Source organism: Cucurbita pepo, chromosome LG01 (assembly GCF_002806865.2).
Source record: "Cucurbita pepo subsp. pepo cultivar mu-cu-16 chromosome LG01, ASM280686v2, whole genome shotgun sequence".
NCBI lineage: Eukaryota > Viridiplantae > Streptophyta > Magnoliopsida > Cucurbitales > Cucurbitaceae > Cucurbita > Cucurbita pepo.
Window position 1 is genome coordinate 3,008,188 of NC_036638.1, and position 52,036 is coordinate 3,060,223.

At 37.0% G+C, this 52,036-nt stretch overlaps 6 protein-coding genes and 1 long non-coding RNA gene across 7 annotated transcripts; 1 reads left to right on the forward strand and 6 right to left on the reverse strand.

The window, feature by feature from the left end:
- Positions 1 to 748: 748 nt before the first annotated feature.
- LOC111776930 (protein KINESIN LIGHT CHAIN-RELATED 1-like) lies at positions 749 to 4,283 on the reverse strand. Its single transcript, XM_023656349.1, has 3 exons — positions 3,421 to 4,283; positions 1,929 to 2,837; positions 749 to 1,274 (listed from the first exon to the last, which is right to left on the reverse strand). The coding sequence occupies exons 1-3, from the start codon at positions 4,056 to 4,058 to the stop codon at positions 1,040 to 1,042; spliced, it is 1,782 nt and encodes a 593-aa protein (XP_023512117.1). The 5' UTR covers positions 4,059 to 4,283; the 3' UTR covers positions 749 to 1,039.
- Positions 4,284 to 11,648: 7,365 nt separating this feature from the next.
- On the reverse strand, positions 11,649 to 15,101 carry LOC111776946 (phytochrome-interacting ankyrin-repeat protein 2-like). Its single transcript, XM_023656370.1, has 3 exons — positions 14,255 to 15,101; positions 13,042 to 13,213; positions 11,649 to 12,092 (listed from the first exon to the last, which is right to left on the reverse strand). The coding sequence occupies exons 1-3, from the start codon at positions 14,387 to 14,389 to the stop codon at positions 11,875 to 11,877; spliced, it is 525 nt and encodes a 174-aa protein (XP_023512138.1). The 5' UTR covers positions 14,390 to 15,101; the 3' UTR covers positions 11,649 to 11,874.
- Positions 15,102 to 15,986: 885 nt separating this feature from the next.
- Positions 15,987 to 19,909, forward strand: LOC111776955 (trihelix transcription factor GT-3b-like). The gene is made up of 2 exons (XM_023656383.1): positions 15,987 to 16,467; positions 19,012 to 19,909. Exons 1-2 carry the CDS (start codon positions 16,222 to 16,224, stop codon positions 19,603 to 19,605), a joined length of 840 nt encoding a protein of 279 aa, XP_023512151.1. The 5' UTR covers positions 15,987 to 16,221; the 3' UTR covers positions 19,606 to 19,909.
- A 122-nt stretch (positions 19,910 to 20,031) lies between these two features.
- LOC111776963 lies at positions 20,032 to 22,498 on the reverse strand. Its single transcript, XR_002812325.1, has 2 exons — positions 22,277 to 22,498; positions 20,032 to 20,316 (listed from the first exon to the last, which is right to left on the reverse strand). It is a non-coding gene; the product is annotated as an uncharacterized LOC111776963 (long non-coding RNA).
- Positions 22,499 to 23,774: 1,276 nt separating this feature from the next.
- Positions 23,775 to 31,545, reverse strand: LOC111800786 (LRR receptor-like serine/threonine-protein kinase FEI 1). The gene is made up of 14 exons (XM_023684635.1): positions 31,364 to 31,545; positions 30,118 to 30,314; positions 29,584 to 29,719; positions 28,709 to 28,780; positions 28,488 to 28,559; positions 27,884 to 27,955; positions 27,261 to 27,332; positions 27,081 to 27,152; positions 26,822 to 26,919; positions 26,449 to 26,613; positions 25,989 to 26,321; positions 25,484 to 25,729; positions 24,939 to 25,072; positions 23,775 to 24,489 (listed from the first exon to the last, which is right to left on the reverse strand). The coding sequence occupies exons 2-14, from the start codon at positions 30,212 to 30,214 to the stop codon at positions 24,271 to 24,273; spliced, it is 1,788 nt and encodes a 595-aa protein (XP_023540403.1). The 5' UTR covers positions 30,215 to 30,314; positions 31,364 to 31,545; the 3' UTR covers positions 23,775 to 24,270.
- Positions 31,546 to 32,671: 1,126 nt separating this feature from the next.
- Positions 32,672 to 47,900, reverse strand: LOC111803239 (aspartic proteinase CDR1-like). The gene is made up of 2 exons (XM_023687560.1): positions 47,390 to 47,900; positions 32,672 to 33,494 (listed from the first exon to the last, which is right to left on the reverse strand). The coding sequence occupies exons 1-2, from the start codon at positions 47,898 to 47,900 to the stop codon at positions 32,734 to 32,736; spliced, it is 1,272 nt and encodes a 423-aa protein (XP_023543328.1). The 3' UTR covers positions 32,672 to 32,733.
- A 2,549-nt stretch (positions 47,901 to 50,449) lies between these two features.
- On the reverse strand, positions 50,450 to 51,763 carry LOC111803387 (aspartic proteinase CDR1-like). Its single transcript, XM_023687760.1, has one exon. The coding sequence runs from the start codon at positions 51,761 to 51,763 to the stop codon at positions 50,450 to 50,452; it is 1,314 nt and encodes a 437-aa protein (XP_023543528.1).
- Between the last annotated feature and the right edge of the window lie 273 nt (positions 51,764 to 52,036).

Sequence of the window (52,036 nt, forward strand, 5' to 3'; positions counted from 1 at the left end):
TATATATATATATATATATATATATATATATATATATATATATATATATATATATATATATATATATATATATATATATTTCTGATTTAAAGTTTAATATTCTAAAGCATAATTCCACCATAAGAGAGAATCGAAATCATGATTTAATGGAATTGGAAGGTTCATCAATCTTTTTCCCCATTATTATGAATATATTCTTTTTGCCAATTCATATACTTAATTATCTTTATTTTATTTTATTTTTTAAAGGCTATTTTACATTGCTGTTGGGGAATTATTCTCTTGATTTTCAACTAAAAATGTTAATTAATTGTCTATTAAAAAAATAAAAAACTTAATAAAGTAATTAATGATTTATAAAATATTTTAAAAACCATTCCCATCTAAATGAATAATATCTTTTTTAACTTTGTAATCTTTTTTTTTTTTTTTTTTTTATAANTTTGATTCTTTGAGTAAAAACTAAGACATCTTTTCTCAATTTAAAAGCCAAAAAGTACTTTTAAAATTCATTATAGGAACCGAACTGAACTAAACCGAATAATTTGTTAGAAATGTCGAGCCTAAGGGGCCAACCACCTCGAGAGCCAATTTGGGATGACACCCTTGAGGCTAATCACCATGGGTCGGCCACGAACCTTGAAGATCCACCTTTGGTTCAAAAGCTACGTTTAGGAGAGAATAATAAGAGATCAACTCGGCCAAACCGTCGAGTTCAAGGTTAGGAATCAAACGATTAGACTCAGTATTAAATCCGAAACTATGAATCTTATTCAACCAAGATCATGTTTTTTTTCTTCTAAGTAACAGCCTTACAGCACAGACATTCATTCAATGAGGCAATTAACAACACAAAGAGAAGAAAAACAATAAATGAGTTCAGTTGATAAAGAGAAACAGAAGGGCTTACTCCAATTAAAGAAATAAAGAAAGAAATAAAGAAAAAACTAAATCAACTCTATACATGATCTTATATGTTACAGAATGTGCATTTTGGATCACTAAAAGCAGCTCCAATATTCATGGAAGACTATCCATTTCAGATTCTAAATCCCAAACCTGACCACTTTTTCGTTGTCTCTTTCTTTGTCTTCCTTGAGCTCGGGTCGATGAGGTTCTCCAAAGACTTTGCTTTCCGGTTTCGGGTTCGGCCTGCTTCCTTCAGTAGCTCAGCCAGTCTCCTCTTTTCATCTTCAAAGTCGGGATTTGCAATTCCGAGCTTTTCTTCTCTCAACTTGAGAACAGATTCCAATATTTCAATAGCATCGTCGACTCTGCAATAGATTCATAAGAAACTATTAGATAAAGTTTTAACCGTTCAAACCCACCGCTAGCACGTATTATCTTTTTTGGGTTTTCCCTTTCGAGCTTCCCTTCAAGGTTTCTAAAACACGCTAGGAAGAGGTTTTCAAATCCTTATAAAGAATGTTTTGTTCTCTTCCCCACTTATGTGAGATCTCACAATCCACCCCCCTTCTGAGCCCAGCATCCTCGTTGGCACTCGTTCCCTCCTCCAATCGAGGTGCGTCCCCCCAATCCACCCCCTTCGGAGCCCAGCATCCTTACTGGCACACTGCCTCGTGTGTGTTGATACCATTAGTAACCACCCAAACCCACCCTGAGCAGATATTGTCCTATTTGGGTTTTCCCTTTCGGGCTTCCCCTCAAGGTTTCTAAAACGTGTCAACTAGACAAAGGTTTCCACACCCTTATAAAGAATGCTTCGTTCTCCTCCCCAACCAATGTGGGATCTCACAATATTAATACCCGAGATAGTATATTCCCCATTGCTTTAACATACGACTTCAAAGATATTTGAATTTATAACTTGACCTTCAACCAGGCCAAGCCAGGCGGTTGAGCTCCGGGCGAGCTATACCAAACCGAATAGGTAGTGGCAAGAAAATAGTTAAAATAATTTGAAGTACCTGCCCATAGCATCATAAGTTGCAGCAAGGTTGCTATAAACTCCAATGGTATCTTGATGACAATTGCCACACTCCTGCTCCAATATTCCTCTTGCTTCTTCAAACAACTCAGCAGCCTCATCTATCTTGAACAACTGCACACAAGCTAACCCCATTTGGTTCAAAACAACCCCGAAGAACGCAGATTTTCTCTCCCCGGTGGTTCTAAGTTTCGATATCGAACTCTCGAAAGCGCTCCTCGCATCCTCGTATCGTCCAACCATGTAGAACATCACTCCCATTCGTGCTTCTATCCCAGCAATCGTGCTTTGCTGTCCCGGTTTATCCTCCAACATCTTCATTGCCTTTTGTAAGAGCTTCAACGCCTCCTCAGGCTCGTCAACAGACTCGTAAATCGCTGAAATTTCTGTTAATCCACCAGCAATTTCTTCGGGTGAAGTTCCCGGTACAGGCTTTGAGTATATCCTCATTGCATTTTCGCAATACGATTTCGACTCCCGGAGCTTTCCAGTCCGGTGATAAAGGTCAGCAAGGCGTATGAAAACAGAGGCAACCAGAGGATGGTTGTCACCCTTAGATGCTTTGAATACAGTGAGCGCCTTCTGATACGAGAAAACTGCCTCGTCAAAACGACATAGAGACATGTAAATATTTCCAATGCTGACATCAATGGCAGCAACCTCACTGTCTTGTCCATTTGCAATCATCGCCATACTAGCCAGGACGAGGTGCTCAAGCGCCGCTTCATAATCACATTTTGCCTCACAAATAAGCGCCATCAGTCGACGGTCAGCTGCTTCTTCAAGCGACGCAGGCTCACTATGCGCATGATGAATCTCGAGAGTTTTCTTGCACAATTCTTCCGCCCGATCAAATTGCATTGCTTGAACGTGTGCCTCTGATAAATACCTACATATAACATGACATTCTCCATGGTTATTCTCAACGGCTATTCACATTAACTCGATCCACAAACAACCATTCTTCCGAACTATGAACCGAGATAAAACTCCGAACAATAACGGGTATTCACTCGATTAACAGGACATCAAACAAATACAAGTTATGAAACACGCAAAAAACCAGTCATCGATTCGTCTCTAGGCCAATATAATCGCAAACAAATAGTTAGTTCAGAGATCCACCTGAAACCTATACACAAAAAAACACATAATCTAACACAAAACCAGTGTCACACAGCTGAGGATTCATAGGGAAAGAAGCAAAAAGTTGTCTCTTTTTAACGGTAAAGTCACATCATCAGCAGATCAAGCACAATCTCAAAATTAACCTTAAACTCTTCCAAAATTAACCTTAAACTCTCCAAAATTAACCTTAAACTCTCCAAAATTAACCTTAAAACTCTCCAAAATTCACCTTAAACTCTACAAAATTAACCTTAAACTCTTCAAAATCCAGCTCAAATGCCACAAATTCCCACAATTTTGGAAAGACAAATCTGCATCTAATATAAGAACAGAAGAAACCAAACCTGCAAGTCTCCCCAACTCTGGGATCCGTCTCACCCAAGGCTTCGATCTGAATCTTCAAGCCCTCTTCATAGCAACCAATGGAGCGCTCGATCTGACCCAGCATCGAATACGTATCACCCAGCTGCATATGACCGGAAAAAGCTGCAAGGGCATGATCCGGCCCTCTCCCAATCTGAGGGACTTGAATCGCCTGTTCCAAAACCGGCACCGCCTCCTCAAACCGACCCAAGCTGCAATAAATAGCGGCTAGAACATGAAGACTCATGGCTAGGTCCAGACTCGGTTCACCATCAACGGCGCACCGTTCGAATGACTTCGATGCTCGGATCGCGTAATCTAAAGCTTTGATCGGGCCATCACCGGATGCGATGGTATCCCGAGCGAGCTTAAGTAGAAAAGGACCAAGATCGGGGTTGTCCAGAGAAGAATCCGGCGGAAACAGAGCCGCTGTCGGACTCTCAGGTTGAAGCTTCTTCTTCCCGTTCGGCGAAGGCTTAGATCGGGAAGGAGAAGGAGAGGGCTGTTTCTTTGTTAGAGGAGATGGGGGTCGATGACTCGTGGCCGGCGGCGTGTCGGGAACTGAAATCCGGAGCGGCGGAGCATCCGGCGGGGTTTTGACGGAGACTAAACCGGGCATGGCGGCGGAAAAAACAGGGGAAGTGGAATTGGAAGCGGAATTGAAGAGGGTTTATCTTAGATTTGGGGAAATGGGGATTGGTAATAGAGATCAAAGGATGGAACAGCCCACCTCGCTGAACCAAATTAAGATGAACAATTTGGGAGTGGGAGTTTGAAGGTGAAGCTGCAGTAGATCAGATGTCAATGACTGTCCTGGCTGTCACAACTCGGGCTGTCGGTCTGCTCCAGTGAGGGAGAGAACCAGACAAAGTAGGTTAGGAGGGTAAAATCGTAATTTCATCTTACTTATCTTTATTCTTTACCTTACGTTCTCATAAATTATTTCCGTTTTTTTCTTCGGGTTGAATAATTCATTTCTTAGATTTTAAATAAACGTAAGTTTCTAACTTCAATTTATATAATTCAACCAAAAATAAATTCAAATAATTATTTTTCTTTATTAGGGTTAGATATTCGTGCATTACTTTCAAAATGTGACATTTTTCTTTGGTCGATGTAAATAATATTAACCCATTTAATCGAGCTCTTGAAGACTTTGCCCTAACGGATGGAAATTAACATCGAATCTGTGATATCCCACATTGGTTGGGGACGAGAACAAAACACTATTGATAAAGGTGGGAAACCTTCCCCTAGTAGACCCGTTTTAAAGCCTTGACAGGAAGCCCAAAAGGAAAAGCCTAGAGCGGACAATATCTGCTAGCGGTGAATCTAGGTCATTACAAATGGTATCAGAGTTAGACACCGGACGATGTGTCAGCTTTCTCGAGTGCCAGCGAGGACGCTGGGCCTCGAAGGGGGGTGGATTGTGACCTCCCACATTGGTTGGGGAGGAGAACAAAACATCATTTATAAGGGTGTGGAAACCTTCCCTAGCAGACACGTTTTAAAGCCTTGAGGGGAAGCTCAAACAAGACAATATAAGGGTATGGAAACCTTCCCTAGCAGACACGTTTTAAAGCCTTGAGGGGAAGCTCAAGGGTCGTTACAGAATCAGTACAGTTTAGTCTCACTTATCATAGCGTCTCGTGATATTAAATGAGTAATTATCACGATATAATACATGTCGTTCATATTCATACACGAGATCTCATAATAGATTTTTTCATCACAATTGCATACATTATATATCATCAATCAATCAACGTTTAGGATTAAATTAGATGTTGAAAATTTACTTAGAAAAGCCACGAAGAATTTATCAAAGAAATTTTTGACTCAAAGTTGTTTTTCGACCTCGTATGGACAGTCCAAACTAGCAATATTTTTTTCAAGCCTTAATTTAACCGACCGAAATCCTCCATAACAAGATTCGAAACTCGACCCAAGAATTTTAGTCGAATAGATAATGATTTAAAACGATCGTTACCCATGTAAACTCACCGAAATGGGCTCGACCCCTTACTGTACGATGCTCTAAATTGCTTAAACTTTTGAGATTAGACACCGGATCGGAGTGGGTAATCCAATCGACACTATCATACTCACTCTTAAATGTAATAGACGTTATCATACCAATCAATACGAGTCATTATTAATACACAACATTTTTCACATTCACACGAGACATCCTTATATATATATATTACATAGCAAATACCACTCTTATTTTCCACACTATCTTACACACTCCATAATTATATTTTGAAACCCTAATTTCAGCATCACTTAGGCTCTTCCTCCAGGGTTCCCAACCCTTGGCTCATGCCTTGGGTTATGGCTTGGGCTTGCATAGTCTAACAATTCCTCTGCTCCCAAAAGCTTCCTTATACCTTTCATTTCAATTATCACCTGCAATTTGAAAGTGGATATCGATCATCATTTTGACTCGTAACAAAAATATCTATTTGTTTTCGAGGGTTTATCACTGAATTTGAGCTATCGATATCAGTACTAGTGTTTTCCACTCTCGGGTCTATAATTTATATAAACACAAACACAATTTTAAGGGATGTGTCGGGTGAAAGTTTGGGTGAGACTCGGTTTGGTTTAAGATTTCACATTTTGTTTACTCTATTCGAGATCGATGAAATTTATGGATTTTTCAATGGTCGTTCATCCAGGTTTTTAAACTTACACTTCAAATGCATAGTTTTTCTATACACTTCGAGTCTTAACGTTGTCTAGGATAAGATGTCGATCCCATGCCCTAAACGTTCATTAAGTTCCAACTTAATTAGAAAGTTGATATATCATGTTTTCAAGGGTTTATCACTAAATTTGAGCCATCGGTATCAATATCAGGGTTTTCCGCTATTGGGTCTATAGTTTATAAAAACACAAATAAATTTTAAAAGATGTGTCGGGTCTAGAGTCAATTTGGGTTAAGATTTCAAATTTTGTTTACCCTATCCATGTTCGATGAAATTCATGGATTTTCCAATGGTAGTTCAGCTCGGTTCTCAAACTTACACATAAAACGTAAAATTTTTCTAAATTTGGACGTCTTAAATCATTCACTTATAAACTTAGAGTCGTATAAGTCTTAACGTTGTCTAGATAAGATGTCGATCTCATGCCCTAAACGTTCATAAAGTTAATATTTTGAACGTTTTTGAAACTTGAAGTTCCAACCTAATTAGGGTTTTCTCACCTGCCCACAAGGGTTTGGTAGCTTCAAACCTTCCTTCAACCTCAGGCCATCAGCATCCCCTACAAAAAAAAAAGAACACAAACCCTAATTTCCCTTTTAACGTTGAAAAATTCAGATCTAAACAAGAAATTAGCATAAAATTAAGAGAAACCCTAATCATAAATCATCCATGTGAAGTGAAAAAAGCACCTGAATTAGGGCATATGAAGATGAGGAAGATGAAAATGAAGGTCTTGAAAGTAGCCATGGACGCCATTGTTGAAGGATTAGAGGTGGATGAAGCTGGTGGTTAGGGTTACAAAGAATAGGGTTTTATATAAGAAGTAATCAAGGAAGATAATGGAGCCAAATTAGGAGAAGCTAATTAAGTGTCATCATGATAACCTCCATTAAAGCTTCATGTAATCATGCTTCAAATACTCTTACTTGTTATCCAATTTTTATTTATTTATTTATTTATTTTTGTTCGTTAACGTCGAGTTAAATAAGAAAATAATCTAAGCTCGATTAAACCATGGTAGTATTTATTTATTTTTATAAAAAAAATTATTTTTTCTCTTTGATATATTACATAATATGGTATTATTGATGTCGTCTAGGTCAAATATCTTATTTTTACTTAATTAATTAAAATTTTATTATTTCTAAGAAAGTCCAACGAGCAAAAATGAGTACATGTGAGTTACAGCTCGTCGCGAGTTCAAGGTGTACTAAGAATTTAAATATTTAATTTAAGAAAAATGAAACTCTGGAAAAAAAATACAATTTTAAAAAATTAAATAATAATTAAATGGAGCCTCAATAATTTTTTATAAAAAAAATTAATAAAATCATTTTTCAAAAAAAAAAATATTTGCAAGTTATGGTTTTTTATTTTTAAAAAAAGTTTGAAATTGAGGAATTTATTTTAAAATGGTATGATTAACTTAAATAATTGTAATTAGTTAATTAAAAAAGAGAGATAATATATCGATATTACACGTAGACATTTGGGCTAAAATTATATAAATTATATTATTTATCACAAGATAATTTTGTTTTTTGATAAAATTTAAATACGTGGCAAATATTTAATACAAATTAATTAATATTAATCCATTTACACGTGTGGGTTAGGCAGCGTTCCATTAAAATGGTTTAATCTTCAATTAGCAAAAAACCCTACACTTAAACATATGATTAACGTTTAATATTATTATAATTATACGAAGGGAGTTAGCTTTGTCGGCAAAGTTTATAGCAAAGGCCCCTCTACTATTCAAAAATACCATTTCTATCTTATCCCTAATTCTTGACATCTGTTAGCAATATTTCCCCTTCCCCGTCACATCACGTCCCGGGTCCTCTTTGTTTTAAGCTAAACACATTTAACTTTAACGTTTCAACGATTTAGCTACCGAAAATGAATGTGCACCTCTTCAGAGGTGATTTTTCTTATATCATCTGACCTTCTCTTGTCTACTTAGACCGTCTGAGGACCGACATCAGCCTACCCAAAACGAAATTGCTGGAGATACCCATTTGAAATTTAACTCAGATAGATGTCCAATTTCAGTAGATTGATTAGAGGGTCCTGTTGGTGTGCATCCTATAGGAATTGAACCTATAAGTTCGTCGGTTCTTGATATATGTAATAATGCTTCAAGATCACTCTCATTCTGATATGGGTTTGGTCCATTCAACTTCTTATTTACTCGGGCATTGTAATAATTACAAATTAGTCCTTTTTTCGTCCAAATTTTAGCTCGTAAGAATAAAATATGTATAAAAAATTAGAGTTATAGTTTGATAGCATGAGGGGAAATGATGTTGATTAGTTTAATGCAAAGGCATGAATGATTATGTCTCCTAAGTCCTATTCATAAAACATGAATAGCTTTATCCCTTCAAACACCAATTTGGTCTCTCTTTTTTATGTTTTTTTTTGTTGTTGTTGCACCTTTGAGTGTGGAGTTCGTACGGCCATGGCCTTTGCCATTCCCTTCAATGATGGTTAGCACTTGAAATCAATTAGAGCTTCACAAAAACTAAAGAAAAGGTCGAGTTGTCCGTTCGAGACTCGTCAAATAGCAATCATGTGTACGTCTAAAAATGAGTTCGAACGTGTTTTGTAAAAGTTCAACGGGTGCGAGAGTGAAAGAATTCAAACTTGTGACATCTCGAGCGAAAGTATATATCTTAACCAGATGAGTTAGGCTCAAGTTACGAGTTCAAACCTTTTACCTCTTGGAGTTAGGTGTTTATTATATTTCTAGCTTTAAACTTTGTCTTGGTTAGTAAATTAAGACACTGAGATCTCACATCGGTTGAAGAGAGGGATGAAGCATTCCTTATAAGTGCATGGAAACTTCTCCTTAACAAACACGTTTCAAAATCGTGAGGCTGACGACGATATGTAAGAGACAAAAATGGATAATATCTAATAGCGGTGAACTTGAGCTGTTACAAATGATATCAGAGCTAGACACCAGACAGTGTGCTAGTGAGAACGTTGAGCCCCCAAGAGAGTAGATTGTGAAGTCCCACATCAGTTGGAGAGGGGAACAAATCATAGCTGTTACAAATGGTATCAAAGCTAGACACGAGACGGTGTGCTAGCGAGAACATTGGGCCTCCAAGGGGAGTAGATTGTGAGATTCCATATCGATTGAAGAGGGGAACAAATCATTCATTGACGACGATACGTAACAGGTCAAAGCGAACAATATTTGCTAGCGGTGGACTAGTTCTCTAATACCCTTAATTTTAAAGTCTCTTGTTTCCTTCCACGTCATCTTTAAACTTGCATGCTTACTTTGATATTGATTAAGTTCATGATCCTACCTAACGAGATTTTATATATAGATCTACAAAAATTGATATTCATATCATGACCTCGACTACTTATAAAATTATTTAGTTTCGTACGAGAATTTATCTTCGTCATCATATACAATCAATTAGAGTATCATTCACGAGCAAACCGAGTATCTTGGAAATTGATTGTCGTGTTACACGTCATCATCCATCGTAATATAACATCAAGTTCAATGAAATATTCAAAAGGTGATCATATATTATTATTATTATTATTATAAAGGGTTGCAAATCCATACATACATCATATCATATATTTTTATTCATTGCATTAAACTTAAAAATTTACAGAAACTTTATAGTAACGCATTGAATATTAATTCATGGATTGAATCTTGCTCGACCTCCAGGGCTTCCCCTTCTTGGCTCGTGGCTTGGGTTAGCACCTGGTTCATGGTAGTCCATCAACGTTGCATCCATTCCCAAAACCTTTCTCATCACAATTCTCTGCACATTAACGTCCGAGTTTGAGCTAGTGATTGAAAATATATGTCTTAACTGATAGTTGTCTTACCTGACTGTAAGGGTTTGGTTTTTCGTTTAAACCTGGCTCGAGGGTCGGGCCATGAGCTCGTCCTGCAATGGAATGTGAGCCATTTAGATTGGGATTAATTATGAATTTGAAGTGATAATGGAAAGTACCTGAGGAAGGGGAAGTGAAGATGAGGAAGATGAAGATGATAGGCAGCATGGAAGCCATTGATGATGAAGGTGAAGAAGAACAAAGGGTATTTATAATGGAGCCAAAGGGGAGACTTTTGTAATCATGACAACCTCCATTAAGGCTTCTTTCATTGTAATGATTTTGATGATGTTGTGCCTGTTATCCACTACCTGGGAAAAGTCAAAAACATTCTTTTTTTTTTTTTTTTTTTTTTTTTTTTTTTTTTTTTTTTTTTTTTTTTNTTTAAATATTCTTGTTCTTCTGATGTTCACGGAGCGGGATAGAGACGTTCCTGCTCCATTTCAATCATTGTTCTGGTGAAATTCTCACTTGAAATTTGCATGGATCGTGATGGAGTTCTCTTGTCGAATTCGAAGGAATTAAGTTTTTGAAAGAATTACTGATTTGGAACCTGTGTTATCGAAGGGTTTTCTAAGATTATTTCTCGTATGTATCGCACTACTTTTTCTACAGTTTCAGACTCTCATGCCTGTTTAATGAAAACAGACTGGCTTTGGCTACCTTTCGCAACAAACAAAAGATCTCTTAATCACACCGTTTGTATGAACAAATAAAATTTAATTGAGTTAAATAAAATTGTCGAAAAAAATTATCAACTTGTCCCAACTCATCGTATTATTTATTTTTAATAATTTGAAACGACAATAATTGAAAAGTTAATAATTTAGGGATATGTATTATATACAAGGGTTGATGGACGTTTTAATTTAATTAAGGAAGCAAGTTCAATATTTAATTAGTGAATATAGTCTGTACCAATGATTCATGTTAAGGATTTTGATAGGGTTAGTTACACGTGTGTTAGGCATCATTCCATTAAAAGAAATAATCTCACTTTACAAACCCCATATTAACTTCCCATTTATGGTTAATTATTATAAACGTCCCATATCTAGAATTGAGATAAAAATTTACCATTTGGGTGACTCTTCGACTCCAATAACATGATCATATTATCTACTTGTTATTTTCATAAATTAATGCGGGTTGTTTTAACATATTTTATTATTGATCTAAAGATTAAGATTAAAATTATATATAGTTTTTGAATTTTATTTTCTAAATTTTATAACTAAAGTTGTTCATTTGGGGTGGTTCGTACCTAAATTGATTAGGAAAAAAATGATTGAAGATTCCAAATGCTAAGTTTGCTTCAATAAATGAAGCTTGTCTTGAAACGTACAACCAAATGGCCCAATGTTCTTCACAAAATATGCATATTTTGATACCACAAATGCCCAAACATCCTCTTTTCTCACACCCACCTTGTTGTGTGGGCACTTTTAGCCATCTATGCTATATTCATAATTAAAGTTGGAGCCTTTAGTTTTCTTCTCTAATCTTGGTTGTTTTCCCCCTAATAATGAAGGAATTGTTTGTATGTTCGAGTTACGAGTACTCAGAAGATCCAATACAATAATCCAAAGAATCTGATCAACCAAACTCAATTCGCAAAAGAGTAAAGAAGAGAGAATTGAAATTGATCGATGTTTGGCGAAAGTTCAGAAACACACAACACAGTTTATGGGTGACAACACGCTTCAAAAGTAGGTTCCATAGAACAAAGCAATACTGACCAGACACACAGCAAGTTCAAGATAGATGTCTTGATAAAAACAGAATCAAACTCAACAGAACAACGTAAGGGTGGGTGGGTGAGTAGGTGGGTGAGAAGGGTTTTCAGCTCTCAGAGCTGCAGCAAGATGTCTCTGCAGAGGAACCAGTTTCGTGTTGAAGACGCTTCATCTCGTCGTACGCCCACTCGAGACCAGGACAGTAGTGAAGTGGGGGATTGAATCTGCAGTCATTGATATCATCCGGCAAGAATGCTCCATTCTCCACAAGGAACTTAACCGCTTCCCTCCTCCTCTCTTTGGCTGCACTGTGCAGAGGTGTCCCTGTGGGGTTCATTCTCAACATAATGAATGTTTAGGCAATATACATGGCTAGAACATCTTATAAATTCTCTCTTTTTTTTAATATTTGCGAGCATCTAACCCAATTTGTCTGCACCTCGACAATTTTGGGACAACTATCTGGCTTTACTACATTTATTTGCAAGATAACTCGTGGAATATTAAATCCTAAGTAGGCGACTATCACAACTTTATTATTTACCTACACCAGTTAAAATCTCATGTATTCTTACCCAACCTATTGCTAATACTTAGGTACCTACAGAAAAAGAAATTTTGGTTGTTTATCGTCTTGTTCAAAGAAAAACAAGATCGATGGTGCCAACAGTCTACACCTCCGTGGTGCAGGCTTGCTTGTGAACTCGAACAACATATACATGGAAAAACCCAGCCACCATAGCAGCACCAACACAATAATTACAAGATAACGCCAAGAATGTGGTGCAGGAGCCACAAAATGAAACTTTACCCAACAAGATTAAGTTAGACGCCCAAAAGCCAAGATTGTGGCGCAGGAGCAATAAAATGAACGTTTACCCAACATAATTAAGTTAAAAAGGCAGAATAGAAAGAATAAACAGAGGGCAAAAATAGGTTGCAGCTTCTATTCAAATAGCCATTGGGTTAATTCATACTTAATAGTACAAACTAGCAAAACTGTTTATGAATTGAATTAAATACTCCACTCCTCGAGATATTCTTTTCTCAACTTCAAACAGTCAATTTAGTAATTTATAATTACAGCTTAAAAATTAACTCACTGCTTGATTTGATGTTCCTAAATAAAAATGAGTTAATGTGGTTAAAATTGAAATCTACTCCCTGAGAACTACCCAACAGACAATTTCAGCAAATATGAATAAAAATGAATTCCAGTATATTTATTAAATTTGAAGGGTAATGAGTGGATAAAAGAGAGAATGATACTTACAGCCACAAGCACCTTTAGTTCTAGCATCAATGTTGGCACCACGTTCAAGCAATTCATCCATTACTTCAAGATGTCCACCCTCAGCAGCAAGGTGGAGGGGGGTCAACCCCTTTGATTTGGGGCCCCATGCTAATGCATTCACATCCATTCCATCGTTTAGCAGACGCTTCACCTGACCGACAAGGGGAGAATAATACCTTCAAGCAATTATATTTGCAAAAGAACATTCAAGAACAACTAAATGAATAACACGAACACCTATCAACTCAATAATAAACGAGCAAAGAAGTAATAGATTTATTCAGTCACCATCCTTTGTTCCAGGTTTTGGGTGGCCTTGGTTCCAATCCATTCTTGTTGCACTATTTTGGAAGAAGTTTGCTTACTTCTGAAACAACGGGAAGTTTACCTCAAAACCAAGGTTCTTGGCAGATGTATTGAAGATCTACTTAGAAACGAATACGAGTTTTTTGAGGTAGAAGGGTTTGGTCTGCTCCTCTTTCAAGGTCTCCGTTTGTGCCATTAGTTTTTGGTCATATTCCATAATTTTTTTCATCCTCAATAGTTGGAGCTCTTTCCTATCCTCTTCGGGTTGCTTCCCTTTTCCATGGACCGATATATTATTTTGGCCTTTTTGCATCCAAAAATGCGCGCACACGCAGAATAAAACAAAAACACAATAGGCATTCACAGGTCATAACTCAAAAATGATCAGAAACTACAACTAAACAACAACACTCCTAGAAAGAAATCAAAGGATAAAAGAGGCCTACAGAATTGAGGTTAGTAAACGCGATTATCCTCATAAGAAATAACCATGGAGTTAAAAAGTTCACTTGATATGCAACATTCCATTCAACATGCCAATATGTCCGACTATGATGACAGATCAAAGAAGGATTAACATCTATCTATCTTCTCTCAAGGCATGGTGGAAATCTCGCCAAAAAACAAAACGTCGTCGACATCACTATGCCAACATTCCAACTTACAAAAAGTTTCAACTGTATAATAGCATTTGTCACATATTTCCCCTTCCTTGTGGAACAATCTCACCGCACAAATAACGTCCAAATACTAAACTGAACAAGTCTATCAGTCTTTCAAAGTTTCAATGATAAAACGAAATTCTCTTCCCAATAAAATTAATGACAACAAAACTGTAAAGGCAATGAAAAGGGAAAAACATACAACAATTGAATCCAAAACTCACCTCTTTGAGGTCACCCTTCCGCGCACCAATGTGGAGTGAAGTCCATCCCCTGTCATCCGTATTAAACACATCATATCGGAAGGAACGCCTTCTCGAAAGGCTTCGACTAATCAAGCTCCTCTGTTCCTGAGGCATGTTCTTCCAATCCAAATCCAATTCGATCAACTCAAACAGCCTCGATCACTACAGTTCGTCAACCACAAAATACAAATAGAAATCTCTTCAATCGTCCTCGAAAATTTCTTATTGAAGTATGGTCTATAACAATAAACCCAGAACCCAAGAAGAAACAAGAATTACATGATTCTTAGGAAGAACAAAGTAAAATTAAAATTCTTAAAGAGGATTCGTGGGAAGAAACGAAAGCGAAGAGAATTAGCGAGAAGCAACAATGGAATGATGAGCGACACAGTAGGGTGCAAAGGGATTCAATCCAGGGCCAAATACACGAAGATTGTGAACGATTACGATGAAAGACATAAAGGGCTTGAAGATTGTAATCATAATTAATGCGAAACCCTTATCTATTGAATGATGAAACACGAGCGAAAATTTGAAGAACCGACAGATGGGGGTTCGGATTCCGAGTAGATATATGGTTGAAGGGGAAAATTGGCGCTAATTAGAGAAATCCTGGTTTGAATCGGACGGAACTGAGAGGAAACATGACAGACAAGAGCAGGAGTTGCCCAGATTCTCCAAACCCTAGAAGGAAAGGGATTTTTGAAAGACTCTCTGGACAGAAATAACAGAGCGATGGAAGCGAGAGAGAGAGAGAGATTGTTGAGGTAAAATTCTATTAGCGAATCTCAGCCTAATTTTCCCTTTCCTTACAGACTGCTCCTTTGCGAATAGGTGTACGAATGATCCAATTTGGGGTTAGGCCTTCTTTATTCGATTCAATCCAATCCTAACCAAATTTCACTCCATATATATCGTATGTATGTATAAATATATATATATATATATATATATATATATTAGGTAGGTATATGAAATATAAATATATATATGCACACACGCACATAAGATATATACATATACATACATATATAGATATACACATACATACGTGTGTGTATATATACACACGTAAGTACATATATATACATACATACATATATTTGCGTGCCTCGTGTCACAATCGTATTTTTACAGCAGCGGGATGACAATTGTGCGACACTTATTCTAACCTAGCAAACAAGTCGATCATGAGAGATTCGAACTTCGCAGACAATGTCAGCGTATGCTCGAGACTCAAATCACGTTTGTGAGAAATATTTTAGAAAACGTGAGCGAGGAAGTACGTTTAAAAACAATTTAAAATAAAAAAATATTATAAGCTAAAAGAAGTTAGACAACAATAAGGACTGTGATAGCATATAACCCGAGTAGGAAGAAGTGACCATTAGTTATATCCACCTACAGGACATTTTAGCCATGACTGGTGTAGACATGATTTTGATGAACAGTCATACACCCCATATAAGCATGTAAAAGGGGCTTAGAACGGACATGCGACCATGGACAACATGTTCTAGACAAGTATAACCGAAACATTCGACATGCAGCCATAGACAACACATCTTAGATGAATATGAACTGTGATACCTTGCATAGTTTTCGATTTAAAATATTTTAAAACTATTATTTTTTATTTTTAAAATTTTATTATTTTTTATTTTTCCTTAAGACAGGCAATTGAAAACATAGTTTGAAAAAGGAAGAAAAACAATGTCTTATCAAGTGATCAAAAGTCATAGGTGGACGAGTAAATTAAAAGATCGCCAAATTTCAACGATTCCTTTCCTTCTTTAAGAAGCAAGCCGGAAAAGGCCGATAATGGAATGAGGGCCTTCGTCAATCACAAATTTCCACCATTAAATTTCTCATCGGAGTTCGCCGATGTCACCGCCGTCCACTGTTTTCACTGAAGCCGAAGCTAGAGCCCTGCAATAGTATCAACCATGACCTCGAGCGCGATGGCGGCGACGGCTCAGCAACACCAGTGGAGCGAGGAGGAGACGAGGGAGTTCATCCGGATTCGAGCCGACCTAGAGAGGGACCTGACGGCGGTTTCCACCGGAGAAGGTGCGGCGGTGAAGAAGAAGACACTGTGGGACATGGCGAGTGCAAGGATGAGAGAGCGAGGGTTTTGGAGGACCGCCTATCAGTGCAAATGCAAGTGGAAGAATCTCCTCAGTCGCTACAAGGTTCGTCCAGTTTCCATTCCGTATTCATTTGAGGATTTTTTTTTTTTTAATCAGTCTGTTCTCCGTTATGTTTCTTTCAAGTGGGCTCCTCTGAATCTGGACTGTTCTTGCTTTGATATTTTGATTCTCATGGATTTCGATTGGGTTCAATTTTGCCATTTATGGTTGCAAATTCTTAAAGCTAAATCTGAGAAAGGTAGTAAAATGCTGATAATGTCTCGCAACATGCGGACGAGAAAATGACAAGATGTCATAAAGTCTTTATTCAAAATAGACACGTTTTGACCTTTCAAAACTCTAGCTGCCTGTAATTGCCTGTAAGAGGAGGTTTGGAGAAAATGGTTAGAATTGAAGGGTATTGCTAAGAGGTAGCTACCATTGTTTTTGGAGATTTGTCTCGCAAAATGGCTTTCTTCATTTCTAGGAGTACATATCAACTCAGACACGGTGGCAAAATTAGATATCTGTTGACTACTTGTACAAGATACATCATTCTACTTAATTTCCTAGGTGTATGTTTTGTCAAAGTGTGGTAATGCTTCCATTTCCAGTCTTGTTTCTGTCCAATCTTCTTGTCGAAGTGATAAGAGATTCTTGACTGTGCCTCCTCTAGAATCTAGAAAATCTGGCTGTTCTTAAGTTTTCTCTTATAGATCTTTCTTACACAATCTCTTAGTTACCTGTGAATGGTCAGCCTTTCAATTCTAATCTCTTAGTTACCCCAATGGATGAAAAGCCGAAGTTGATTCCAAAAGGCTTTCTGGTTAACATTTAATGGAATTTGGTTCTCAGATTTCATTCTGAACAAAGACCTGTCCACGAACCATAGCCAAAGACTGCATTGCGCTGCATTATCTTATCACCTTACCATAATGAATGTGTGGCCAGCAAGAAGTTGAAGGAGATAGCCACAGAATTATGGAAAAAACTAGAAGGCAGTGATACCTTCTCCTATATTTCTGATAGGCTGCATCATAGAGGGGATAAGCAGACTTCAGGCTTAGGTTTATTTAACTTGATATTGTTACAAGTGTTAAGTTACCAAGAGCTACATGCACCAGACAAAGAACTTGACTTTGTTTTGACACTTCAGCTTCGTGAAGATGCGGGATTCACATGATGGGAAGAGGGGTAGAAGTTAGAATTAGTAAGAAGGTGATTGAAGAGGGATTCCACATCGGTTGGAGAGGAGAACAAAGCATTCTTTATAAAACCTTGAGGGGAAGCCCGAAAGGGAAATTCCAAAGAGGACTATCTGCTAGCGGTGGCTTTGGCCGTTACAAATGGTATCAGAGTCAGACACCAGGCGATTTGCCAACGAGGAGGTTGAGCCCCGAAGGGGGGTGGGCATGAGGCGGTGTGCCAGTAAGGACACTGGGCCTCGAAGGGGGTAGATTGGGGAGTCTCACATTGTTTGAAGAAGGGAATGAGTGCCAGCAAGGATACTGAGTCTCGAAGGGGGGTGGATTGTCAGATCCCACATTGGTTGAGGAGGATAACAAAGCATTCTTTATAAGGGTGTGGAAACCTCTCCCTAGCAAACGTGTTTTAAAAACTTTGAGGGGAAGCTCGAAAGGGAAAACCCAAAAAGGACAATATCTGCTAGCAATGGGCTTGGACTGTTACAAATGGTATCAGAGCCAGAAATCGGGCGGTGTGCCATTGAGGACGTTGAGCTTCGAAGGAGTGTGGATTGTGAGATCCCACATCGAATGGAGAGGAGAACGAAGCGTTCTTTATAAGGGTGTGGAAACCTCTCCCTAGCAGAAGCGTTTTAAAAACCTTGAGGGGAAGCTCAGAAGGAAAAATCCAAAAATGACAATATCTGCTAGCAGTGAGCTTGAGTCGTTACATTAACATGTGGAAAAAAGTTCAAAGAAAACAATATCTGCTAGAAGTGAGCTTGGGCCGTTACATTAACATGTGGAAAAAAGCTCAAAGAGGACAATATCTGCTAGCAGTGATCTTGGGCCGTTACATTAACACGTGAAAAAAAACCAGATATATGTCATTCTAACTCTTGTTTTATCCATGAGATCAATGAGCTCCTATGATAAAAACAAGCGCAGTTAATTCAGGAAGTTTCTCGTTCACTAAAACCCATCTTAACTGAGCTTCCTGCTCTCTCTTTAAAGCACCTTCTTAAACTAAAGTTTCCAAACAAGAACTTGCAGTGCCATTACAGTTCAAACATCGAGTGTGGTCTACATTGCGAGTGAAAAATTAACCTGAACCCTTTCTTTATGTGGGAGGTTGGTCATAAGTGGCGAAACATTTAATTGCTTCCCATATATGCAGTAATTCTCGTTCATTAGTATTTGTAGAAAAGACATCTTTTACTTTTAGATCCGTTTCATGTAATTCCGACTAAACTCTTCATAGAATTGTAGTAATAACATAGCCTAGAATTAGTTTGACTTGTCAAGTCCAATTTTGGCCCCAAAACTCAATGAGCTAAAGATACCCCTAGAAGTTGAGGCAGTTGGCATTGTTTATGTTGTTTAATCACCGTCATATGCTTCTAATTTTATAATGGTTGTACAGGGGAAGGAGACAACCCATAAAGAGTTTGGCTGGCAATGCCCATTTTTTGAGGAAATCCGTGCAGTATTTGCCGTAAGGGAGAAAGCTATGCACCGATTGCTCCTTGAACCTGAAGCAGGTTCTAGTGCAACAAAGAAAAGAGGGAGGGAGAGAAGTTTAGAAGAATATTCAGATCTCAAAGAACTTGATGAAGAAGAAAGTGAGGAGGAGATCCCAACTCAAAGCAACTCACAGAAGGGAAAGGCTATAGGAACTCAGTACCCAGCAAAGTCTTTAAGAACGGCTGGTTCTAAACGTTCAAGTAGCTCGGTTAGTAATGAAATCCTAGAGTTGTTGAAGGGCTTCTTTCAGTGGCAGCAGAGGATGGAAATGGAATGGAGGGAAATACTTGAGAGACATTACAACAACCGACGAATGTTGGAGCAGGAATGGCGTGACTCGATGGAGAAGCTCGAGAGGGAGAGGTTAATGACTGAGAAAGCTTGGAGGGAAAGAGAAGAACAGAGAAAGAAAAGACAAGATATCCGTGCTCAAGGAATGGATGCTCTCTTAACAGACCTTTTAAACAAGCTCAACCGCGAAAATAATTTATGAGACGATGAGATAAAAAACGGTACTGATTCCCGAGAATGAGATATAGTTGAAGCAAAAAAGGAAGAATGTAGTTACAGCAACACTATTTTTGAAGGCATGGTAGATATAAAAAATTCAGATTTGTGGCTGATAGTACATATCACATATGCAATTTTTCACAAGTGTCTAGCCTGATTGTATGCATACAGAGATTGAACAGTTTTCTCCCAGGAATTTATAGCTCTTGGAAGAAAAAAGAATACATTGTTATGTACATTATCAGTATTGAAGAAAACCTATGAAGTTTAGCTTGAATTAAGAATCTTATTACTATGATCACCTTCCTATTCTCTTCTGTGATGATTAGCCTATTCATTTGTATCATTTTATGCTGGAAACAAGGCCATTTCTTTCAAGGATTCCATATTTTCTAAGGCACAGAGAAAATTAGACTGGGAATGTGGAATAAGCATGCTAGAGTTTGGTTTATTTTACAAGTGACGGAACAAATCATCATTCTTTCTAGTACATTTTAAGAACAATAAATATGAAGACAATACCAGCAACTTTCATTGATCTGAACATAAGAGAACTTCGAAATGCCTTCAATATGTAGTGGCACACATACTTCAACGTGCAAGCGACGATTCAGCCCGATTCTGATGGTGGCTTTTCCTTTGGATGTTTGGAGGCATAATGATCGCCCAATTGATTATGATTTGCTAGTTGTACCTGAGGTAAGAACAAGATTATTGAATTCATCTTGCAAGTACCAAAAGCAAGAAAAGTTTGTTCATATTATCATAATGCACAATGTATTATACTCGGAAACTTCAAAACAGAGAAATTTAGCTTCATTTTTCCTTCACTCTTCTACTCCCTCCTATGTCTAGTTCAACACTTATGGCCACATTGACTGTATGTTTCGTGATTTTCGCCCCCGAGAAAGAGATCAATTCACAAAGTTCTAGAAGAGAAATATGATAAACTTGGATTCTAGTATGTAATGTATATGAAGAGCAAGATGAATGGATTCTGCTCGAATCAACATTGAATTTGAGCAATGACTGAAGGACTATTTCCAGTCTTGTTTAGAATCAAGATCAAACAAAGCTTCACCTTAATCACGTACAAGGTACCTGTGAAAGCCCTGACCATGATGGATGCATGCACTCACAACCCAAAAGTCAAGCGAAAGATGCCCCTTTCTTCTTTTAAGCTGAATCAGATTATCCGCTATGCTATATTAAGCTGCATTGTCTAAGATTCCGGATCTGGAACTACAGCCTTAGCCCGGGTGGAGACTAAAGACTTTGGATTTGAACAAGAAACTATGTTCCGCTTTAGGAAGGACCTTAACCTTAGCTTCAAGATCTCAATTTGCACCAACCAGGATTTTAGTTCTCACCAGGAGCCGATTACTCTTAAGGAGAAAGCGATGGAACAGAATAGTCGTTTATTTTTCTCTCCTGATCAATCCACACATGGAGAAGAATGAAAAATCAGGGTATTCCACTTCTTCCCAAGAACAAGATCAATCCACTTGCTGAACATAATAGTTTGTAGAGAACTGGGTAACATCCAAGACAAGCAATCACAAAGAAAAAATTTGAACTCAACAGACAAATTAGGAACCCAAATGAGAAGAGAAAAGAAATCGTCCTCTGAAGTTTTACCAATAGAGGTGTGATTTTGGACTTATAGAGTATCAAGTTCTTTTCTCCCAACAACATGAACTCGATCATAATCTGATACAACAAACACACGACTATACAGCATTTCTCACAACAAGACCTCTCAGGACAATATCAAGGCTACAACATAGCCAGAACAGCTTGAAGTTTAGAATCCGGCCTCATATTATCTAGCTTTAAGGCTCGAACCTTCTCCAGTAAACAAAATCGTGGTGGTTAAGACAAATAATATGCTCTAATACAAGTCCTTACTTATAAACCCATGATCATTCCTAGCCAACGTGGGACTCGCTTCCAACAATCTTCAACAATCCTCCCCTCGAATAAAGTACACTATATAGTCTCCTCTGAGGTCTATGGAACCCTCGAACAACCTCCCCTTAATCGAGGCTCGATTCCTTCTCTAGAGTCCTCAAACAAAGTACACCATTTGTTCGACATTTGAGTCACTTTTGAGTATACTTTCGAGGCTCACAACTTCTTTGTTCAACATTTTTGTTCAACATTTGAGGATTCTATATTGACATGGCTAAGTCAAGGACATAATTCTAATACCATGTTAGGAATCACGAACCCTACAATGGTAAGCTATTATCCACTTTGAGCATAAGCTCTCAAAGTAGAGAGATGTTTCCACACTCTATAAGCAATATTTCGTTCTCCTTTCCAACCGACGTGGGATCTCACAATCCACCCACTTGGGGGCAGCGTACTTAGTAGCAGAAAGTGAAAATAAAACCCCAAATTGATCATATTCCAACGAATTTCTTGTCAACGGAGACCAACAACAGAACAAGAAATATGAAGTGTATTTAAAAGCAAGAACAGAGAACAGGCAAGAAAAAGGATGATTTCATTTTGGTTGCCAGATATGGGATTGCCAGTTGCTTCAACACATAACATTAATTAAGACCAGAATCGAGATTAAAAATGAACAAATGAACACTCGAATCCAATAGAGTGGTATAAGAGCAACGAAGATTGGAGAGGATGAGAACCTTGCAAATAGGGCAGATAACTTTAAGGGCAACGGCTCTGGCCTCGAGTTGTGAGCCCTTGGGCTTCTGATTCTTCTCCGCATTTCGTTTCTGAGCTTCGATCTTCTGTTTTCCTCGGGTCATCTTCTTCCTTCAAAATTTCGAGAAGAAGAAGCGGACGATCCGATTTGGGAAATTCTGATCACAAAAAAACCATGCATCACTTTTATTTTATCACAATAAATATTGAAACCATTGAAACCAAGTTGACTGGATCAAAATGACAAAACTATCCCTCTATCTTCCTAGATTCTCATTTAACATAAATCATATTTTCGTCAATTTACCTCTATAAATTATACAATCCATAATTTCATAAGAGATGTCTACGTGGACGATGAAGTCTTTTTCGTCCTTTTTCCTATTTCAATTTTCATTTTTTGAAAATTTTCTTCCTTTTTTTTTTTCATTTTTTATATATTTTTTTCAAAAAATAAATTAATAGATCATTTCTATTTTTTTTTTATAATAAAAATGGTATTGAAATATAGAAGAAATCTCTCCCAACTTCTTCTTTCATTTCCGGTTTAATTTGTACAAATATAGTGAAAATACGATAATGCACCGAAAAATTAAAAGAAATTTAAAAATGCAGCCAAACTAATATATTGTGAAAGAAAAAAATCTATAATATTTATTCATTTTAATTATTTTTTTCCAAGGTAAATTTATTTTTTTAAAAGTATTTAAATATTTTACGTACATTTTATTTATTTAGGGCAGTAGAATTGAGGAAAAATGCTAATTAATAGCTCACATTTATTCATTTCAACTATTGTTGTCCTTATATTTTTTTATTAAATTATATAAAATTATTGACCTTTTTTTATGGTGACGCAAACAGGTGCATCAAGAAAAATAGCGTTGGTATAGCTAAAAATTCTTATGGTGGTTTTTGATAACTATTTCTCGTTTCTTTTTTTCCTTTTTTTTTTAATTAAAATAAAATTTAGAATATAAATAATATATAACATGCATTAAAAAATATATAATATCATTATGAAGAGATTATAGTGTTTATTGAGCTCCAAAGACAAATTAAAAATACCATATTATATCTTTTCAATGTTGTTAAAATTTGATTTTGTAATATTACTTCTTTTATAACAGTTTTTTGCGCCCTCCCTCTTCACTAATGATTTCTAATAACAGGCAAAAACAAGTTGAAATTGACTTTTGAAAAAAAAAATTAAAACAATTAAAAAAATTTAAGGTACAAAAATAGATATTAAAATACTTTTTTCAAAAAGTTGTCAAACCAGTAGGGGTATGCCATCCAGAGCCTTACTCCCAATCCCATGAGCAATTTTCTCTGTCTCGATATCTATTCACAACACAAACCTCGAAATTCTTAATCACGTAAATAATTTTACAATATAAAAATAAACAAAATCAAGATGAAAGATGATGGCAAAAATCATGAGTAGAGATATTCGGGGGAAGGAATAGGAGTGGGAGCCAAATGAAAGCTATAGACTACAAGACTCATAAGATTGTTCTTAGATAATACAATGTGCTGATTCATTAAATAAAATCACACTTTACAGAGAAAGAAGGAAAGTGAAGAATAACTTAAGGAGCAATTTGATTTTGTACAGACGCTCATGTTCAATCAAATACCAAACGAGGACAGACGAAATTACAATTAAGGAAGAAGTGGAAATTACTAGTGGAATTTTCTCTAACTTGGGCGTACGTAAGAATCATGCACAATAAAGCACATATCATCATTAAATAGTAAAAGGGACCATAGGGATCATTAAGAATTTGATGAAACTACTCACAAGAGAAGAACAAATGGATGGCAATGGTAGAGAGCAGCTTCTAATTATCTATAATGAATAGCAGGCAGCATAAGTGAAATCGAGAGAGAGAGACAGACCACACCTGGATGTTGGTACTACTTCTGCAATGAAACGAACTCCACCATGCTTTGTGCTTCTCAAAAACTACTGTTAATCAGAATTGGAATCATCGAAGTCACTTGGGCATGGGGTCATAACCTCAGACTCAAAGAACTGGACGACTCGGTGCATGGTCGGCCGATCATCTGGACTAGAAGAAACACACTGAATAGCAAGCCTGAGCAATGCGTCAAGAGTTTCTGTCTGTACTCCTTCACATTGTGAATCAACTATTTCTCGTTGCCTATTCTCTGTGAGAAGAAAATTTAGCTGCAAAAAAAAAAAAAAAAAAAAAAAAAAAAAAAAAAAAAAAAAAAANGATCAGTGTGGAAAATAGATCTTGTGCAGACATGATTATGCTTATAAGACAACTACCCAACTCATAAGATATTAAATTCTAAATAGGCAGCCTGCGCAACTTTCAGCCATTCCCTCTAAGCCCTTTATTATTTACATTGACCACTTGCCCAACCCATATGGTTGCAAGGAAGAGCAGTTGTGAAGACAGAATTCAAGTGAGGATTGACCAGGCTATGAACTCTAGAAGTATGATCTCGAACAGATTTCACATCTGCTAAGTCAGCATAGCCTACAACATCACTCAGCAACACTGAAGTATGTGGATGCTATGAAAAGCTAGTAATACCTAATAAGTGGATAATTAAAGCTATCTAAAAAGATATTAGAGTTTAAGAGAAGTTATGGGGGAAAATGCATACCCAGCCAACAATGTTCAGGCCTTTCTCAATAAATGATGCATCTGTCGGTCGTTTTCCACTCAGTACTTCAAGTACCAGGACTCCAAAACTATATACATCGGTCTTTTCCGTTGCTCTACCACTTTGCATGTATTCTGTCAAAGCAGAAATTACAAGGACTGAGAGATTGAAATTTTAAGAGAAGAATGAAAGTATGGGCTAAACAGAAAGAAAAGGCATCAAACAAAAGAGAACCCACAAGAACACAGATTTCAGCTTCACTTATTAAGAATAAAAAAAAAATAAAGGATAATTACAAAAATGTTTTATAGTAGGTGAAAAAAGGACAATTAGTTTTAATGCAAATTCATCAAAGTAACAGATTGGTGATCAGAAAGCACAATTGTGCCAATTGCAGATGCTGAAGAGAACCATTATGTTACAGAACGCCAAGCAAGATGAAGGCTATAAGATCAAATGGAAGAACAGCAGCCATTGGTAATGATTATTTCGTCATAAAATAAATTATTCCCCGACACTCCCATGAAATTCTAAAGACTGCTTACCAGGGGCCAAATAACCAAATGTTCCGGCAACAATGGTTGTAATGTGAGATTTATCATCGTCCAGAAGCTTAGCAAGTCCAAAGTCAGAAACTCGAGCATCCAGATTGCCATCAAGTAATATGTTGCTCGACTTGATATCCCGATGTATGATTCTGGGTGAACAATCATGGTGCAGATAGGCAAGCCCTTTTGCTGCTCCAAATATAATATTCAAGCGTGTGTCCCAATCTAATGGCTCGGATCTTTCTGTAAGATATAATATGCATGAGGTATCTTTAAATGACATACTGAAAATTTACCACACAAGAATTCAGATGGAAGACGATGGTTTTATTGTTTAGTGGACTAGACTGCCCAGCATGTAATATTTATACCGAAGGCATAAAATCTACTTAATGTCATTGCAAGAATACATCATGTAAATTAACGTATAACGCAGAAGTGCATAGTCATTAGAGTAATGTCTCTTTTAATGAAAGCTTGATGACAAGAGGAAGAGTCTCACCATGAAGGGCCTCATCAAGGCTGCCCCCAGATAGGTAATCATAAATCAACAATTTCGATGTGGGAGAATTGCAATATCCTCTCAAATTAACAAGGTACCGATGCTTTAAGCTTCCAAGAATTTCAAGTTCCCTCTCAAAAAAGTGATCAAACCCCTCATTTATCTTTACAATATTTTTCAAAGCAAATACATTGCCATCATCCATTGCAAGTCTGTAAACTGTTCCAAAACCCCCAGAACCGATGATGTGTTCCTCATTCAAGGTTTCCAACTTCTTCATAATGTCTTTTGAAGAGTATGGCAAGTCTCCATGAAACATCACAACTGATGCGCCTGTAGAAGTCAGCCTATGGTCATAAAGATGCTAAAACCTTGGGATTAAGAAAAATATTGGCATGAACAACGAAAATACAGTAAATAGATAATTTAATATAGTTCATAAAATTGTAAAGAAGAGTACCTCCACCGACATTCTTTGCAAGACCCTTCTTTTCATTTCTTCCAAATCTTTTAAAAAGAAAGGAGCCCCAGAAACACATGAGAGCAACAAGTAGTAGTGCCCCCACTGTAGCTGATGCACTTATGAGTAGTCGACCAGAGTACTTCTTCCTCATTTGATTTTGGCCTACAGAAAAAGGAAAAGGGGATGACTAAGGACTTAACCACATAAGCTCATTGAATGAATTTCAGAGCTCTCATGTGTATTGTATTGATGTACGGAACATACAAGAGATACAGGGGCCAGAAATGAAAAGATGCATCAAAATAATGGAAATTAAATGATTCGCAATCATTCAAACAATCCAAATAACCAACTATAATAATGATATCACCTGAGCCTGGGGATTCAGAATTTGATCCAGATCCAGTGTTGTTGTCTTTGCAAGTGACACTAACTTGTTTGCCACATAAACCACGATTTCCAACAAAGCTGCAGGTGCAAATCAATGTACTTTCTTATAAAACTGTCATTGTATTTGCAGGTTAAGTCATCAAGAGAAATCAAGCAGTCATTGCAGTAACGCTTTAATACGATAAGGAGTGTGCTCATGTAAAAGTTTACTCATAAGGTTTTGAATAAGCAGTACTTACGAAGACTCTGAAAACTTGGAAAGAACACCATCAGAAGGTACTGGTCCAATTAAAAAATTTGATGACACATTGCTGTACAAGTGCATGTCAGTAATAGGGTCACTAAATGAAAATTTATATTTTATAGGAAGTACCTATTATCAAACACTACAAAAAATTTCATAATGTAAAGCCACTTACAGAATAGCGAGCTTATCCAAATTCCCGAGGGATGTTGGAATATTTCCACTAAGTGAGTTGCTTGAAACATCTCTACAACATGAGAAGAAAAATATTTAAATCGCTTCTCTAGCAGAAGACCGAACTCTCATTGCTTTTGTGTCTAATTTGTCTAGGTGAAACAATTCTCAACTTCATATTTAATTATACAGCTGCTGTAAAGCAGCACTAAGCATTTGGATATCTTTATTTCCAACAAGTTTTAAAGTAGCAATTTCTATATGATAATTGTAAATATTCTTGAAAAATCTAAGACAGCATGCCATCTTATCCAAGCTTAACCAAGAGTTTCAAAATGTCCATACATTTGTTTATAACAAGTTCTTTAAAGAGAACTTTTTTTTTTAATCAACCGTCATATTATTGGATACTGTTGTAGAGTCCAAGGTAACCTAAACTACTGTCTTGTATAATAATGATCAAACCATTAGGACGTTAGAGTATTCTTCGTTTTGGAGAATCTCTATCAGTACTTCTGCCTTAAGAAGTAGCAACTTCCGTGGTCCTTTCAGTGGAAATTATTCCTCACAGCCTTCAACTAAACAAATTTGAAAGATAATAGAAACATGAGATAAGCAACTTACAACATTTCCAACTCAGAAAGGTTTCCCAGCTCAAAGGGAATCACTCCGCTTAGGTAGTTTCTTTGCAAGAACCTGTGGCAGACAGATGATTAATTACCTAAAATATCTGGAGAACATGGCAGCATAGACATAGAATTGGAAAATTGAAGAAAATCAAAAGAAAAAAATGAAAACGACAATCAAGTAGTAGTATGAACTGAATAACTGACTATACGAGAAATTTAGTATGATTGAATTCTAGAAAGAAGACAAAATATTATATTTGTTCTTCATTTCTAATCAGGTAAAAAATGTATAGCATGAGCCAACTTGAACATAGCTCTACTAGTCAAGGGATTCAAAAGTTTGAACTCTCACCTCGCTTTGACTGTAATAAAAAGGAAAAGCATGTACTCCAAATGTTACAGAATTTAAATGTGAAAGGTGCAACTTTTAGTTTCATTCTCACATTTCAGTGAATGTTTCAGGTCAAATCACTTTACCAACAAACTGTTTTCCATCTCCACACACACAGTCAAAGGGGAGGGGGAAAAGATAAAACAATTTTACATCTGGCAAACAACATTTAATTTCAAGGGAGGAAAACAAAGAAGTAGGCACATACATTCCCTGCAACTGCGAGCAATTTCCCAGTTCTGATGGTATTGTTCCATATAGGTTGTTGTCCGAAAGAATTCTGAAATAAGATGAGTACAGATTATCAGCAATTCATATCCAAGCTTTTGGAAATATAAGCATGCATCAGCAACATCATATATGTGTATGTGTATACTGACGGGGAGAGAAAGAGAGAGAGAGAGAGAGGAAATCCTCAAAAAAACGTACAGGGTCTTTAATTGGTCTAGCTTCCCAAGTTCAGGTGCAATGAACCCACTCAGCTTGTGACTTCCAAGCTTCCTGGATAATTGGGCAAAAGAAGAAAAAAACAAAACAGTGACATCGAATGCACAAATGTTTCCTGCTAAAAGAACGCACAGGCCAAAGGTATCATATTAAAATAGACTTCAGCAATCAGAGTTCAAATTTTTGCCACTTGATTGGTTTGAAAAGCATATTTCTCAGTGAGGCAAAGTGTTTGACAGTAAGTTCAAAAATTAAAATAATGTTTCAGGTCAAACACCTTTATAGCATGGAGAGCCAAAATCTAAATAATGGTAGTGAACCTAACTGGAAAAGGAATTCAGCAATGTAAAGTCATGGTTCTTCAAGCTTAACATATAAAATAATTTGTCTACTTTAAACGAATTCACAAACAGTTAACTTGCACGATCTTAGCCTCTGTAAGCCAGCAACTAAAAATAAGCATACGTGAATATATTAATTAGGTCTATACATTTTTTCCATGTGTCATCCTCATAAAAAACTTCTCAGTTTTTTATAAGAAACTGGAAAAGAAGGGGCCAGGGGGAACAACCAACTTCCCAAAATGAACCAGCGCTTATAAATTGCCCACCAGTTATGACGACCATGAAGGTTGACAGTTACAAAACCCCAACATATGGTACCGGCTTGAGGTTATAATCTCTAAAGTATATACAAAATAAACTCCCTATAAGAATCTTGCAAAAGCCTCCTGTTTCTTTTCAACCAAATTGTCGCATATCAAACTTTAGACCATCATAGAGGAAGCTTAAGCTTTTTCAAAATAGTTAACTACTACTTCAGACCATCTATAGATATAAAAGCTTTTTGCAACTCACAATGAGATAACTCGCTTCGTTTTTGAATCACAGACCACTCCAGTCCAGTTACAAGGATTTGGATCCTCTGGTCTCCACTGAAAGATGACACCGTCAGAACTGGAAACTGCCATCCTAAAGCTTAGAAGTGCCTCACCTATAGATCAAAGATAAGATTGCGTGAGTGACCAATATGAAGCATAGAAAGAAAGGAAGAAAAGTAAATAGAAAAGAGCACACATTATTTTTACTCAGTGGGGTGAAAAAGCAGTGTAAGATCATAGAATAAGTGCATATGTTATCTACATTTAAAATTGTCATAGTAAAAATTCAAAGAAACTGTTAATCCCAAATTTGATAGTCAAATGATTCTGTCAAACAAGCCAAGTGATAAAAACCCGAAAAACTTAAGAAACCACTGAACAATACCCCCAACACGAGACAAAGACCATATATGTGTAAGGTGGAGCATAGTTTATCCTTAAAACTTATGTACAAAGGTTGAGTTAATATGAAGACAAGAAATAACATAAAATGCAGAAGTACAAAAATTACCATCAGAGGTGAGGCCAGTGCTTTTATTGATTGCCAGACAAAGAAGTAGAACGTGAAGAACCAACAAGCCAGAAAATTTGACCAGACAGACGCCCATGGTGGCTCTGGTCAAGGGTGAAGTGTCTACAATAAATCATCTGACAGAACAAGCTTGGCAATGGTTTCCTCGGACATATGGCACTCTAGTTAAAAATGAGCTGTTACAAACACAAAAATATATAGACAGAAGGCTATTAAAAAGAAAAAAAGAAAAAAAAATAGACTAAAAAGAGAGGAAGAAGGAAAAACGTTGTTTTGAACAAAGTACAAATCAATTTAACAATAATGGAAACGATATCCTCATGTATGTAATGAATAAATATCAGTGACTAGAAGGAATTATTCTTAATCTGGTTAGATCAACTTTAACAATAATAGAAAAGCTACATTAGTAACTAGAGGATAACATCTCTACTTTCACATATGTATGTCAATTCACGACATGGCTCATTAGCAAATGCCTAACAATGGATGGGCCACGAAACCTCCCATTCCATCAGGGAAACACTATAGTGGCAAAATTGAGAGGCCATCACCAAACTTCCGATGAAGTACTCACAGAGACGGCTTTCCACTAATTAGATGGAGGAGGAATCCAGAAACAACGATATAATGGAATTTGTAAAAGGAAATAGGAAAAATCAAGTGGCCGTTCCCCATAAACACAACTATTAAGTTCCAACATCGATGTTAGAAACTCAAAATTTCTTCATGGAAAACATAGAATGAAATTAATAGACTGGCTAACCGGACATATCAAAACGCGTCAGTGTTAAAATCAACAAATTAGTACTTTGTTATGAAGTAGGCAACGACTCTTCCTCGGCCTCGCTAGCCGTGAATCATGGAATTCAATAAATGCAGTATAGCACCAGAACTACAACCACTTTTCACTCAAAATTGCTCAAACAAGAAGCAAACAGAACGAAAACCAAAACCTCCAAGTACGACACAAAATCTCACACTTCCATTCCACAACACTTTAGAACCAAAACCGCGAAAAGTGTAGGCACATTCAACAATCACAATCACAATCCAATCAGAGTCGCCAATTGATTCAAAAAGGCAAAATCTCACACACATCTCAAAGTCACCAAACTACAAAACAACTCACAGATTACACATCAATTACAGGTTTAACCGGCGAAAAAGCGGGGGGAAAACGCAAACCGAGTGATGAAAACTGAAAAGCAAAACATGCACGGACCTGGAAGAGGAAGTTAGATCCAATTGAAAGAAATGCAGCTCAGTATCAAGATAGAGAGAAAATCGTCGGTCCGTGAGAGCCTTGACTGCATCTATCTATCACCGAAAGGCTGAGTTTGCAGCTTGCTTCTAGAGAGAGAGAGAGAGAGTGAGAGAGTGAGGGCGAGCATGTGGAATATTCGACAGAGAGGCGCTGAAGTGAGACTGAAGAGGAGGGAAGTGGCACGTGCGAATGAGATGCATCCAAGCGTGTGACCGACTGTCCCATTTTCGCCTTCACATTCCCTGCGAGCCAATGCCTCGTCCGACTCATCTCATCATCTTGATGTGATCCTATCCGTTTCCCTTTCGTACGCTGACCTGGCATTCTCCATTTTTTTGTCTGTGCTTTATTCATCTCTTCTTCTTTTTTACCATGGATATGGTAAATACGTAGTTTGTTTTTGGGGAAATTACAGTTTGCAAGGTAATTTTCACTTACCATTAATTTTTTACTCATTTTAATGATACAAAATTTTCATATATTTTTAATGTAACAACCAGTACCTGAATTAATCAATAATATATTCGATTTAAATTTTTTTAAATATAAAATTTCACGCTCTTCATCTCTATGGGTAAGAACTGTTTTTAGGTACGATCTTGTCCTTTCATCGAGATATTAAGTGTGGAGACGGTTAGAAGATCACCAACATTTTTCTAGACAAGAGCAGTCACTTCAATTATAGTTCTAATTTCTGGTAGTGAATTGTTTAAATTGAGAGTTTATATATGTACTATAAAGGGAAACTACGAGATTGTGCTGGCTTACTCCTTGCATATATACGATATAACCTACTAGGACAATGTCCTACCTGATAGGAAGGTTGGATTGTACCCTAACCATATGAGGTCTGTTTAACAAGATAATTTATTACGATTGTGTTGAGTGGCCTCATTTTGATTGGAGAGAGGAACGAGTGTTAGTGAGAACGCTAGGCCTCAAAGGGAGGTGGATTGTGAGATACAACATCAGTTGGAGAGGAGAACGAAGCATTCCTCTTAGCATACACGTTTTATAAAAATCTTGAGGGAAGTTCAAAAAAGAGAGAGCCCAAAGAAAACAATATCTACTAGCGGTGGGATTGAGTTATTACAGTAGTGCTCTACACCACACTACAAATTCAGTCGGAATTCAAGGTTCAAATTCTCACTCCCAAGTATAACTGAATTAAAAAATAAATAAAGCAAAACCATAATTTTGGTATATTTATCAAAATATATGATTAAATTGTATAAATATAACAAAAACATCCATAATTTGTTTTAGACGAAAAAAACAAAAATGTGGTTCATAAAAAGAAAAACAACGTAGTTGGAGGGTTTCATGTTCTAAGCACAGGCGGTTGGTTTGAACGACAAGCTCTTCTGCTCCAAATCATATCCGATCAAGAAATTCCCCTGCGCTATATTCCCCCAAATCCCAAACGGGTCGCTCTCCGTCATCGCCGTGAACATCAAGCAACTCACACCATCCGCCACTGTGATAAACATATTCTCCTTCGGCAACTCCACGTTAGCGCCGCCGGCGAAATGGGCGGTAACGGACGGAATATTCAGGTCGTCGCCATCTGGAGAATAGCACAGAGCAAAAAAGTTACCCGGATCGTTCACCCGCTTCGATCCAATGATCTTCGCCATCGACGAAACGACGCCGTCGTGCATATCCTTGGGAATGTAACTCAATGTGGTCCCGGAGTCTATAATCATGTTGTTTTCTGCGACAGCCTTTCCGACCGCGTGACGTTCGTTACCAACGGAAATTGCTTCCAGAGTTATCTGATACATCGTGCTGGGGCCCAGTGGAGTTGAAACGACATCAGAGCCGGAAACGACGGCGTTTTCGCCAAAGTTGATTTTGCCACTTCCTTGACTCGATACGGGCGGTAAGCAATAGGAGAATTTCCGGCTCACGGAGCTTTTTTTGCTCATTTGAGTGACTATAGACATATCGCCGCCGGCGAGTCCGATGACACCGGAGGTAGTGCCGAACCCGCCGCCGCTCTCGTGGCTACATCCAATCACCATGTTGACAGACGTTGACCCAATGGTGATCGTATCAGTTGCCAACTCACCCTTCGAGTAGGTTTGATCTCCGTACACGAAACTGTAATNCTGTGATAAACATATTCTCCTTCGGCAACTCCACGTTAGCGCCGCCGGCGAAATGGGCGGTAACGGACGGAATATTCAGGTCGTCGCCATCTGGAGAATAGCACAGAGCAAAAAAGTTACCCGGATCGTTCACCCGCTTCGATCCAATGATCTTCGCCATCGACGAAACGACGCCGTCGTGCATATCCTTGGGAATGTAACTCAATGTGGTCCCGGAGTCTATAATCATGTTGTTTTCTGCGACAGCCTTTCCGACCGCGTGACGTTCGTTACCAACGGAAATTGCTTCCAGAGTTATCTGATACATCGTGCTGGGGCCCAGTGGAGTTGAAACGACATCAGAGCCGGAAACGACGGCGTTTTCGCCAAAGTTGATTTTGCCACTTCCTTGACTCGATACGGGCGGTAAGCAATAGGAGAATTTCCGGCTCACGGAGCTTTTTTTGCTCATTTGAGTGACTATAGACATATCGCCGCCGGCGAGTCCGATGACACCGGAGGTAGTGCCGAACCCACCGCCGCTCTCGTGGCCACATCCAATCACCATGTTGACAGACGTTGACCCAATTGTGATCGTATCAGTTGCCAACTCACCCTTCGAGTAGGTTTGATCTCCGTACACGAAACTGTAATCGCAAGACTGCTGGTCCCCACATGTGGTGTCGCCGACTGACGTACAGCTATCGGACGTGCAAGGCACGGGACTGAAGGATGAGGATTTTTTTGGGTCAAAAACGGGTTCTGATTGGGGGTAACATTGCTTACATGGCATGCACTGAGTCCACGCTGGATCGCTGCCCGTATCAGCTATGGCCACGTAAGGCACCGGGGGGGTCCCAAGGGACACAGACATTACATACTCACCGCTGCCGGGGGAGATCGGAGATTCGATGGTGTTGCCGGTGAGAGCGGCGGCGCGTTGGAAGAGGACGTCGGCACGGGAGATAGAACGGCGGATGGCGTTATTTAGGCAGTCATAGTGAGAGAGAGATTGGTTGCGGATAGGTGAAAGTGGAGAATCGCGGTGGATGAGAGAGGTGGAGAAACCAATGCCGCCGCCATAGACGGTGGTGAAGGCAACGGAGATGAGGAGGAGAGAGAAGAAGATGGAAATGGCAGCCATGGATATAGAGATGAATATTTTAGTAACCATGGCCTCCGTTATTTATACGTAAAGGGATTTAGAGAGAGAGAGTTTGCATGGGAGTTTCGTATGCATTGAACCAAACGGTTATAAAATAACAAATTAAAATAATTTAATTTTAAATACGTTATATGCTTTTTGATAAAATTTTCATAAATAATTCTTATTTGAAAGATTATTTTTCGTTTGATAATAATTGTTACTCTAATCATTATTATTAAACCCTATAATATAAATTAAGAATAAAGTTTTATAAATGAGTACAGTTTTTAAATTTTAGCCAATTATTTGGCCATTTCATTTAAATATAAAAGGTATGGAACTAATAACGTTGAAATTTAGAACCTTATATAGAAATAAAGTAAATTTGTCCAAAGAAGGTAAAAAAAAATTACCATTTCTATGCATTATTAAACTTTTGAAAATATAAAATAAAAGACTTTCCAATTTGAGCTTCATTTAATTAAATAAGATAGAAAAAATTAATAAAATATTTATAAATTTTGTAATTTGTCAAAAAAAAAAAAATTACTTCTATACTTTTAAATTTCAATAAATTATGTACCCTTCATGGATCATAAGCTTTGTGAAGAGAAATAACGGTAATAAAAACATAAATAATGGAGAAACGACCTGTTGTCTTTAAGCACAAAGGTTGTATTTGAACGACAAGCTCTTGCGCTTGAGATCGTATCCGACCCAAAAGTTCACTTGAACCAAGTTTCCAAAAATGGCAAAATTCGCCGAAGCGCCCAAGCAAAACAAGCCACATTATTTTGCCACCATTGCAAATATATTCAACGATAACAATTTCACGTCGTTGCCGCCAGCAAAATGTGTCGTAATGACCGGAATATTCAAATGATCAACGCTGCACGCAGCGAAGCAGAGATCCAAAACCCTAATCGAATCATGCACTCGCTTCGCTTTACCAACATGGGCCAATGTCAAAGTGACACGTTTGTACAAATTTGGGGGCATAATCGTCAATGTTGTACCAAAATTGATAAGGATATTTCCTTGTTTTGCGGCGACCGGCATGTCGTTCGTGGCCTTAAATCGCTTGTTTGCAACGGACATTGCTTCGAGAGTTAGGTAATAGAAGGTATCGGATTCATTTAACACGAGAGAGGTAGACACGACTTTTCACCCTGAAACAATGGCCTTTTTGCCGAAGCTTACTTTACCTGTTACATTTTAGATATTGAAGAAGGTCGGCAAGCAATACGAGAACTGTCGTTTGACAGCGAAGATTTTGCTCATTTGAGAGAGCAAAGATAGAGCGTCGCTGCCAAGTTCGATAATTCTTGAGGTATCTCCGCTGAAACTGCCGCCGTTCACATGGCCACATCCAATAAACTGTCTTGTTGAGTTTGAAGGATCCAATAGTAATTTTCTCAGTTGCCAGGTCACCATAGGTAAAGGACCAGTCTCCGTAGCTAAGGTTGTACATTCAACCCGACAACCCGGACCAACCCAACTCAAACTATAAGAGTTGGGGGTTGGATTGGCTTTTCGAGTTGGTTTTGGTTCATTTTTCTGAACCCGAACTAACTCGGTTCGGTTTCGGGTTCATGGGACAAAACCCTCGAGATGACCCGAGCCAAATAAAAATATATAAAATATACTAAGAAGTTTATATTAATGATGGATTTTTCAAAGTGGTACTTTGTCATAATTTAAAACACTCACAACCGAGTTTATAATTTATGATTCATTTATTAATTATAATTTATACATACATTTAGGTTATTTTGAAACGAACCTGTATATAGTGTTCAATGTTAATAGATTATACATATATTTGATTAATTTTTACTTTTTATCTATTATTTTTTTTTACTAGACTATCTTTTTTCGGGTGAAAAATAAATAAATTTAGCCTCTAAATCAAGAGTGAAAGAATTTTTTATTATTTTATTAATTAACTCTAAAAGTAGATACAAACAAAATTAGTTTCAATTAATTTAAAGGTTTTGTTATAAAATTAAAATAAGTAATTCTAAATTCTAATATATTTATTATCTCCGTGTTCCAGTTTTATATCACAATTTATATATATATATATATATATTTTTAGTCTACGACTCTCTAAATCCATTACGTTATAGTATTTTAATTATAATAGTTTTTATTTTTGTTATATATAGTATTTTTAAATTAATAATTTTTATTGCCTTTTTTAATTTCATAATCTATTTTTATATTTTTTTTTTACTTTAATCAATTTTAATTCAATGTGGATATTTTAGTTGTCTTTTGTTTTATGAAAATGTTTAACTATGTTGTTATAATTTTTGTTCGTTGTTTTTTATTGATTTTTTTTTTTTTTGGAATAATTATAAATTGATGTGTGTTCATTTGTGAAATTTTTTTTTAACAACCAAAATGTTAAGAATGAGAAATAGAAATAGAATTGGGATCGAAAGTATGATCTTCATTCATGTTTACCACGTTTAAATAGGATACAAACTATCAACTAATACCTAAAAATAGAAAAAATATATATCTAACTAAATCTGGTAAATAAATAAAATATACGGTTAATCAAATCTATACTAACAACTCCCTAAATATGTGAGATATATTCTAACTAATTATCACCGCAAAATATCCTCTTAATACTCCCCCTCAAGTTGGAGAGTGTATGTCGATCACACCCAACTTGTCCTTCAAAAAGTCAAATTGCTGTCTTCCCAAAGCTTTAGTAAAAACATCTGCCAATTGCATTTTGGTCGATACATAATACGGTTTGATGATTCCAGCTTGTAACTTTTCTCGAACTATATGACAATCTATTTCAATGTGTTTCGTACGTTCATGAAAAACTGGATTGGCTGCTATATGTAATGCTGCTTGATTATCACAATATAATAATGCTGGTTCGGACAGTGGAACATTCAAGTCTTGAAGAATGTATCTTAACCAAGTTAACTCTAAACAAGTATTTGCCATAGCTCGATACTCGGCTTCTGCTGATGATCTGGACACATTAGTCTGCTTTTTAGACTTCCAAGAAATAATTGAATTTCCGAGGAAAATGCAGAACCCAGAAATAGATCGTCTGGAAGTTCGACAACCACCCCAGTCAGAATCGCAATATGCCTGTAATCTTAAATTGTTTTCAGATGGCAGTAGAAGTCCTTGACCAGGAGTGCCTTTGATGTACCTCAGAACTCGAAGAGCTGCCTCCCAATGTGGTTTTCTTGGTTCATGCATAAATTGGCTAAGCATACGAACTGAATAAGCTATGTCAGGCCTAGTGACGGTCAAATATATTAATCTGCCAATCAACCGTCTGTATTTACTTGGATCATTCAACTTCTCTCCTTCAGTTAAAGAAAGTTTCAGATTTTGCTCCATAGGAAATTTGTCTGGACGTGCTCCTGTAAGACCTGTGTCTTGAAGTATGTCTAGAGCATACTTCCTTTGAGACATAAAAATTCCTTTTCTAGATCGAGAAAATTCAATGCCTAGAAAATATTTCAAATTTCCTAAATCTTTGATAAGAAATTTCTGGAGTAAACTAGTCTTGAGATATTGAATTTCTTCGAGATCATTGCCTGTCAACAGAATATCATCAACATAGATTAGAACTGCAGTGAAAGAAGTACCTTTACTCTTAGTAAACAAAGAGTAATCTGCTTTGGACTGAGTGTAGCCTGCATTTTGTATAGTTGTAGAAAATATGGAGAACCAATTGCGAGAAGCCTGTTTTAATCCATAAAGAGATTTATGGAGCCGACATACTGTATTCTCCCCCTGTCGGCGAAGACCTGGTGGTAAAGACATATAAACTTCCTCGTCTAGATTACCATGGAGAAAGGCATTTTGAACATCCAACTGATGGGTGAACCATTTTCGAGCAGCAGCAACAGTGAGTAAGCAACGAAGTGTAGTAAGTTTCGCTGTAGGGGAAAATGTTTCTGTGTAATCAATACCTTCAACCTGAGTGTATCCCTTTGCTACTAGTCGAGCTTTATAACGTTCAACAGAACCATCAGAGTTGTATTTAATTTTGTACACCCAACGACAACCAATAGCTTTATGACCAAGTGGTAGAGGAACGAGAGACCATGTATGATTACGTTCCAAAGCTGCAATTTCATCATTCATAGCCTGCTGCCATAACGGGTCGCCAACTGCCTCGTCATAGGTTTTAGGTTCTGTCTGGGATGTAATAAGAGCTAGAAAAGCACGTTGAGTAGGAGAAAAACGAGAGAATGAAAGGTAATGATGAAGGGGATACCTGGTGCCAGTGCCGGGACTTGAGCTAGAGGTTAAATGATTGGCTCCAGAAGACATCTCATAATCCTTATGCCAAGCTGGAGGCTGTTTAGTACGAGTAGAACGTCGAAGTGGAGCTGATGTATCAGGTGGGATAGGATTGGAATTAGTGGGCGAATCTGGAGAAGGTGGAGGAGACGACGGAGTAGGAGGTGAAGGAATAGAAGGTGGAGGATGGATGTTTGAGTAGGATGGATCATGAAGTGGTACAACAGGAGTCGAAGGAGCTAATGTCGAAGTTTGTGAAGCTGATGAAAAAGGAAAATCATCTTCACAAAATTTGACATCACGGCTGATAAAGAATTTGTGAGATTGCATGTCATACAACTTGTAACCTTTATGACCACAAGGATATCCTACGAAAACACAAGGAGTTGCCCTAGGTTCAAATTTTTGCTTAGGATGTACTATAGTTGCATAACATTTACAACCAAAAACTTTAAGATGATGAAATGTAGGTGGTCGTTTGTAGAGTGCTTCAAAGGGTGTCTTGTTAGATAATAATGGTGATGGCGTTCTATTTATAAGATAAACAGCCGTTAAAATGCACTCTCCCCAAAAATTAAGTGGAACCTGTGACTGAAAAAGAAGAGACCTAGCTACATTTAGGATATGGCGATGCTTGCGTTCTACGACTCCATTTTGTTGTGGAGTATAGACACAAGTGCGCTGAAATTCAATACCACAAGAAGTAAAGAATGGTTGCAAAGATAGGAACTCAGTCCCATTGTCTGATCGAACTATCTTGATAGTAGTATGAAATTGAGTTTGAACGAATTTAACAAAGTTCATTAACAAATGATGTACTTCTGACTTATGTTGCATTAAAAAAACCCAAGTACATCGAGTAAAATCATCAACAATAGTGAGAAAAAAACGCAAACCAGAATGGGTAGGAATTTTATGTGGTCCCCAAACATCACAATGTATCAGATCAAAAGCAGAATGGGTTGTTATTGAACTTCTTGGGAAAGACAACCTAGTTTGTTTTGCTAACGGGCAGATACTACAATTATGAGAATAACTCGCATTATTAAGATGCAATTGATCAGCTAGAAATTTAAAACGAGAAAAGGAAGGATGACCTAGGCGTAAATGCCACAAATCAGATGACTGAGATACTTGATGAGCTGAAGATTTGATTGGAGATGAAGAAATATGATAGAGACCTCCAAATTGTTTACCCGAGCCAATCATCTTCCCCGTAGCCAAGTCCTGCATAACACAAGAATCAGGATAGAAGGTGACATAACATTTCAAGTTATTGGTAAGTTTGCTGATCGACATTAGGTTTAAATTGAATGAAGGCACACATAAAACGTTGTTTAATTGAAGGTTAGGGCTAAGAGAAATATTGCCAGTATGTGACACACGTGCTGTCTCTCCATTAGGCAAATTTATTGCAGACATGATGGCAGCCTTTGGTTCAGTCATAACAGAAGATTTTGATACTATATGATCCGTAGCTCCACTATCGAGAATCCATGAATTAGAACTCGCAGAGTTAATAGATAATGTAGATATGGGAAACAAACCTGCAACATTGATGTGATTGTCAGAATTACCAGAAGGGTGATGATTGATTGCAGATAAGGCTTGTGCTATCTGTCGTAATTGCTCAGAAGAAAAATTTGGAATGGAATTAGGTGACTGTTCTTCTGTATTCAACTGTGAAACATCGGCCATATTTGCAGATGATCGATATCCACGGTTATTGTGTTGATTGTCTTGTCTTGTCCTTCCAGAATTATTTTTCTGTCGACACCGATCTTCTGTATGGCCCCTTCTATCACAAAAGTTACAGTGAAACTTAAGAATTCGACACTCATTGATTGTATGACCACTTTTATTGCAGTGTTCACACTTTTTGTCCTTGGCGAATTTTGAATATATTGTTTTCTTTTGCACTGCTGATGCAATCGAGAAATTCTCAGTAGGTTCGGAAGTTACCTGACGCTGCATCTCTTCTTGTACAAGTAATGAATAGGCTTGCCTCACATTAGGTAATGGAGACATCATCAATATGTTAGATCTCACCGTTTTATAAGACTGATTAAGCCCCATGAGCAATTGCATCAATTTGTCTTCTTCGCGTTGATCAATATGTATTTGACGTTGATTACAGGTAAATGGTGTGCGGTACGCTTCCAGTTCATCCCAAAGTGCTTTGAGCTTGGTGAAATATGTTGACAGCGCCATGGTTCCTTGTGACATCGTTGCTATCGAGTTTTGTATTTGAAAAATTGCTGGAGCATTCTTTTGTGAGAATTGATCGTGAAGATCAACCCACACTTGATGAGCTGTCTTGGCGTGAATAATGCCTTTAGCGATATCTGCTTCAACGGAATGAGTTAACCAAGATATTATCATACTGTTGCACTGATTCCAGAGTTCGAATTCGGTTGAATTTGCATCTTGGGACGGTTCCTCAATTGTGCCATCAATGAAGCCAATTTTCTTCTTGGCAATAAGAGCATGCATAACTGATTTACTCCAGGATTGGTAATTTGCTCCATTTAATTTGATTGGAACAAGTGAATATCCTGGCTGATCAGAGTGATGAATATAGTACGGATGTGTTAAATCAACATCCGAAATTTTGAAGCTGGATTTGGCTGATTCCGCCATAAAGGAAATTTTGATATTTAAGAACACCAAGATCGGTGCTCTGATACCATGTTAAGAATGAGAAATAGAAATAGAATTGGGATCGAAAGTATGATCTTCATTCATGTTTACCACGTTTAAATAGGATACAAACTATCAACTAATACCTAAAAATAGAAAAAATATATATCTAACTAAATCTGGTAAATAAATAAAATATACGGTTAATCAAATCTATACTAACAACTCCCTAAATATGTGAGATATATTCTAACTAATTATCACCGCAAAATATCCTCTTAATACAAAACTCAACCCGAAAATAAAGAGTTGGAATGAGAAATTTTTTGGGTTTGGCAGAGTTACCAATCAAACCAACCCGAACCTTAGCTTTGGGTTAAAAAAAATCTTTCACTAACCCAACTCGAATCACATGCCCCTATTCATAGCTATAAGAGTAGCTGTGGTTTCTGTTTTGGAGCCCACAGCGATAGTCGTCGAGAGATCGGCAAGCATTGGAAGGGCAAGACACGTGGCGGTAGGAAGAGGATCGACGTGGATTAAAAACGGGAAGTGATTGGTTGAAGCATTTGTGACATGGGCATGCAGTGGGTCCACGTCAGGTCGCTGCCGGTATCGGCGAAGGCAATGATTTCCTTATTTTATTTATGGTAATTTAGAGAGAGAATATAAATATGTATTATGTTTTTTTAAACATGAAACTAAAATCGATAAAAAAAAAAAATCAAATAAATAATAAACCACTAATTTTAAGATTTATTAAAAATGATAGTCTAAAATATAATAAAATGTTATTTTGATATCTATACCTATGGATGTTTTTCAACCATTTAGTTTCCTTGGTTTAAAAATAATAATTTAATCTAATATTTTCATTTTTAAATTTAATCTTTTGATAAATTTTTAGAGTCAAATTATTTTGATAATTTATTAGGGTTGTGTTGTGAGATACCACATCGATTAGATAGAAGAACGAGTGTCAGTGACTATGCTAGACCTCAAAGATGGTGGACTGTGAGATCTCATGTCAGTTGGAGAAAATAACAAAGTCTAAACTTATTCATACTAGATACGTTTTAAAAACAGAAAAATATGTAATTCTCACTCCCGAACTATTCTATTATAATTCAATTAAAAATAAATAAATGAAGCAAAACTATTATTTTGGTATATTTAATAAAATATGTAATTAATTTTTATAAATATAACAAAAACATAAATAATTTGTTTTTGTCGAAAAAAAGAAAACTGTGATTCACAAAAAGAAAAATCAACGTAGTTTGGAGAGTTTGAGGTTCTAAGCACAGACCGTTGGTTTGAACGACAAGCGCTTCTTCTCCAAATCATATCCGATCAAGAAATTCGCCTGAGCTATATTCCCCCAAACCCCAACGTCGTTGATCTCCATCAACGACCTGAACATCAAGCAACTCACACCATCCGCCACCGTCATAAACATATTCTCCTTCGACAACTCCACGTCAGCGCCGCCGGCGAAATGGGCGGTAACGGTCGGAATATTCACGTCGTCGCCATCAGAAGAATAGCACAGAGCAAAAACGTTACCGGGATCCTTCACCCGCTTCGATCCAATGATCTTGGCCATCGACGAAACGACGCCGTCGTGTATCACCTTGGGAATGTAAGTCAATGTGGTCCCGGAGTCAACGATCATGTTGTCTGTTGCAAGAGAAATGTCGGCCGCGTGACGTTCGTTACCAACGGAAATGGCTTCCAGACTTATCTGATACATCATGCTGGGGTCCAGTGGGGTTGAAACGACACCAGGACCTGAAACGACGGCGTTTTCGCCGAAGTTGATTTTGCCCTTCCCTTGACTCGATACGGACGGTAAGCAATAGGAGAATTTCCAACTCACGGCGCTTTTTTTTCTCATTTGAGTAACTATAGACAGGTCGCCGCCGCCGAGTCCGATGATACCGGAGGTAGTGCCGAACCCGCCGCCGCTCTCGTGGCCACATCCAAACAGCATGTTGACAGACGTTGACCCAATGGGGATTGTATCAGTTCCAAACTCTCCCTTCGAGTAGGTATGATCTGCGTACGCGAAACTGTAATCGCAAGACCCTTGGTCCCCACAGAACCCGTCGTCCTTGACTGACTTACATGTATCGGACGTGCAAGGCACGTGACGGAAGGATGAGGATTTTTTGGGGTCAAAAATGGGTTCTGATTGGGGGTAACATTGCTTACATGGCATGCATTGAATCCACGCTGGATCGCTGACCGTATCAGCTATGGCCACGTAAGGCACCGGGGGGGTTCCAAGGGACACAGACATTACATACTCACCGCCGCCGGGGGAGATCGGAGCTTCGATGGAGTTGTCGGTGAGAGCGGCGGCGCGTTGGAAGAGGGCGTCGGCACGGGAGATAGAACGGCGGATGGCGTTATTTAGGCGGTCATAGTGAGAGAGAGATTGGTTACGGATAGGTGAAAGTGGAGAATCGCGGTGGATGAGAGTGGTGGAGAAGCCACTGCCGCCGCCATAGACGGTGGTGAAGGCAACGGAGATGAGGAGGAGAGAGAAGAAGATAGATATGGCAGGCATGGATATAGAGATGAATATTTTAGTAACCATGACCTCCCTTATTTATACGTAAAGGGATTTGGAGAGAGAGAGAGAGTTTGCATGGGAGTTTCGTATGCATTAAACCAAACGGTTATAAAATAACAAATTAAAATAATTTAATTTTAAATACGTTGTATGCTTCTTGATTGAATTTTCATACTATTTTTCAAGGTCTATTTCTATAACAATCGTTACTATAATCATTATTATTAAACTATATAATATAAATTAAGAATAAAGTTTTATTAATGAGTAGGGTTTCTAAATTTTAGCCGATTATTTGGCCGTTTCATCTAAATATAAAAGGTATGGGTTGAAATTTAGAACCCTATATAGAAATACATTAAATTTCCCAAAAGAAGAAAATAAAAATTACCATTTTTTCTACCCATTGATTTGACTTTTGAAAATATAAAATAAATTATTTTAAAGTATTTATAAATTTTGTAATTTGTAAAATAAAAATAATTCTAAACTAAAAAAATTCAATAATTTTTAAAGTTTTTAAATTTTTTTTATCTAGAATTTCAAAAAAGTTTCAAAACTGTCATTGAATTTTAAAAAATTCTATTAATATACCAATGATGGTAATTTTTAAAATTAACATTAATCCTCCAACTTTTTATTGTTAATATATAGATAAAAACGGTCTTCATAGACCATTTTCTCCCCAATATCGAAGGTAAAAAAAATTTTAATTTTAATTTTTTTTTATAGTTAAACGGTATTAATATTATTTTTTTAAAATGGTACAGTTTCGTCCCTATATTAAGATATATATATTTTTCTAATTTAAAAAATATATATATTTTCTTAAAACATTTTTTAAAATTTAACCATTAAGATATTATATCTTTGACTTTGGATGTGTCATATATAGAAACGAATCGATTCACAATTTCACAATCACATACAGAAATGTATTAAATTTGCTTGATTTTCTTTTAAATTGATTTTTAGTTTTTTGTTTTGGAAATTTGAGGTTTGTTTTCACAAATTTTCTATAATTGAAAACAAAAAATTTTAAATTAATTTTTTTAAAATAATTTATTTACAATCATTTTCATTTTTTCTAAACAAACATTATTATTATTATTATTATTATTATTATTATTATTATTTTTAAATGAACTTGTGAATTGAATTGACAGTTTAATACAAAGTTATATAATCATAAGGGGAGTGATGTCATGTCTCGACTATACTATGTTGACCCATGCTGATCGAGACAAATCTATTGTTAGAGATTAGTTGGCGAACCCGTGGAGTCCTCACTCAATGACTCCATCAGTTGTATTATCAACTTTATTACGTCCGCCTGATATTTATTAATCAATCAAATTCAAGCATTTATGCACAATTTCATTCATATTATCAACTTTTAACACGAGATGGGTAGAAACGACTTTTCGCCGTAAAACAACGGCCTTTTTACTGAAGCTTATTTTGTCTGTAAGAAGAAGGTCGGCAAGCAATACTACCGCCATTCACATGGCCACATCCAATAACTGTCTTGTTGAGTTTGAAGGATCCAATAGTAATTTTCTCAATTGCCAAGTCACCCGAGAATTCAACTCGACAATCCGAGAATTCGGACCAATCGAACCCGAATTATAAGGGTTGGATGATCTGTTCGGGTTGGTTTTGGTTCATTTTTCTGAACACGAACTTACCCTATTCGATTTCGGGTTCATGGAACAAAATCCTTAGATAGACCCGAACCAAATAAAAATATATCATTAATGATGAGTTTGCGAGGGTAGTACTTTGTCCTAATTTAAAACACTCACACCTGAGTTTGATAATTTAATTTAAGGATATAATTTATGATACGTTTATTAATTATAATTTATGCATATAGTGTTCAATGTTAGATTATACATATATTTAATTAATTTTTACTTTCCATCCATCATTTTTCTCACTTAATCACTGGGAAATAAATAAATATATAATCTATTAGGACTGTGCTCTACACGTTATATGAACCCATACGACACAGGATCACTCTTTACATGCATACGAGATAATTTACTAAAGTTGTATTGTGAGATCCCATATTGATTAGAGAGAGGAACGAGTGCCAGCAAAGACGCTAGGCCTCAAAGTGGGTGAATTGTGAGATCCCACATCAGTTGGAGAGTATAACAAAACATTATTCATACTATACGCGTTTTAAAAACCTTGAGTAAAAATTTAAAAAATGAACTCAGCTTTGACGGTTACAAGTAGTGCTCTACACGATTTAATCCACACAAACCGTTGAGACAAATTCACTCCCGACTATAATTCAATTTAAAAAAATAAATAAATGAAGCAAACCATTATTTTGGTATATTTAGCAAAATATGTGATTAATTTTTATAAATATAACAAAAACATCCATAATTTGTTTTAGACGAAAAGGACAAAAGTGCGGTTCATAAAAAGAAAAACAACGTAGTTGGAGGGTTTCATGTTCTAAGCACAGGCGGTTGGTTTGAACGACAAGCTCTTCTTCTCCAAATCATATCCGATTAAGAAATTCGCCTGGGCTATATTCCCCCAAATCCCAAACGGGTCGCTCTCCGTCATCGCCGTGAACATCAAGCAACTCACACCATCCGCCACCGTGATAAACATGTTCTCCTTCGGCAACTCCACGTTAGCGCCGCCGGAGAAATGGGCGGTAACGGACGGAATATTCACGTCGCCGCCATCTGGAGAATAGCACAGAGCAAAAAAGTTACCCGGATCGTTCACCCGCTTCGATCCAATGATCTTCGCCATCGACGAAACGACGCCGTCGTGCATATCCTTGGGAATGTAACTCAATGTGGTCCCGGAGTCTATAATCATGTTGTTTTCTGCGACAGCCTTTCCGACCGCGTGACGTTCGTTACCAACGGAAATTGCTTCCAGAGTTATCTGATACATCGTGCTGGGGCCCAGTGGAGTTGAAACGACATCAGAGCCGGAAACGACGGCGTTTTCGCCGAAGTTGATTTTGCCACTTCCTTGACTCGATACGGGCGGTAAGCAATAGGAGAATTTCCGGCTCACGGAGCTTTTTTTGCTCATTTGAGTAACTATAGACATATCGCCGCCGGCGAGTCCGATGACACCGGAGGTAGTGCCGAACCCACCGCCGCTCTCGTGGCCACATCCAATCACCATGTTGACAGACGTTGACCCAATTGTGATCGTATCAGTTGCCAACTCACCCTTCGAGTAGGTTTGATCTCCGTACACGAAACTGTAATCGCAAGACTGCTGGTCCCCACATGTGGTGCCGCCGACAGACTTACACGTATCGGACGTGCAAGGCACGGGACTGAAGGATGAGGATTTTTTGGGGTCAAAAACTGGTTCTGATTGGGGGTAACATTTCTTACATGGCATGCATTGAGTCCACGCTGGATCGCTGCCCGTATCAGCTATGGCCACGTAAGGCACCGGGGGGGTTCCAAGGGACACAGACATTACATACTCACCACCACCGGGGGAGATCGGAGATTCGATGCTGTTGCCGGTAAGAGCGGCGGCGCGTTGGAAGAGGGCGTCGGCACGGGAGATAGAACGGTGGATGGCATTATTTAGGCGGTCGTAGTGAGAGAGAGATTGGTTGCGGATAGGTGAAAGCGGAGAATCGCGGTGGATAAGAGTGGTGGAGAAGCCAATGCCGCCGCCATAGACGGTGGTGAAGCCGACGGAGATGAGGAGGAGAGAGAAGAAGATCGAAATCGCAGGCATGGATATAGAGATGAATATTTTAGTAACCATGGCCTCCCTTATTTATACGTAAAGGGATTTAGAGAGAGAGAGAGTTTGCATGGGAGTTTCATATGCATTAAACCAAACGGTTATAAAATAACAAATTAAAATAATTTAATTTTAAATACGTTATATGCGTTTTGATAAATTTTTCATAAATAATTCTTATGAGAAAGACTATTTTTCAAGATAACAATTGTTACTATAATAATAATAATTATAAAACTATATAATATAAATTAAGAATAAAGTTTTATAAATGAGTAGGGTTTCTAAATTTTAGCCAATTACTTGGCCGTTTCATCTAAATATAAAAGGTATGGAACTGAAAACGTTGAAATTTAAAACCCTATATAGAAATACATTAAATTTGCCAAAAGAAGAAAATAAAAGGAAGTTACCATTTCTACCCATTGATTTGACTTTTGAAAATATCAAATAAAAGACTTTCCAATTTGAGCTTAATTTAATTAATTAAGATAGAATAAATTAATAAAGTTATTTATAAATTTTGTAATTTGTCCAAAAATAAATAAATTTAAACTTTAAAAAATTCAATAATTTTTAAAATTTCTAAACAAAATTGAAAAATTAAATACACCTATTATCGGTGTATCTCAAATCTCAAAAAAGTTTTAAAATTGTCATTAAATTTTAGAAAGTTCTATTAATATATTAATGTTGGTAATTTTTAAAGCTAAGATTAATCCTCAAATTTTTTATTGTTAATATATATAGATAAAAAAAAATTTTACAGATCATCTTCTTCAATTTCAAGGATACTAAGGGTAAAAGAATTTTAATTTTTTTAATTTTTTTAATTTTTATATATAATTGAACTATATTAATATTATTTTTGAGAATTTATAGATATTTGCTAAAAATGGAACAGTTTCATCCAATATATTAAGTTATATATTTTTCTATTTTAAAAAAATAAATATTTATTAATAAACTTTTTTATTAATTTTTATTAATAAAAATGGTACACTACTATAATTTTTATTAATTTAACCATTAAAATATTATATGTTTTCACTTTGGATGTGTCATATATAGAAACGGATCAATTCACAATCATATACAGAAATATATTAATTTTGCTTCATTTTCTTTGTTTCGAATAAATTTATTTTTACTTTTTTATTTTGGAAATTTGAGATTTGTTTTCACAAATTTTCTATAATTGAAAACAAAAAAATTTAAATTAGTTTTTTTACAATCATTTTCATTCTTCTGAAGAAACATTAAAAAAAAAAATTTAAATGAAATTGTGAATTGAATTCATTATTGAAAGTTCACTAGCGATCTTTTCACAGTTAATACACGTTGTATAATCGTAAGGGGAGTGATGTCATGTCTCGACCATGCTATGTTCACTTTTACTGATCGCTAGCAATCCTTTGATAGTTAATACACGATATACAAACATAACGGGAGTGGTGTCATGTCTCGACCATACTATGTTGGCCTTTGCTGATCGAGATAAATCTATTGTTAGAGATTAGTTGGCGAACCCCTACGAACCCTCACTCGATAACTCCATCATTCATGTTATCAATTTTATTACGTCACATGATATTTCGATCATATTCGTCTTTAGCAATCAATACTAATTCATATCTAAAGTTTTTAAACGAGGTTTCCTTAATTTTTGCAAAAAATAACGTTCACTTTCTCAATATCTCGTAATTGGATCATAAAATCTTATTCAATATTAGTATGATTGAAATTGACCAAAAAAATAGATTGAATAGATCGAATTGGACCTGAATGATTCAACTAGACCGAATTAGTCTAATCCACTCGAGTCGGGTTGGACAGGCCCAATTAAACTAGTCAAGTGCTTCCGACAAATCGAACCATCAATTTCTAAAATATTAATTGATGTCTAATAAAAAAAAAAAAAAAAAGCTATAATAAAAATTTAAATACCAAAAATGTGTTAATTTAACAATTTTATTTATTTGATAGATACATTGAATTTGGGTTAAATATGGTAAGATTTTTATATCCATACTTGGCATGTATGCGTTAATTTAAAGATTCTAATTTCGAGATAAAATTTTATTTTAATAGGATAAATTATAAAAAAATATTTATAAATTTGACTTTTATTTAAAAAATATTCGGGAAATAGAAATCTGTTAGAAATGTTATTATAATTTTTGTTTGGATTAAACACGACATTCATGCACATTAATTTTTCCTTCCATATTTATAAAAGGTAACATAATATTACAATTTTTTATTTATTTTTTAACGAATTTCAATATTTTTTTTAAATATATAATTTAACCGTTATTATTTAAATTTTTTAGTTCATAAATTTGTACTTTTGTGCACTTTTTTTTAAAAAGAAGTAAAAAACAAAAAAGAAAAGAAAAACAGCAAGAAACAAAATTAACAAGCTGGGATTAATAATTAATTAATAATAATTATACCCAAGAAATTAATATTAAAAACAAAATTTGTTGAGAAATAACTGTAATTAAAAGACAAGACAATGGAGAAACGACATGTCGTCTTTAAGCACAAACGTTGTATTTGAACGATAATCTCTTGCGCTCGAGATCGTATCCGACCAAAAAGTTCACCTGTGCTAAGTTTCCAAAAATGGCAAAGTTCGCCGACGGCACGAAAGCCAAACAAGCCACATTATCAGCTACCATTGCAAACGTATTCAACGGTAACAACTTCACGTCGGCGCCGCCAGCAAAATGTGCCGTAATGACCGGAATATTCAAATGATCAACGCTGCGTGTGGCGAAGCAGAGATCCAAAACCCCAGTTGGATCATTCACTCGCTTAGCTTTAACAACATGCGCCAATGTAGAAGCAACACCTTTGTACAAATTCGGGGGTAGAATTGTCAATGTCGTACCGGAATCGATAAGGATATTCCCTCGTTCTACGGCCGCTGACATGTTGTTCGCAGCCTTAAACCGCTTGTTTGCAACGGACATTGCTTTGAGAGTTACGTAATAGAAGGTGTTGGGTTCTTTTAATACGAGAGGGGTAGAAATGACTTTTCGCCCTGAAACAATGGCTTTTTTGCCGAAACTTATTTTGCCTGTTACATTTTTGTCACTGAAGAATGTCGGCAAGCAATACGAGAACCGCCGTTTGACGGCGGCGATTTTTCTCATTTGAGAGATCAAAGAGAGAGGGCCACCGCCGAGTCCGATAATTCCTGAGGTATCTCCGCTGAAAGTGCCGCCGTTCACATGGCCACATCCAATAACTGTCTTGTAGAGTTTGAAGGATCCAACAGTAATTTTCTCAGATGCTAGGTCGCCATACGTAAAGGATTGGTCTCCGTAGCTATAACCGTAGCTGCAGGTTCGGTTGTCGGGTCCACAGCGATAGTCATCGAGAGAGCGGCAAGCATTGGAAGTGCAAGACACGTGGCGGTAGGAGAAGGATCGACGTGGATTAAAAATGGGAAATGATTGGTTGAAGCATTTGTGACATGGCATGCACTGGGTCCACGTCAGGTCGCTGCCGGTATCAGCGATGGCCATGATTTTGACCCTCGGGGTTCCGATGGAGATGGACATTAGGAACTCGCCGTCGTCGGGGATGATCCGGGAATGGATGCCAGTGGTGGAGACGGCGGCAGCGCGGTTGAGGAGGGTGTCGGAGCGGGAGAAGGAGCGGCGGAAGGCGTTGGTGAGTCGGTCATAGTGGGAGAGAGATGGGTTATAGAGAGGGGAGAGAAAAGAATCGCGGTGGAAGAGAGAGGTGGTGAAGCCATGGCCGCCGTCGCCAACGCCGCCATGAACGGTTGCTTGGGAGAAGGAAATGAGGAAGAAACAGAAGAAAATTGAAATGGCAGCCATGGATTCCAGTGGGAAAGGTTTAGAGGGATGGGAGTTTATTGAGTGCCCAAATTTCGTATTTTATATATGATAATTTAGAGAGAGAATATAAATAAATATTATGATTTTTTGACAGAGGAGAGAGAGAATTTGCATGAGATTATATGACGTGGATTTTCTTATATTTCCTTAAATTATAGAAAATATGTCTCTTTTTATTGTCCATAAATAATAATAATAATAATAATAATAATGGACTCAAATGACACAATTAAATGGTGTAGATTTTCTTGA

Excerpts from the sequence above, each read along its gene's own strand:
- LOC111800786 (XM_023684635.1), bottom strand. The coding sequence starts at position 30,214 with ATGGGCGTCTGTCTGGTCAAATTTTCTGGCTTGTTGGTTCTTCACGTT. Across the intron at positions 27,956-28,487 it reads TGCTCGCAGTTGCAGGGAAT|GTTCTTGCAAAGAAACTACC; the intron begins GTATGTGCCTAC and ends TGTCTGCCACAG. Across the intron at positions 26,614-26,821 it reads TTCTGAATCCCCAGGCTCAG|GCCAAAATCAAATGAGGAAG; the intron begins GTGATATCATTA and ends CTTTTTCTGTAG.
- LOC111776955 (XM_023656383.1), top strand. The coding sequence starts at position 16,222 with ATGACCTCGAGCGCGATGGCGGCGACGGCTCAGCAACACCAGTGGAGC. Across the intron at positions 16,468-19,011 it reads ATCTCCTCAGTCGCTACAAG|GGGAAGGAGACAACCCATAA; the intron begins GTTCGTCCAGTT and ends ATGGTTGTACAG.
- LOC111803387 (XM_023687760.1), bottom strand. The coding sequence starts at position 51,763 with ATGGCTGCCATTTCAATTTTCTTCTGTTTCTTCCTCATTTCCTTCTCC.
- LOC111776946 (XM_023656370.1), bottom strand. The coding sequence starts at position 14,389 with ATGCCTCAGGAACAGAGGAGCTTGATTAGTCGAAGCCTTTCGAGAAGG. Across the intron at positions 13,214-14,254 it reads GGAAGGGTGACCTCAAAGAG|GTGAAGCGTCTGCTAAACGA; the intron begins GTGAGTTTTGGA and ends CTTGTCGGTCAG. Across the intron at positions 12,093-13,041 it reads AACTAAAGGTGCTTGTGGCT|GGACACCTCTGCACAGTGCA; the intron begins GTAAGTATCATT and ends TGAACCCCACAG.
- LOC111803239 (XM_023687560.1), bottom strand. The coding sequence starts at position 47,900 with ATGCCTGCGATTTCGATCTTCTTCTCTCTCCTCCTCATCTCCGTCGGC. Across the intron at positions 33,495-47,389 it reads TTACAGTTTCGTGTACGGAG|ATCAAACCTACTCGAAGGGT; the intron begins ATCAAACCTACT and ends TCGTGTACGGAG.
- LOC111776930 (XM_023656349.1), bottom strand. The coding sequence starts at position 4,058 with ATGCCCGGTTTAGTCTCCGTCAAAACCCCGCCGGATGCTCCGCCGCTC. Across the intron at positions 2,838-3,420 it reads AGAGTTGGGGAGACTTGCAG|GTATTTATCAGAGGCACACG; the intron begins GTTTGGTTTCTT and ends TGTTATATGTAG. Across the intron at positions 1,275-1,928 it reads ACTTATGATGCTATGGGCAG|AGTCGACGATGCTATTGAAA; the intron begins GTACTTCAAATT and ends AATCTATTGCAG.